Source organism: Camelus bactrianus, chromosome 35 (genome assembly GCF_048773025.1).
Source record: "Camelus bactrianus isolate YW-2024 breed Bactrian camel chromosome 35, ASM4877302v1, whole genome shotgun sequence".
Lineage (NCBI taxonomy): Eukaryota > Metazoa > Chordata > Mammalia > Artiodactyla > Camelidae > Camelus > Camelus bactrianus.
The window spans coordinates 1,120,716-1,192,804 of NC_133573.1; the positions used below are offsets into that span (position 1 = coordinate 1,120,716).

Here is a 72,089-nt window from a genome sequence, read left to right on the forward strand (position 1 = left end):
AAAAATAAATTCTATAAAACAAAATAAAGCCTTGGAAGGCATGATATCTTTTTCCAGTTATTTTGACTAGGGCCCTTTTCATTTTAACTGATGTTAGTGCTTTCATTCTGAGGATACAGAAGACTGAAACTGCAATGGGGAGGGGAATGGTCTTAAAAAAGCAAATCTTAACAGCAAATATAAATCATTGAAAGTGAAATCATTCTCAAAGTAAGAATGTTCATGTTAGGCTGGACATGTTGGAACATCTTTCCAAATGAATAAAAACAGAACAAGTTTCAAAGAATTGTAAATTTAATTCTAACATATAGTAGAGGGGTAAGTAGGAGTAAGTGCCATAACTCAACTGTACACTCACTGACAACTGTGTCCCCTTCATTACTTGAACTAAGAGTAACATCAGATATGTCATGGCTTATATTCTTAAATCACACAGACCCAGTTACTTGTGTGGTTGGCTGCCATTTCATATTCCTTCAAGGGTGAAGCTATTGACTAGGAAAGCCAGGGGCAAAAGAAAATTATCTTGGCACTCACAAAAGAGCATTTTGGGGTCTCAGGAGGTGGAACCTGAAAACATGGAGGGTACTGGAATTGTTAACTAATTATACTGCAGTTTGGTTGCTTCTGTGTCTTCAACCTAATACTTAGGTTTAGCAGACCTAACAGTGTGATAAACACACACGCCATTTCATTTTCTCTTGGAAAGCAGTGAACACTGCCTATTTTAAGTTGGTCACATATTCTCAATTTAAAATTTTCATACTGATATCTTTTCACGGGCTTTTAAAAGTTTTTGGCAAGGCAAATTTATTCAAGAAAATTAACGGATAGGCTTTTGTTTTAAAACTTACCTGCCCTTCTCTTGGGAGGAGGGAAGGGGGCTGCTGAGAGTGGGCAGCAGGGCATTGCTGCACACCTCTCATGGGCTAGAAAAGTGGGGGTCTGTTTTCAAGAGTTGGGAGAGATGCTTAGGACTGTCCAGGTCCACATGCAAGGGACTTGGAAGTACAGTATTTGTGTCGGGCCACCACCTTCTCACATGTACATCCTGAGTAACTTGTTATTTACAGATGTGCTTTGGATCCTAAGGGAAGACTCAGTGGAGCATCGAAGAACTTAACTCATACACAGAAATCTCTTTATCTTTTCTTACACTGTGTACTTGTTACAGAAACCTGAATTCCATTGAGAGACCAAACAACGCTCAGAGAGTTGAAGAACTCAGGTTTATTATGCCAATGGGCCCAGAGAAGTTAACACTCCAAGCTCAGGGCTGTCTGTAGGTTTACAGAGGCTTTTATAGGGTTTTAGTTTTCAATTAAGTTTGCACCATATGCAAATGAGGTGTTAGAAATGGACCATTCAGGAGTGACCTTTTGGGAACCAATGGAATTTTAGGGGTAAGTTTTGTTTTCCTAGAACCAAGACATTTTACAGAAGCACAAAAGTAGGAAGGCAATGACCCTGCGTGGGAGGTCGTGTTGGTCCCTTTGTGGGCTTTGCCCCTTCATGCCTAGAAAGGCTGCGGGGCCATGTGGCAGTTTACAGTTGTGTCAAACTAAGAGGTTTAAGTAAGGATTCTGGGTCTCCAGGAGAATCCACCTCTCATAAATCCTGGTGTTTTATGCCTGTTCCCAGTTTTTCAACTACATTGCAATCTATTTGAAACATGACAGGTAGAGTCTTGAAATATGCTCAAGTCCTTAGAGGAATATCTGATATTCTCTAAGGGACCCTCTGATCAATTTATTTTGATCAAAGAGAGTCAATTATTCTGTTCATAGAAAATTCTAAAAGACTCAGTCACTATTTCCAGAGCCAAATTTGTCAAAGTGTAAAATTGTGTTTAGAAGTCTCATCATAAATATTAAGCACTCATTTTGTGCCCATCAGTATGCTAGATATCAAGCACAATATCAAAAAAATCAATCTTGGTTTCTGACCTCAAGCAGCTCAGAACTTAGGTGAACACATAGAAAACAACCAAGTACTACTTACATGAAGAGATGGATCAGTGCAGATGGTAATAATCAGAAAGAGCCTCATGAAAGAGAAGCAAAATTTAGAAAGACCTAAATTCTATATCTTTGCCTTATCTGCCCCAAATATTGTCTTAAAGTGACCAATCCACCCTCAGGGCTCAGTCAACCCCTTTCTGGTAAGCTTAGAATATCCAGAAGAAACAGACATAGAAATACTCTGTTTTCTACAGCATCCCATTGGTTTGGGGAAATATCTAGTGGTAGACTTCTCACATTCATATGATAAAGGGGATGATGGTGAGCAGCAATGTGGCCAGTTCCTCTGCCCAATGGCATAAGCAGAGTCACAAATAACAGAAATGAAAGGATCACTACAAATTGTGTTATTGAACTGCATGACCCACATGGAACAATCAACTCACTTCTAGGTTTGGCAGGGCCCATCTGAGTTGATTCCCTGAAAAACAAGACAAAATAATAAAACCCAAACCAAACCAAAAAATAAAAAAAAAAATTTTTTAAAAGAGACTATGAGTGTCATCAGCTTTGCTCCATGTGGCTGCCTTGATAAGAGTTCAGTTTTCTCTGTGTTATGAGAACATATTTATGATTAATGGAAGACAGAATATTATCTAGTATTAACAGTTCTTTTCCAATTCTGTATTATAAAATTATTTCTGATAATGGAAAATTCTCTATTTCTTTAAATTAATTAAAACATTGAAAGTCTACAGTGTATAAAAGAAAGCACTGGAGTTCTGGAGAGGTGAGGCAGAATACGAAGGTAAATGGGAATTATTATTCCTTTTCTAAGAGGTATGTACTCTACAGGGGAAGCATGCAGCACCTGAAAGGGGAGGAGAGGTTGGTGGGCCATGCAGTGTTGAAGGAGGAGCATAGGAACATGGGTCTGGGAAAGTTTGGCTAGCTTCACGGTGCTCAATTGAAATACTACTTTGGAATATTTTCTCAACACCAGGGTTCAAGTTTGTTAGTTCTACTGAGACATCAGGTCAGAAGAAAAGAACAATAGTGAGAAGGCATTCATGGCTTTGCGTTCTCAGGAAGTCATCCTGCTGGTTCAACTGTGTATGATTGAGCATAATGTCATTGATAAAGAATTTTTATTTATTTTTGATCAAAGGCTTCATGTTTTCCTGACCTTTTCAATCTCCTGATTGCAGAGGTTTAACGTGAGCTCTCCTTGGGCCTGGGAGAAACTCTGAGAATGACCGCTGAGAATGAGTTCAGTGGTGAGAATTCCAAGGACAGGATGAGGTTGACATTGTACATGCTTTTGTAATAAGGTAGCTTGACTAGAAACTGTAATTGTGCAAGGCCAGCTGTGCACTTCTGTGTGAGCTGATCCCTTATCATTGTCCCAGTCTTAAATATTCATGACCAGTTACTCTGTGTTCTCAGTACCCACTGTGCTGACTGACCCTCTGCCTTAATTATATGACACCCCTTCCTTTTATGACAAGTGTTAGGAAGGTGACCTTCCAGGCTCTTCTTCAAAGGAAAAACATGATTTCCTGCAGCAGGATCCCCGCCATCTCCAGCTAATCTGTCTTCTTGGAAGATGTCCAAATATTTCTTTGAAAGTTTCCCATGCATCCCATTTAAAGAATATGTACTGTCATCTGGGTCCCATATTGAAATCTGCCACACAGGAACCAGCCAGTTATTAACTATTGTCTCTTTCCCATCCATAAAATGAAGACTTCTAAGAAAATATTTGCAAGTGAAGCCAGGCTGAAAGCTTAGAATTAAAGCAGAGTTGGTGCTCCTTAGCTCCTGTGAAGTGATATAAAAAAAAGCCCTGGTGGGTTCTGCTAGTGACTGAGACAGTGCTTGCTGGGATCCCTGTAAGAATTCAATCTGTGTTCCCTGGACCATGTTGAAATCTGGGAAAAAGATTTCCTGATACTGTGAAAGCAGCTGGTTTCTGAGGTTCCTCATAGTCAACTATTTTATTTCTTTGATTTGAAGTAATCCAGGTCTAATACCAGCCAGACCTTGATTCCATGCCCCCTCTCACCTTTTTTCCCTCAGTGGCTGTGTGTGTATGTATTTGTGCATATGTGTTTCTTGGCCTAATATTAGGCTATCTGTTAATTGTAATACACATTTAATACTGAATTTCAATTCTCACCTGAACTGATTCTCTAAAACTAAAACATAATGTGTATGCATATGTATGTGTGTATATACATATACATATACGTACACATATATACATATATGTACATATATAGTTTGTTATGAATTTTTAAGAATCAAAATAAATTGTACAAGAACAAGATTCAGAACATTTTAGAGCTAGAGAAATAGAGATATGTGCCAGAAAGTGTATGAGAATTGGTATCTTGGGTTCTGCTAATGGCTCTTCTGGCCATGAGATCCGGGACAAGCCACTAACAGTCTAGGCAGGAGTTTCTGTTTTCTATGTGTTTAATGTATCTATCCTGGGCTATATCAGAAAAGAAGATAGGAATATTTCATGTTCCAGATATCTCAGACTTCGTTTCATTTCACTCATTCATCACCCAACAAATATTTATTCTATGCCTACTGTGTGCAAAACACTGGACTGGTTTCTGAGGATACACTGGTCCATTTGATGGATGTGGCCTTTGCCCTTCTGGGGTCTGCAAGTCTCCAGGCATTCCTCCAGGGACCGTTAGGCTGGGCATGATAAATCAGTGAGGACTAACTAAACAAACCCCAGTGTGTCCCCACATCACCATTCTTTTTGGCTTTGTCTCCTGTATCCTACATATCCAAATGCAAACACACCTTCCAATTATCCACTTATTCTTCTACTAACTTATCTCTGCCACCTTCTTTATATCCAATTCACCCTCTCCACCAAATTATTTTTGGAGGGATCCCTGTAACAAAAAAGCAAAAAGACATGTGCCCTCAAGAAACTTAAAGTTAAAAAAAAAATAGAGGCAAATATGTAGCTGGATATATGAGCAAATTCAGAGCTGATTAAAATCTCCTAGTACAGGATATTGACATGGTTCAGAGCCTATGACTCAAATATGCTTTATAATAGCTGAATGTAACCAGGTCACCTTATGAAAAAGAGCAGTATGATAATAAATCAGGCATCCTTTATCTCATTATAAAATTGAAGGGCAAAAGTAGTTGGGTCTTACATTGGTAGATGAAAGAGTGGGCTAATGTGGAGAGGACTTCCCAGATTTCTCACAGAAATTGAGACCTAAAGGGCAAATTAAAGAACTTAAGGCTTAAGTTGTTTTTGTTGAGCAGAATAGCTTTTGGTGTCTGCTAAAGGCCTCTGTGTAACTGGGGGAGTTACAGACAGATTGATTACAAGTAAAAATGAGAGGGGAAGCATACTAAAGGATGGAAACAAATATATAAGTGGGTGTAAATTTTACAATTTTACCTTCGTCTTTGAGTGAACTTGATTGTCAAATAAAATCCCTGGATTTGCTTAATTTACTTAACCAATTCAATAATCAGATATAATATTTTGCTATTCAGGGTCCTCAAGGAAAAAAAAAAGTGTGCATTCTGACAAAACACAACCATAATGAAAATAACTTCTATTTATAAACTATTTTATAGTTCATGCATATCACTCAGTGTATTACTGTCATTTCAAAATAATATGCTCTCTCCTCTGTCGTCTGCACACCTGAGAGTCCCAGCATCTATTAGCAGTCCCCAGTCTTGCTGAGTCATTCTGTTCATCCTCCTGTAGCTCAGCCATCATTCAGAGGCCCAACAGGTTGAGAATTGACAAGTGCTTAACTATGGATCCCTAACTTACTCTGGAGGAATGCTGTAAGACTGTGGACCTCAGGAGGGTAAAGGTCACATCCATAACATAGACTAGCACATCCCCAGAACCCAGTGCAGTGTTGTGCATATGGCAGGCACCCAATAAATATTTGTTAGATAATAAATGAATGGGTGAATTTAAGTCTGAGACTTCTGAAATGCATATCTTCTCTATCTTGTATAGTGCAGGGTCCTCTCAAGATTTAATCACTAGCTCTGTCTACATTAACATATTCTTACTTGATTGAAGAATCAACACACTTAAAAACTGGGATTTGGAAATGAGAAGGAGTACATGGAAGTGATTCAGGAAGACAAGGAAATGAGACACAAGTGGCAACATTTGTCAAAGTAAGCTAAAAAAATACTTATTACAAGATTACTTATTATATTTCTCATGTCTGTGCATGTCTTCATCTTCACCTTCTGGTAACATATACATCCACATTGAATTGAGCCATTTTCCCCAAATCGAGGATCTTGTGACTTTGAAGTACCATAACATCTTGAGATTTCTTTGATAATTTTTGACCAATGGGTTCTAGAGATGCTGGAAACCCTGACAGTATAAAATAACAAGACAGTGTAAAAACATGAGTCAGAAAATCATGACTGCCTTTAGACATAGCTACTTAAATATAGCATGGTGACTAAAAGTATGGATTCTTGAGCAAGACTACTTAGATTCAAATCCTGACTTTGCCCTTGTGAGCTGTTTGATTTTTGTTGTTAATTAATTTCTCTGTGCCTTAGTTTTCTATTTGAAAAATGAGTTGTGGTGACGATTAAATAAACAGTACTGTTAGAGCAGTTCTAGGTGTATAGGAAGTGCCGTATTAATCTTAGCTCTTGTCGTGATCCTGGGTAAGTCACTTATCCACTCTGGGTTTAAAGTTTCCAGGTATAAAATGAGAGATTTTGACTAGATTTTCTCTAAGACCCCCCTGAACCTACTGTTTTCAAATGCTTACAGTCCATGTGCTTTTCTACATATATGTATGTAGTTTGTGATAGGAAAGTGCGTGATTAGTTAGTAAATTCTTTCCTTGATTGATGGAAGGAGAGGTTATTAGGGGATTGAGACGGTCTTCTTCACTAGGCCAAATTCCTTGAGGATAAGAGTGTATCTTTTCCTCCTCAGGATCCCAAGGCCTAATGTGGTGCCTGGGGACAGTGGGTGCTCTGTAAACTGTTAATGGATATGGAATAAATGCCTATGTCTTGTCTATCCAGATATATGGGAATGGGAAAGGGTTGTAACTCCTTCCTAAGCCTTACCTCAATTAAAGCTACTTACACTGAATATTCAAAAAACATTAGTGCTCTCTACTGGAGACATTCCTAGTACAGGAATTCAAGTTTGAGTTTTTGATGGCAAATTCTGATTTGAGTTCATAAGTCCTGGATTTGAGAAGTAGGGTATAGCAGATACATATAGTTTACTGTGTTGCAAGCACAGATTTGGTGTTATGGCACTGAGGATGGCATGATCAGCATTAAAATGCCAAGTCTCATTTCTTTGCCATGTATTTATGCATTTTTTCCAGAGCAGCTTTATCTATAGAATTGTACACATGTTGTGTTTGCTCTGATTCATCTTAATTAAAAAAAAAAAAAAAAGAGAGAGAGAGAGAGACATAGCATTAATTAAAAAAGTAATGTTAAGGAAATGAAAAGACAACCCACAAAATGGTAGAAAATATTCACAAATAATATATCTGATAAGGGACTTGTATCCAGAGTTCATAAAAACAATACTAAGCAAAACAATAGAATTTACATTTCTCATTTAAGTTATTATTTTCTCTATACCTCAAGTCTTTTTTTGGCATTACTGTTTTCTTTTTCATTAATTGAATATTTTCTAATATTACTTTTTAACTTCTTTAATGATTTTCTTGCTATATATTTTTAGTTATTTACTTAGTGATTGCTTTAGGCCTTACCATATATGTCTTATCAAAAACAGTTTCACAATTACACCAGCAACTTCAGAGAATGTAGAAACAGCCTTCCCATATAGCTCCACTCTCTTTTCTTTCTTACTGTGGTATTCTTGTCATAGGTATTATCTCTATGCATGTTATAAGCCCAACAGTACATCATTATAATTATTATTCATGTAATTTTATGTCTTCTAAAGAAGCTGAGAGGAGAAAAGAGAGCAAGTTTATATGTATAACTTTTTTCTTTTTTTTTTAATTGAGTTATAGTCAGTTTACAATGTAGTGTCATTTTCCAGTGTAGAACACAATTTTTATGTTATATGTATAATTTTTCTCATATTAGCCTTCTTTCCATTTCAGGTTCTATGCATTTGTTCCTTTGGATTCAAGTGAAACATCTGGAGTCAATCCTTAACCCAATGTTGGTTTGTTCTCACCAACCTCCTTGCCCTGCTATTGGTAAATATATTACATTTCTGTATGTTATACACCCACAAATACAATTAAGTATATATTGCTTTATGATTTTTAAACAAGATAAGAAAAGATAAGAAATAGGCATTTATACTCCTTTATAACTGCATAATTACCTTTATCACTGTTCATTGTTTTCTGTGTGTGTGTATTCAAATTACTGTCTTGGGTCACTTGCTTTCAGCCTGAAGAACTAACTTTAGTATGTCTTGTAAGGTAGGTCTACTGGCAGCAGATTCTTTCAGATTTTGTTATCCAAATGTCTTTTTATTTCATTTTCATTTTTAAATGATAATTTTGCTGGATATAGGATTCTTGATTAAGAGTTTTTAAAATTTGAGGGCTGAGAATAGGTTATCCTATTGCCTTCAGCCCTCTATTGTTTCTGATGATAAGTCAACTGTTAATCTTATAGGAGTTTCCTTAAGCAAGGAGTCATCTTCCTCTTGCTGCCTTCAAGATTTTCTTTGGCATTTTTACTATGTGTCTATTCATGGGTCTTTTTGAGTTTAACTTACTTGCAGTTTGTTGAACTTCCTGGATATGTAGATTTAAATTTTTTAGGAAACGGGAATTTTTTAGCCACTAATTTTTCAAATATTTTTCTGCTCCTTTCGTTCTCTGTTCTTCTGGTGCTGCCTTTACATGTCTGTTGGTATACATTAGTGTCCCACATTTCTCTGAGGCTTTGCTCATTTTTTCTTCATTCTTTTTTCACTCTGTTCTTTGGATTGCATAATTTCTATTGATCTATTCTTAAGTACTTTTACTTTCTGCCCGTTTAAGTGTATTATTGATCCCATCTAGTGAATTTTTAAATTTCAGTTATTGCTCTTTTCAGCTCCAAAATTTCCATTTGGTTATTTTTAATAATTTCTGTCTCTTTATAAATGTTCTCTATGTGATGTGACACTGTCATCATGCTTTACTTCTAAAATCATGGTTTCCTTTGTTTCTTTGAACATATTTATAATGGCTTCTTTTCTCATATCTGGTCACTCCTGCAGGTGGCTTTATTGCCTGCTTTTCTTCTGGTATCTAGGCCATAATTTCCTGCTTATTTTGCATGTCTCATAATATTTTTTGGAAAATGAACATTTTAGATATTGCAGCAACTTTGGGTACTGGCTTCATCTCTCCCCTCTTTCAGTGCTTGTCATTGTTGTTAGCTTGTTTACTTGTTTAAGGACTAACTGGATTATTTTAGTGATGTCCATTCCCTTCTCTTCCTCCTCTATCCCCTAAACAGACACAGGGTAAAGCCTCTGATGTTTTTCCTCGGGGATTCATCCTTGGACATGCCCAGCCACTCTGGGATAACAAGGTTTTAGCAGGACTTTGGCAGTGTTTGTCTAGTTACCTGACCACACTAACCTATGAAACTCCACTAACTGCTGATTAAAAGCTCTATTGTTCATAACAATGCCCTGGAGAATAAATTATTTACACCCTAATCCAGTCAAATTCAGGCTGCTATGAAGGGACAGTTCCTGATGGTCAATGTTTGAAATTTATTCAGACTCTAGTTCTTGCAGCTGGTTTCTTATTTTTCTCCAGCAACTAGTTGGTTTATCATTTAGCCTGTATCTTCAATGAATTTATTAGTCTCCACCCCATTGCCTCTCACCAACACTTCTACTGTTTTTGAAAGCACCCTTAGATTTGAACTTCATATGCTGTTGCAAATAAAGTTGGCTCCTTTGGGGAGATAATTTGAGCTCTCTGTTCTATGGTCTGCCTTTCCTCCCAGGGAAAATCTCTGAGCCACAACTCTGGTGCTGGAGTAAGGAACAATAGGTCAATTCTAAGTGACAGCCCAGTTTGAAGAAGTAAGTGCTCAGTGGATATATGGGCAAGAGCCCCAGGTGTCCTTGGCTTGTCTCCCTCAGCACAAGCCCCTGTCCTATGAGCTGAGTCAATAGCAATTGGGACCTCAATGCCCTACCATGCCCAAGGTAGAACCTTTGTCTCATGAGAGGAAGCTTGGTGGAAGAATGGAGCCCCCATCTGTTGGCTGCAGTAGTACAGAACTTTGCCTCAGCAACAAGTATCTAGGAGCAGTATGAGAAACGCTAATGTCATGTCCTTCCCAGGAAGACAACCCTCCAACCAGGACCTGGGGGGAGTCAAAAACTTGTGTTCTTGGTTGTACAAGTCTGGGTGGAGTTCCCAGCTCAATGAGTGGAAACGGGAAAAGTACGGATCTTCAAATACTAAAGACTCATCATTTTATGGAGTTTTAGTAAATATTCTTGAGTAAATGTGTCCTCATTTGCTGCATATCTGTAGCGTCATTTCCATTTGTGTATGCTCATAAGGCCAACTATTTTTAAATGTGTTTTAAAAATAATTTTCATCAGTTTTTCTGAGGAGTAATTTTGAGTTGCACACCATCGTGCCAGAAGTGGAGCCAAGAAGGGGAAACTGATCAGTATAGATTAGCATTCTCTTTAACTGATGGCTTGATATATCTTTGGTTGCTAGTGGAAGGCCTAAGATATATTTGTAGTATTAGAAATAAAAATTAAAAAAATAATTTTCTAATGTTAGTATCTTAGAAGCAAAGCATAAGATGGCAATTCCTGTAGATGACTTGTTGCTTGAATCCTCTGAGAAGAAATCTTTAGAGAAGTGGAGACATAGAAGGATGCAAGTTCCCATGCATTTCTCAAGGGAGATCATGTGAGCATTTCTAGCAGCCAGCACTCAAAGCATCTTGGGATGGATACTCTGCTATAAAGAGACTAAGAGAGTTCAATAGTAGCTATCAAAATCAACCTCATAAAAATAATCATATTAAAGAGTATGTAGAGTAAAGAAACTCAGTGTAGAGTTTACTAACAGCTGCTCCAAGAACCCAAATCAACCACATAAACATAATTGTAGCAACAGTAATAAAAACAATATAACAGCCACTCTTATTGGACACTTTCTACCTTTAAGGAAGTACACTTACTATCTCTAATCCTCATGATCACACAGTAAATTAGGTATTATTCCTACATTTATGCAAGTGAAGAGATTAGACTTAACATCTTCTAGGTCACTTAGCTTGGTTCTAGAGCTTAGTCTCAGATGCAAGCTCTCTGACTCCAAGGCCTGTCCTCTGTCCATTACTTTCACAAAACTGTCCAAAAAAGGGTGAAAAAATGAGAAAAGAAAGAAAAACAAAGGGTAAAAACAGAGAAGAGAATAAAATGGTAAGGAAAAATGTATGAAAGTATTGTCATGCAGGGGAGTGCCAGGTCAGGTTCAACAGGTTCCCCTGTAGCTCTTCATTAGCACAAATACCCTCTGATTTGGTCTAAGCCTTCTGAGGTGAGCTTTGTCAAGGCTCAACAATGCTGAACCCACAAATCCTTTCAATGTAGCCCTATCTCTACCTTGGGTTTTTGCTGAGAAGTCTGAGGAAAAACTCCCTTAAACTTTCCAGAAGCCCAATTGTTTGAGAGCATCTATGATACATACTATATTTCCTCAGAGAGTCTTTTTCTGATTATGTCATACTCCAAGGATGCAACCGTAATGATTCTGAGGTTTAAGAAAAAGACTCTTCAGTCACATTTTTCATTTCATATTTGAACCCTCCATCTTTTTTTTTTTTTTCTTTTCTGGCAACACCCTGGATTTGTTCTTTGCTTGGAAAACATTTATTAATTTAATTTTAGGATCATTTCCCTTCCTGGGAACTGCTGTTTTGTGTCTTCCTGTTCCCCTTCCCAAAATTGAGTTTATGGTCTCCATAAGATTATATATCATGACAAAAGTATCTTACAAGTCTCCTTCAACTTTCACTGTATTTTGCAAATTTTGATGAGTTGTATTTTTATTTTTATTTCATTGAATACATTTTAAAATCCCTCTTGAGACTTATTAGACCTATGTATAATGTAGAAGTGTGTTGTTTACTATCCAGGTATTTTAGGACTTTCCAGCTATCTTCCCATTGTTGATTCCTACTTTAATTTCACTCTAGTCTGAGACATACATTATAACATTTCTGTTCCTTTCAATTTTTAAGGTGTGTTTAATGATCCATAATGAGGTCTATCTTGGTGAATGTTTCATGTTAGCTTGAGGAAAATGTGTATTCTGATGTTTTTGGTATTCTATAAATGTTGATTACATCCTGTAGATTCCAAATAGAAAAATCAATCAATATAATATACCACATTAAGGGAGCAAAGAAAAAAAAAAAATGGCCATCCAATTGATTCACAAAAATCCTCTGACCAAATTTAATAATCTTTCTGTTAAAAAAAAAAAACTCAAAAATTAGGAATAGAAGAAAACTTCCTCAACATGATAAAAACCATGCATGAAAAATCCACAGCTACATCCTACTCAATGATGAAAGACTGAAATCTTCTCCCCTAAGATAACAAAAAAGACAGTAATGCCCATTTTTCCCTCCTCTATTTAACATAGTATTAGAGGTACTAGCCAGTGTAATAAAACAAGAGAAAGAAATAAAGAGATTTAAAATTGGAAATGAAGAAATAAATTCTCTCTTAACACACGACATCATATTAAATATAGAAATACCAAAGATTTCACCAAAAAAATAGAAAAAATAAACAAATTCAGCAAATTTGAAGGATACAAAATCAACAATTAAAAATCAGTTGCATTTCTATACACTAACATGACAATTCAAAAAATTAAGAAAGCAATCCCATTTAAAATACGATCAAAACGATTAATTAAAAATTAATTTAGCCTAGAAGAAGAAAGACTTGCATACTGAAACCATTGCCAAAAGACATTAAATAAGACATAAAGAAATAAACATCCATTTTCATAGGTTGGAAGTTTTAATATTGTTAAGCTGTCAGTACTACTCAACAGATTCTATAGATCTCATGCAATTCTTATCAACATTCCAATATTTTTCCAGAAAATAAAAAGTTCTAAAATTCATAGGGAATTTCAAGAGATCCCAAATAAACAAATAAAAAAAATCTTGAAACAGAAGAACAAAGTGGGAGATATCATACTTCCTGATTTCAAAACTTAGTACAGACTATTGTAATCCAAATAGACATATAGACGAATACAGTAAATAAATCTTCTCATATGTGGTCAAATGATTTGGTAAGGGTGTCAAGACCATTCAGTGGGAAAAGCACAATATTTTCAACAAGTGATACTGAGGAAATTCGATATTCACATGCAAAGAATGAAGTTATACCCTTACCTTCCTCCATATTCAAAAATTTACTCAAAATAGAACAAAGATCTAAATGTAAATGCTAAACAAAATCTCTTAGAAGAAAATGTAGGGGAAAATCTTCATTCTTTTGGGTTTGGCAATGATTTCTTGGCTATAAACCAAAGGTGTGTGTAGACAACAAATTAAAAAATAGATAAATTGGTTTTTACAAAAATTTAAAACTTTTGTGCATATCAAAGGACAATATCAAAAGAATAAAGGGCAACTCACAGGATGGGAGAAAATGTTTACAATCATACATTTGATAAGAAATTAATATTCAGAATATATAAAGAACCCTTTTACTCAGCAACAACAAAAACAAAAACAAAGAGCTCATTTCAAAAATAGTCAAGGACTTGAAGAGACCTTCCCCAAATAACAGAGATAAATGGCCAATAAGTACCTGAAAAGGTGCTCATCATCATTATTCATTAAAGAAGTGAGATACATTTCACACACATTAATATGGTTGCCATTTCTTTAGAAACAGAAAACAAATTTTGGTGAGGATGTAGAGAAATTGAGAATCCTGTACATCATTGGTAGGAACAAATTGAACAGCTAATGTAGAAAACAGTATAACAATTCCTCAGAAAATTAAACATAAAATTACCATTTGATTCAACAGTTCAACTTCTAGTTATATATCTCAAAAGAACTGAAAGTAAGAACTCAAATACATAGTTGTACACCAATGTTTATAATAGCATTATTCAAAACAATAAAAAAATGGAAACAATCTAGTTATCCACTAACATATGAATGGGTAAATTGTAGTGTATTTGCTGGTCAGAATGGCTGTCATCAAAAGAACACAAATAACAAATATTGGCAATGATGTGGAGAAAAGAAACCCTTGGTAGGCTCTTGGTGGGAAAGTAAATTCATGCAGCCACTGTGGAAAATAGTATGGAGATTTCTCCAAAAATCTCAAAATATAATTACTGTATAACCCAGAAATTCCACCCCTGGGTGTATAAAACCAAAACCAAAACCAAAACCAAAAACACTAATTTGAAAAGATACATGCATGTCAATGTTCATAGCATCATTATCTACAATTGCCAAAGTATGGAAGCAACCTAAGTGTCCATGAACAGATGAATGGATAAAGAAGATATGATACACACACACATACACAGAGATAGATAGGTATAGATATAGTATGTATAGATATTTATTGTATACTACACACACACACACACACACACACACACACACACACACACACACAATGGAATACTACTCAGCCATAAAAAATGAAATTTTGCCATTAACAGCAACATGGATGGACTTGGATGGCATTATGCTAAGTGAAATAAGTCAGACAGAGAAAGACAAATACTATATGATATCACTTATATGTAGAATGTAAAAAATACAACAAACTATTGAATATAACAAAAACAACAACAAAAAAAGAAGCAGACTCACAGATATAGAGAACAAACCAGTGGTTACCAGTGGGAAGTGGGGTGGGCAATAAAGGTGTGGAGGAATGGGAGGAGTGGGAGTAACACACTATTGAGTATAAGACAGGCTACAAAGATGTACTGCACAACACAGGGAACATAGCCAGTATTTTGTAATAACTGCAAATTAAGTGGAAATGTAAAAGTTCTATAATAATTAAAAATTAAAAAAAAATAGACTGTAGTACATTCTTACAGTGGAATGTTATTCAGCCTTAAAAAGAAGGATATTCTAACACATGTTACAGTCTAAATAAACCTGAGGACATTATGCTAACTGAAATAAGACAGTCACAAAAAGAAAAATACTATATGATGTCATTTTTATGAGGTATCCAGGGTAGATAAATTCATAGAAACAGAAAGTTTACTCACACTTACCAGGAGCTTGGGGAGAGGGAAATGGGGACTTGTTTATTGGATACAGAGTTTCAGTTGAGCATGATGCAAAGGGTTGGAGGTAGATAGTGATGATGATTGTAACATCCATGTGAATATACTTAATTCCACTATATTGTACACTTTAAATAGTTAAAATAGTAAATAGTTGTGCATATTTCATCAAAATAAAATAATTAGGTACTTTAAGTGGGAGGGAAATAGAACTTGATTGTCTGCACTTTCTATATTAATGGACAGTCAGCAGGGGCAGAGAGAGATTGGGGCCTTAGACCAAATATATCAGGGGAGGAATTCATTACTCATGTTTTATCAGGGACTGTTTCCTGGGCTAAGAGTGGGCACCATATTCAATGCAGCCTGGGACCACTGTCCACAGAACAGTGGTCAGGAAATAAGATCACATTATCTGAAGTAAAAGGAATTCCATCCAAATAACACTGTTGAGTGGCACAACCACACTTCCATGGAAAAAGAGACACAAGGAAGAATATTCCAGAGTTGTCATATCAGTCCTAGTACAGTCATAGAAACAGAATCCACTTTAGTTTGTTTAAACATAATAAATTTGTACAGGTGATAAAGGAATAGAGATCAAAAAACACAAAATTCTTCACCAAAGCCTTTACTTTTTTGCCTATAGGTAATCAGAGGGATATTTATTACCCTTTGAAATAATAAACAAATGTCACACTTACTCATACATCCAACCATTAATCTATTTATTCATTGTTTCAATCACCATGCACTCTAGGTTTTACCTTACTTTAAAGTTACCATATTTGGTCCTTAGGGCTCAATAATACACAATTATATCTCCAGGCAAGATGCACTAGGTTGAAACCAAACTTAAAAAATGACTATTTGGTTGCTACTTAGATTCTTGATCACTACACATAAAATATTTATATATACACACACACATACACATACATACACATACACATATCTATATACACACACACATCTATATACACACACACATATATATATACATGTATATATATTTACAATATTTATTACTGCCTAAGTAATGTTGTGTGAGGCCCATACAGGGTGTAAGCTGCATGAGGACAAGATCTTTGCTTTTCTCTCTTTACATAATCCAGAACAATGGCAGGGAGGACATAAGAATTTAACAAACAATGTAAATAATTAGAACCAAGCATTCCTTAATGAGGATTAGAATAGATGAGTGAATAAATTGTTATCTACTTTTTAAAGCCTTTTTATTTTTCTAAGTGACCATTGTCAGTTTTATTATTTTTTATTGAAAGAAAATAGAAACAGTATTTCAAAGAGATACCTGCACTCAAGTTTATTGCAGCATTAACCACAATAGCCAAGAAATGAAAGCAACCTAAATGCCCAACACATGAATGGATACAAAAGATGTGGCACATATATATAGAAGGGAATATTATTCAGTCACAAGGAAGGAGGATATCCTGCCATTTGCAACATCAATGGACCTTGAGCACATTATGCTAAGTGAGATAGGTCAGAGAAAGACAAGTATAGTGTGATATCACTTACATGTCGAATCTAAAAAAGGCAAGGCTTCTCTTTGCTCTTCAATGCAGGGTGTGTCTAGTCCAAGGGATTAGAACATCTGCTTAAGTCAAGCTCTCCGTGGGAACAGATATACAGATATTTCCGTAGAATAGTTTACTTTTCCATTAAACCCCATGATACATTGGTCACATATTCATTACTATATGGTTTCTTTTTTAAAAGGCAAAACCATTCATTCTTCCTTCTGAACACTTGAAGCCACGGCTAGATGGAGTCATTTAAAATCTCGAGTAGAGATGAGTTAACATCCTCGCAGAGATACAGAGACTGTGGTGCATAAGGTCACAGGGGTGAGACTGTACCGAAAGAGTTTCTTCTGCTCCTCTGGCCCTTAAGTCAACTTAGAGACCTTAATCTAATATCTAAAATCCAAACAACCTATGATCTCAGAGTTTTGGAGTGATCATGGAATTCTGGCAATTGAAAACAATCACACATGTGTCAGCTTTTTGTTTTTACAGAAGTTTCTTACTAAGTACCCTCTGTGCCTAAACATACACTATGAAGATGTAAAGAAAATACATATATATATAATGGTGTCTGTCTTCAGATGAACTTTACTTTTATTTGAAAACAAATACTAGACCAAGTTAGTTGCACCTGGGCCAAGACTGTGTTTATACCAGGATGTCATGTACCTCTAACTGGGAGACTGTGATGTCTTTTCAGGATCTGAGCATCACTCCTAGCTTGGATCCTGATTCTGAGAGTCCTTGAAGTGTTTGGGCATTCTCATTTCCCAGCATATGGATCCAAGTACATTTCCAGAGGTCCCCTAGGAGAGGTACTGTGAAAATCATTATCATTTATCCTCATCCCAGAGCTGCAAGGTCCTCTCTCCTGGGATCCTGCCCTCCCCTCCAGGTGATAGTTCCATCATCTGAAATTGGTTTAGACCAAGGCTAGGGATTATAACCTTTTATCAATGTTACCTCTCAGCTTCCTATAAATATCCTTGATTCCAATTGTTTCCTCCCCATTCTTTTTTTCTCTACAGACACCTTGTTTTATCTGCCATCTTCAGAATTTTCTCTGGCCAGGTCTGCTGGCTGCCACTCCAACCAAATTATAGACTGAATGTTGGAATGTGTTCTCCAAAATCCATTTGAGGAAACCCTAACTACCAATGTCCCAATGTGCTTGGAAATGGGGTTTGGGAGGGATTAGATAATGAGTGTGGGGCCTTCATGAATCTAATTAGTGCCAGTTTAACAAACAATCATGAGATTCATTCTCTCTCTCTCTCTCTCTCTCTCTCTGTCTCTCTCTTCACCATGCTAGCACAGAGTAAGAACCTTGTCATCCGTAAAGCTGGAAGAGGACCCTTACCAAGAAAATAACAATGCTGGCACAGTGCTTTTGGACTTACAGCCTCCAGAACTGGGAGAAATAAATGTTTGTTTTGTAAGCCACACAGTCTATGGTAATTTGTTATAGCAGCCTGAGCTAAAACAAACCATGATGCTCATTACTCTCATTGTATGTACTTGAATTCTGATGTTTAAATGCCAAAACCTCCCTCTGTGTGTCTGGGTTTTTCATTCCCCATTACTATCAAGGCATCCATTTCTGCAGTGGTGCATCACCTCTTCTGTACTTGCCTACAGCAGAGACGCCACCACTGAACTTAAGGATGATGGGAATTCCTCTCACCAGTGAATATTCTTAGTGTTTAGTAATTTGTTTCTAAACACTGTAAAAGTGTAATTGAAACCTATGAAGTAAAGGTTACTGTTGTTGAGATTTCAAGGGGTAACAGGAAAGTTCATACCTTATTTTTGAAGCAAATATAAGGGATTAAAAACCAAGGCCAAAGCAAAAACAAGATTAGGATGCAAACATTATTTTCTAGTATTCTGATCTTAGTCTTAGACCCCTTATTGAGCAGGCTAATGTCACTTCTAGAAGCAATGAGCAATTCCATGTATTCACATTTTGTTTACTATTTTAATTATTAGTATTATACTTTGTTTTCTTTGTTATTTGAGAAATAACACAAGCTATCTTTGCAAAATTGAAAATATAGAGTATATAATGAAACACATGTGTCCTTTCCATCCCTGATGCCAAGCTGTCCTCTCCAGGAAGAACCAATGATACCAATTTCTAATGAATCTTCCAGAAATGTACTATACATACATGTGTATGAGTGCCCATAATAATTGCTTTTTTTTTTTTTACGGTGAATACATTATACAAACTGCTTTGTGCCTCATTTTTTCACTCTACAATCTATCTTCCAGATTGTTCTATATTTATACAAATAGAGCTCCACTATTTACTAGCAACCTAGTATTCTAGTATATGTGCATGCAAAATATATATTACCAAATTACATAAATGAGCATTAAGTGGTTTCCAATCTTTTGCCATTAAAAGTGAAGCCTCAGTGAAACTCTTGTATATATGTACATACACATATATATGATTTTGCACACATTTATATTTCCTAAAAGTGAACACACTATATCAAAGTGTCCATGCATTTATTCTATCTAATGTGGGCCAGGCATCAATATTCTCTAGAAATCACTTTTTATATTTAAAGCATTTCTGGATGAAAGTGAAAAGCATGCACATCAGAAATAGGCCAGAGAACATACATGTATATTATATATCTGATTTCTTTACAAGGAGAGCTACTTTTTTTTAAATAGTGAGCTCACTACTTTCATAACATTACCAAGAATGTTAGCTGGGGCAGGTAATAATGAAGCGATTCTTTTGCCAAGGTTGTCCAAGGCTTGTGCAAGCAAGGAACTATCATCATTTTTAGTATCAACAATTCTCTCTCCCAAATCATTTATCTCTGTACTCATCTCCTCACATTTCTTTCTAAATCCTTCAGTACACAGATCTTCTTGGACCTAAAAAAAAAATAAAAATGAGGAAGGAAGTAAAACTTTTTAAATCCCCCATTTTGTCAAGGATTACATTTTGTCAAACTTTAAAACTTTGTCAGACTATCTTTGTTTTATTCCTAAAATTGTTCTCTCTTAATCATGAAAGGAGACTCTTGTAACAAGGAATATTTCCTGGTTTGGACCTAAATATTAAGAGGAAGTGTAGTTTACAGCCTTAAAAATATTCATATACCTTAGGGTTTTGCCAGAAGGCTAAGCCTGGCATGAGGACAAATGTAATATTTTCCAGTCAAAAAATGCAAATGAGAGGTAGCCTTGGTCTGACTGCACTAATTCTCAGTCCCACTCAGGATGGCACTGTCACCCATATTATAGAAATCTGTTATAAACACATGTCCCCCAAATTATAGAAATCTCTTATAAATCATGTTCAGATGAACAATGAGAGAAATCCCTCCAAGCCACATGATAGCTTGGTGATCTGTCCACACCTGGAGGCAATGCAGCAAGTGTAAAATCTATCATTTCCCTGTGTTTTTAAGTCTGGACATTTCTGGTAGTTTTATGTCAGCACAGATCTACCTCAGGGCCTTGGGCTGAGCAGGGCTCCTGGTAAAAGGTAGTGATCTTGGTAAAGCATACTAGTTGTTGTTCATATTAAACACACATAGTTGGAATATCTGTTCAATCAAGCCCTGTGAGATCATTTTAAAATTCTCTAAATGGCTATACAACACTATTTATATTCTCTGAGGGCTTGGAGTGGGGGGGGGCATACTCATCCTGAACTCTCCAAAGTCTACTTACAGAGCCGAATTTAAAGGTTTTGAAAGGATTCAAAGGCTTCAGGGTTTTCATAAATCACAAGCAGTAGATGCACTTGTGATCTCTGCATGACCATGCTGTAACCTTCACCCATCCCTTCCTGGGGTACCAGGGCAAAGCTATAAAGCTCTACTACTGCCACAGCCTGATTCACCTTCAGCTGATGCTCCAATATCTTGTTTGGCTCTCTCAGCAGGTTTTCTCTTTCTCTCACCATCTTCTCCATCATCTGAACTATGTGTTTCTGGAGACTTCTCTTCTGAGCCTCCACTTGCTGCTGCTGCTCCTGCAGTTTCTGTTTCAGCAGCTCCTGTTCCTTCTCAGCTGTCTCCTTCCAGGTCCACTCTTCTGCCCCAGGAAGGTATTAGAGAGGGAAAAAATAGGCAAGGATTGATCTCCACCCTCCTGAGCTCAGAGGCCAAACAAAATTGAAGAGAGAGGTGGGAAATCGCTGAAGTCCTCCCCCCACACCCCGTGTCCACACCATCAAGAGCACACTTCAGAATGTGAGAGAAAAGGCTCTGCCTGTCTGGCGTCCAATCACAGTTCCCTTTGCTGTTTCCAGATGCAGCAGGGTTGTTCCACAGAAAGGAAGGAAGCTCCGGTATTGGGAAGGTTTTGCTCTCACACCTGTCAGAGGGCACTGCAAGAACATATGCATCCCACTGTGAGCCCAGCCCTACCCCGTACCTGCTATGGCCTTCTCCCCATCAGTGAGGGCTTTATCTGCCTGCAGGATTTCTCTAGTGCCACCTGGGACTGCAGAAACCTCTGGAGGAACTCATTTGCCTGAGGAACCAAGGAGGAGCACAGAAATTAGATTTCCAATAGGGAAATTAGTGCTGCAAAGACAACTAAGTCCATGTAAATTTTGCTTCAAGTTTAAAGTTCCACAGTGGTTCCTTACAATGAGTCCAAGCTCCTTAGACTGACCTGTCTCTCTCCAGTCTCTTGCCCAGTGCTACTTCCTTCTCCCCACTCTAGAATCCAGCCAGTCAGAATCATGTTCAGTTCTACAAACCCCAAATCTCTGGTGCTTTTACATATCTGCTTTCCCAGTGTGAAATAGTGCCTCTAAATTGTGCTGCTGTTCTCCTCTGCCACTAGCTGGTTATAACTTTAGACAACTTATTTTAACCTGCCTATGCTTCTCAGTTCAGATCTTTAAAATGTTGATAATGTAGATGCTTCTTAATGCTATTTGAAAGATTAAGTTAAAGAGTCTAGGGAAAGAGCTTAACATTTTGGCTATAGGAAACAACTGTTCAATATATATTAGTTGCATTATTATTGTTGTTTTTTATTATTAATTATATTATTATTATTATTATTTATTATTATTATTATTATTATTATTATTATTATTATTATTATTATTATTATTATTATTATATTTGTTTCTAACACCTAAGTAGCTCTTTCCTGAGTGTTATAACTTGTCTATGTAGTTGACTTCCTGTCTCACTTGTGATCATCCTTGTGTACAAAGACTGACTTGTAAATTATCAGTGCTCAACACGTCAGATATGTTGTTGAGTAAAAAAAAAAATGAATAATTTCTGTTCTGTCTCTTGTGGATTTAAGAAATCTGTACTCATGGTTGGGAGTTGACATTTGTACTCTCTTCAGGAATAAATAGCATGCAGTGAACCTTAAGAGTCACAGCTGTTTGAATGGCCCCATACTCTCTCTTTATGCATGCATGGAGCTGTGCTCTCAGATTTTCAGGAGACCCCTTTGACTATTCTGTAGGTTCCCCATGTTTCCCTTATTTCTCACCTTCACTACTTTCATGGGCACTTGGTGATATTCCTTTTCAATAATTTCCTTTGCTTTCCTGTAGAGTTCATGACCTCCAGGAACAGAGAAAGTTCCTGCTGAGATACTTTTTATTAGTGCCTTTGAAAGCTGATCAAGTTTAGTCTGGCAGTATTTGATTGATGTCTCTTCATTCTGAATGAAGAAATCCTCCTTCTTATTCTTTATGATTTCCTAGAGGGAAAAAAGATAGAGGGCTCTCACCAGAAGCAAGGAACAGAGGAGGTAAATTTCCAAAGGATCTGGTAGAATTGGTCTAACTGTGTTCCTCATAAGAAAAGTATTCTGTTGGAGGACATGTAATAAAACGGCAGTCACAAGATTTGATTTATTCACAGCTCTGAAAACTCTGGAAGACCATGGGGAAGTTCCCTAACCTCCTTTGGGTATTTCATCTGAGCTGTTGGAGTTGCATTACCTAATCTCTGTGGTTCCTTGAAGCTGCCACATTCAGTGATTCTCTCTGTCTTCAATGATAGATACAACAAGGAGCAACCTAAGCTGAAAGTGGCCTGAGATGTGGATCTGAAAAGAGAAATTTTGGTTCCCAGACATAGGAGTGTGTTCACAGAAAAAGAAACCAGCTGAAGAATGTCTTTTGGGTGTTCTGGACAGGCTTGGAATCCACAGAACTATTTATTTCAAGAGGATATCCATACTGATTTTTCATTGTAGGTCAAAGAGTGTTCCAGATAAACTGCCTGAGGTCTGGCAGTCAAAAAGGAAGGAAATGTAGTCCTTTGAAACTCTGTCCCTCATGAGAACATGAACTACTTTATCCCTTAGAGATGAGCCATGGGACCGGTAACAACACTTCTAGGCTTCATTCTTCAAGGGGAGGGGACAAATGGTAAATACTAAGACAGATTACAACAAGATTCTTCTGGAACTCCTGCTTGTCATCCTTGAAGGAGTGCTCCATGAAGACTGCAGGGGCTTCCTTCTCACAGGCAGCGTGCGCCTCCAGCAGCTCCTGCAGCATGTCTGTGGGGAAGCTCACTCGCTGGGCCATCTGCTTGCTGTAGTGGTTGTCTGCCTTCTGAATGGCAGCTGAGTTCTCCACCTGGCCAGAGTTTTCACTGCATTCTCCAAGTGAGGTACTGCTCGGCTATTGATAGTGTCCACGTAGGTCACAACCAGAGTCCTCAGCCCTGAAGAAGCCAGGAAATTTAGGGGCTAAATATCAAGTTATCAGTCAATGGCTCCAGGATTCTGAGACTATGCTTCTAGGGTCATATACACATGCACACACACAAACACACACACGCACCCCTACCTCCCTCTACTATTATCACCTTCATTTTCCTACTGACTCTTCATTTTTAGGTTTTCCAGGCCACAGGACTAAAAAAGTTAATATCTACTTCTATCTAACATACTAGGGGCTACCTGGAAAATAAAGTTTCTCATTTTAAAAATTGAAAGCAATATAGATTACATAGATAGACAGATGAGGCAAAGTGTACCATGTTTAATTTATTCCTAATTCTGAGGCTTTGAATGGATTTTCAGTGATTTATGGGCTAATATTTATTTTTGGACCACTCTAAATTCTCAAAATATCTTTTGAATTCTCCTTGTGAAGAACACTTGTTGTATAGGACTTCCTTTGAAAACATGCAGTATTCTGTCTTTACACCAAGAGAGTGATTATATTCTAAGTGGAGGATGTTTTCAGATAAGTGGGAGCCACCGATATCATTGACAAAAGTTGCAATTTGGGGAAGGAATTTGTAAAGCCCCCAAAGTGAGATAATTATAAAGTATACAGATTTCTTCATGGAGTATAAATTTCTGTAAAATCAGAATTCTTTATAGAATCAAACAAAAATACTAGAAAGCACATTATATAAAATATTCAACACATAGCAGTCCCCATGGAAATGGGAAAAAGAGACTCACCTTTCCCAGTGACCATGATTCCTTCTGTGAGGGTCTTGGTCCTTGCATCAGCGAAGATGTAAGAACAGAAATTTTTTGTTTGCTCCTGGAATTTAGGATCAAGTTGGTCTTGAGATACCATCCCAATATTGGCTAGAATTTTTTTTTTCCTATGTTGGCCAGTCAAAGACAAAACACTTCCATCTTAGAAATAAATGCCTGATGCAGTCTCTGGGTAGATTGGATGTTTGGGCTTTGGGATTCTTCCCTGAGGGACAGAAAAACAGGGATTAGAGTGTGTAGAGTCTTGAGGTGAGGGGGTTACAGGTGTTCATGGCAGGGATTTGTGTGTCTTTGCCATTTCTACACACAGAACTCTTTTAACATAGACATTCAATACTTCTTTGCACATCAGACTTATACCAATGATATAACTGCAGAGAAATTTAGGGAGACATCTGATCCAGTAAAGGAAACCTATGGCTGGTCTCTCCAGACATGCACATAGTAGAGTGGTTGTCTATGATGTGTTTGCTTAACTAGCAGCTAAAAGGATGAAAGGTCACATGAAACTTTCTGCTCAACTCAACCTCATGTAGGAATTGAGCTGTGGAACCAAAAAGGAGAGCTACAAACAAGGGATCATGGACAGTAATTGGAATATTAGGAATGACATCCTCATTATTTAAGGAAAACTGTTTTGATGCTAAAAATAATTGATGCAGTATTATCTATTTTTTAGTAAAAACCTCTGAAGTATAAATGTACCTGAAATGTAATTTTAAGGTATCACCACTAATCTATAAACTCTTTGAGGTAAATGATTATATCTGGTCCTCTCCTGCCAGCCAATTTCTCAATAGCTGTTTTGAGAAATCATAAATAGAAACGTGAAAGAATGAATAAATTGGAATTGATATTTCTCTTAAGGTTTCAATAGACACACATCCTTGTAAATGTAACCCATGAAAATAATTTATTACCTTATAATTAAATCATGGGTAAACATGTGGGAATTAGGAGAATCTATGATGTGGAAGGTAAAATGAATGTTCTAATAATTGTCAGTATTATTGAAAAGACATAGATTGTAAAGACAGTCACTTCTTCAGGTTTATTTAGAACATACAATCATTTTGTAGATGATATAATTATACAGGATTAGAAAGTTTTATATCCCTCTTTGAAAAGAATAATATGTGAAATCTATATTTTGTTCATTAGATAAGCTTTTCACTGCAGTTTCATGTCTAACAATTAGCTGATTAGTTGTTTTCTTCAACAGAGACAAATTGAAGGAATAGGAAACACAGTGTCCGGTCTTTAGAATGTTTCAGCACCCATTTAAATCTGGATGCTAAATTTAAAGATGTATTAAAAAAATTGGTTTTGAGTAATTTCACTTTACGCTTTACTTTTCTTGAGTAAACTTCAACTGTAGCCCCTAGATCTTTGCAACCCACTTTCCAGCCACCATTTCCACAGACTTTGATTTAGTCTCAAATACAAATGCAATCACAGAGATGAGGGATATTGTTTAGTAGATCCCACACTTTATTGGACCATACACTGCCCAGGCCATACTCTGATATCTGGAATCAGCTTCAGGGAATTCTCCAAGTACTCATCTTCTGTGATACGCTGACCATGTAACTGCAGCTCCAGGGTGAAATCCCATACAGTCCAGATAAAGTCTGGAAAGAAATTCACAAATTCTGTGGAATCTTCTACTGTATCAGATGTTTGAGAGGACTTTGCCCTGATGTTTTGTAAGCTCTGTCACATAACTAAGATTTGGTTAGGGAAAAGAAACTCACTACCAACAATTCCCACATTTCTCTAATATAAAAATATTATAAACACTCTCTTTTGCCATGGGTCCCCTCTGCTCCACCCAAGAAAACTAAATGACAGGAAGGGAGAGAATGACTCTATCCTCATTCCCATGAATTCAGTGAAACATGGTGGTTCAGGACCTGGAAGGATACTGCAGCTGCTCCAGGGCCTGGTGGTTGATGGTGCTCATGCTGTTCTAGACAAAGCTACTGCACAGAACCATGGCCAGGGCAAAGATCCATGAATCCTTCTTAGACTCATCCTAGAAAGCACATTAGAACAAGAGAGTTAGAAGTTTACCCCTACATTAGAAATTCATCTGTACACTTCTTCAATCATGGTTTCATTTATTATTTCAGCTAACATACTCACCACGCAAAGAAATTGCTTGAAGACAGATGTAAATGCAGATATCAACTTTGACAATTACAGAGACACTTCTTGTGTTTGCAAATTTTTCATATATAAAAGGATTCTAGTGTTCACAGTGCTTTCTTTTTCCTCGATTGGATAAAGTAAAATAACATATACAGAAAAACTAATACAGTACCTGTTGTGTAATTAGGTATTCAGTGATGTGTGTGGGCATTTATTCATTCTGTATATATTTATTAATCAGAGTCCATATAAAATATACCATAGTTGGCATAACTGGGTATTTAAATTATATGCAATCAATAAATAATGGCAGGGAGCTACTAAATATCCCCCACTGTTCTTAGATTTTAAAATAGCAATGCTAAAAATGAAAATTTTCTTTCAACATGATTATTTCAAAGAAGTGGACAAACATCCATAACAGTAAGAGCAACAAAGAAGTATCTGTAAAAGGCTTACTCTCAGTAATGTATATAAGCAGTGAAACCTATAGCTATAACACTAAACTAAAATTTAGAAGTCTATCAAGGAAGAACAAAGCTATGAAATTTGGAGAAAGAATATGTGATCTAAAAGCTTCCTCAATGTCTTGAGCTGAATATTAAAGAACTGGTAAATGTGGAACTGAAGAAATGAAGGTGATCCCATAGACAGGAAAACCCAGAGAAACAAAATTAGAGATGGGAGAAGACAGGGGTCTTGTAGTTAGAACAGAGTCATTTGAGGGCAGAGGGCAAGTGGAGAAGTTAAGGTGAGCTTTCATGCAGCCTAATCAAGGGCCTTAAAGCCCAGGCTAAGTTGTATAAATCATAGCATTGTCTAAATGATGGCATAAACTGGAAATAGTTTTTTTTTTATTATAAATGGCATGTAAAGTTGCTCCCAGTGTAAATGCAAAAACTGTGGTTTATGTTGAGAAGATTCTAAAAGGGAGTTTGGGGGGATAAGAGTCTATTCATTACTTTCTTTCCCCAAAACCCAGTTTTTAAAAATAATCAGTTAGGATAAGAAGAAGTAGCAGTTATGACAAACAATTATTTCAACAACAAGATTATATCATTGTTTGATATATGGCTTTAAAAATAAGCACAGACTTTCTAACTCCTGTTGAGAAAAAAGAGAGAGCTATAAAAATGTAGGTACTATTTCCAAATAAGTCTCAAGAGGGGGAAAGGAGGGATAGTTCATTTCACCCAATAGCAGAAAGCTAAAACACCAAAAATCCATTTAAAAATGTTTCTTGTAGGACAAAAACTTACTTTTATAGAACTTGCATATTCAGAGGTGTCTCACAGATTTCCAGAACACTCTGTGAGTAGTTGATGAACTTCATCATAGAAAATGTAAACCCGTCCCTTAAATCCAACCCTCAAATACACTCTTCACCTTGTAGCTGAGAAGGTGAATCAGAAATTTTTCCTCACTCACAGATTGATACTTCTCCTCTTTCTTAGTTATGCTTAACTGTAAGCTCTCAAAACCAGTCAGGTGCTGCCTGGATTGCCTTTCAAAACTGAAGAACTTATTCCCCCAGCTGTTGGGAGTGCTGGTGGAAGACAGTCTTCAGGTGTCAGCCCTCTTAATTAGAAAGGCTTCTGGAGCAGCTCTTCAAAAATGTATCAGCGCCCCAGTCCCAAAATCAGGATAACTCAAAAAAGCCATTCCAGTCATGGAGCTCCCATGAAATTCCCAGAAATTGGGGATTGCAATGCAATGTAATTTCTTCTTCTCTCCAGCCTGCTTCTTTCCCAATTACATGGTATTAAATCTGACTGCAGATAATGTCTTGTCAATTGAACTAAAGACTCTTTTAGGGCAGGACATTTACTTTGGTCACTGATATCTACAATGCTAAGTCCAAAGGCCTGGAACCCAGCTATTCAATAATGACTTACTAAATGTAATCAAGTCATCCACACAGTGCCAAGAAATAAAAGAATTTATCTAAGACACCATGATAACTTACCTAGAAGTGAGATTCAAACAAATCATAGTTTGCCTTATTTACTATAATTGATTTCTAGATTTTACAGATTAAAGCAGTAAAATTTCTAGGACCATGGAGAGATAAGGGGAAAATCCAGAATAAAAAGGATTTAACTGAATTTCCGCTTTACCATTCACACATCCCCCAGGCTCTAATTGTGCAGAAGGACCACCAGAGTACGATTAGGCTTGCATGGGTGAGGCACACACCACATCCAGATGCCCTTGGTTTCAGACTGCACTGTAGAGCCTAGAGGAAAGCCTGTGAGGAGAGGGGAGAAAGCAGCATTCAGTTAGAGCAGATAATCTAAACAACCAAGGGGCTACAGAGTCAGATCTATTGGAATGTCAGTATCCCAGCATACGAGTTGGTGCTTTCTCCATTTCCTCAAGAATGTCCTACTTTGTGTGTCATCTGTTTCAAGGAGGAAGGAATATTAATTGTGATAAAGATACCAAGCAAGGGCTCAACATAGAGGCAAAGGGGAATCCATGAATCAGACAAAATGGAAGTCACTGATAATCATAACAAGAGTATCTTGAAAGAATGGTGAGGTTCAAAGCCAGAGAGAAATGGACTGAAGACAGACATGGGAAGAGAAAAAGGTGGGAAAAAAATGAAGATTATATTTTTTGTCAGACAAATTTTTCAAAAGTGGGGAGAGGTGTTAGCCACAGCAGTATATGACATACAGGAAATATTTTTAAGATTATAGACATTTGAACACATTTATATGTTGATGAGAATATTCCATAAAAAGGCAAAATGTGTTTCAAGAGTGAGTAGACACAATTGCAAGAGTCCAGTGCTTAAGCATGTAAAATAAGGTAGGATTGTGAGAATTGGTAGGAGAAATTTTGCTTTACAGGAATAAAACATACAATATGATAAATAATTACAGTAAGACAGTGATTTAGCAGTGAGAAATAGGAGTGGAAAGTTGATTTGTTAAGAGAAGTTTGGTTCTCCCTACACATGATCAGGACAAAAATTAAGAAGCTGAGGTAGTAGCTAGAATCAAGCAATTGGTCCTTGACCCAGTACAACACTCACCATGATTCTGACCTGCAAGATGGTTCATCAAGTAGGATTTGCCTGTATGATATGGTCCTACAATGGCCACCACCAGCACTGGCAAAGAAATCTCACCAAGAATCTGCAGAGATTTTTGGTTCACTGACAGCACCTTGACACTTTCCAGCAGACAAATGGGGTCCATCATTTTGGGTCTGGATGCTATGGCAACCTGCCAACCTAGAAGAGCTTCTTAGTGGAAATCAGATTATAAAGTCATTCTCTAACTCAGACTTATACAAAGCATCTATCAACTTAGGATAAGGTAAGTAAGAGTTCTGTGCTTTCCATGAGACAATATGTAACCTAGAATTAGCATACTGCAGAGGTTTTCCCCCATCATTCCCTCAAGTCTCTCATGATATTGGTAGTGAAATAACATATCACTCTCCAAAGTGTTATTTCAAAATAATAATATAATTAAAGTTATTGTTATGATGCACTGAAGGCCTACAATATACCAAGCCCTTTGAAAATAACTTACATATCCAGCTAAACTGATATTCACAAGAGACTGAAAGTTAGAAATTAATATAACTACTTTGGAAATGAGGTAAATGGTTCTCACAAAGGCTGAGTGAATGTCATTGAGCAAGGATTAAAAATCTACATACTTGAGCAAAATGACAGACTAGCAAACTCTAAGCTCTTGTTTCCCCAAGGAGACATAAACAACAACCAAAATACTGGCTAGAATAACCTTACAGTAGTTCCATAAAACAGTCAAAGGTCCAAAGCAACCAACCAAATACCAAATCAAGAAACAGCCTCATTCAAAATGGTAGGAAATTCTGTGGTGTTTCTGTTGCCCTCGGTCCCCATTGTGGTAAGGTCTTTAAGGAAGTGGCAAATCATTTCCCAATTCCCTCCCCTGATTCAGAGAGAGGGAATTTTATAATGTTCTAACCTGTCAGGGCTGCCTCTTCAGGTCTCTGTTTCACCTCACATGAAACTCAGGGAAGGGTGGCAGAGGGGTAGGTGGTGGTAAAACTTGGATATCAGGTGGAAAGAAGCAGCAGGTATTTCTCAAGGAAAAATGTGGAGAGACAGCTCCACAGATGCCTAGAGCAAGAGGTTACCAGTGAATATATAAAATAGACTATCTAAGGCATCAGTTGAGTTTCCAATTCCCTTTTTCAAAATAAACAGAGCAGAGCAGACTGCATTTACAATGTTCTGACATCTCATGGGCTGCCTGAAGGACTGTTATCTTTTCCCTTATTTGGATCTTATGTGGGGAGAAGCAGTGGGCATTGCTTGGGAAAGTTGCAGGGAGAATGACCTGAAGACACCTATGACAAGATATTATGGGTGTGTGATATTGAGATGTATAAGAAATACAAATTTGATCATTGTCCTTATTCCTGGTATATAGCTCTTAAAACCCTATGTGATGAGAGAGATGAAATTATTTTTCTTGTAACTTTTGGTCTTTTGTCCTCAATTCCTAAAATAGCTCCAGACTGATAAAGATGAAAGGAGAGTCTTTCGTTATTTATAACAAGCACCTTTCAACCACAACTGAGTTTATGTTAATGAGGTGATTTTGTAAAGCCCCTAGATCACTACAGAATGGAGTTGGTTGCTAGAGGAACCAATGTTATTAGAAAGTTGCAACATTTAGCCTGATGCTCCAACCACTGGGGAGCAGAGAAGAGTTGAAAGTTGAGTTAATCACCAATGACCAATAGTTTACTCAACCATATCTATCTAAGAAGTCCTCCATTAAAAAAATAAATAAAACCTAACTGAAGGGGTTCAGAGAGTTTCTGGCTTGATGAATATGTGGAGGTTGTTAGAAGGTGGCACATCCAAAGGGGTCATGGAAGCTCCACACACTTTTCTCGATATCTTTCCCTATGCATCTCTTCTATTTTGCTGTTTATAGGCTGTATCCTTTTTTAATATAAACCAGTAATCTAGTAAGCAAACTATCCTTCCTGAGTTCTTAAGCCATCCTAGCAAATCATTGAACCTGGGGAAGAGATGGGAAACTCCAGTGTACAGCCAGTTAGTCAGAAGCATAGGTGACAACCTGGATTTGTAATTGCATCTGAACTGAGGAGAAGTCTTGTGGGACTGAGCCCTTAATCTGTAGGGTATAAACTAACTCTTGGAAGTTAGTGTCAGAATTGCTTATTGTGAAAAAATGCTCACGTATGTGGTGACCAGAAATAAGTATAGAGAATAGAAAGTTGAGAAGAGAAACTGAATTTTTCTTTTTCTTTTCAGGGTGGAGACACACAATAGACAATCAAAAGTTCAAAGGAGACATCCTTTGGGAAATTAATATACTTAAAAGGAGCACATATATGGGAAAACTGAAAAAGCAACACACAGGCCCAGGGAAGATGCATGCTCAAAAAAGCCTAAAAAGACTTTACAACTTCTCCTAAGCTTAATCCCAAGTTTCAAAATCAAGAGCCAGCTTAGGAAAAGACTTCCTTGTCAAAAGGCCAGTATGCAAAGAATGGGAAAGGTGACTGCTTTCATAAATGCTCAACTTTCAGGGGGTGGGAGGGTAATAGAGCAGTAGTAGAGCATGTACTTAACATGTCCAAGATCCTGGGTTAAATAGTGAGTACCTCCATTTAAAATAAATAAATAGATAAATAAATATCCAATTTTTCAACAACAACAACAACAAAAATCACAAGGCATACAAAATAAATGAAAATATGGCCCTTCCAAAGGAAGAAAATAAAGTGGTAAAAAAAAAAAAAAAAACCCTGAGGAAACATATGCATTAGATGTTTTAGGCAAAGACTTTAAAATAACTTTTTAAAAATATGCTTAAAAAGCTAAAGGATAACTCGGAAAAATAGCTAAAGAAAATCAGAAAAACAATATGTGAACAAAATTAGAAAATGAACAAGGAGATAAAAATAATAAAAAAGGAACCAAACTGAAATTCTGAGGCTGGAAAATACAATAAATGAATTTACACATTTTCTACAGGGAATTAGACTTGGGGGTAAAGCTCAGGGGAAGAGAATTTGAATACATATAATGGGGATTAGACTTGCACAGGCAAAAAGACTCAGCAAACTTGAAGACAGGACATTTGAAATTATCAAGTCTCAGGAGCAGAAGGAAGAAGTAATTTTTTTAAAGTGAATACAGCCTAAGAGACTTACGGGATACTGTCACATAGACAGGTATATGCATTATGAAAGCCCCTAAAGCAGAAGGGAGAGGCAAGGCAGAGAGCTTATTTGAGGAAATAATGGCTAAAAAATTCCCAATGCAATGAAATATATAAATCTACAAATGCAAGATATTCAACAAACTCCAGTAGGATAAATAATCAGAGACCAATGCTGAGGAATATTATAATCAAACTGTCAAAAGACAAAAGAGAATCTTGAAAGCAACAAAAAGCAGTAACTCATCACATCCAATAAGGTTTTCAGTCAATTTCTCAACAAAATATTTGGAGGCCAGAAGGCAGTGGAATGATATATTTAAATTGCTAAAAACTGAGTGATGGGGTAGGGGGGAACCTACCAATCAAGAATACTGTTTACAGAGGAGGGGAGTCAAGATGAGGGATAATAACTTCTCACAGAAAAGTGACTGAAAACTGGCAGAACTCCTATACAAACAAGATTTCAAGAGATATTTCCACATAATTAGTTAGGGAGGAGTAAAAACTTCAAGTTGGGACCTGTGCACCTAGGGAAGGACTAAGAGGAAAAGGAAGACTGTGTAAACAGACCCTAACCCTGAGGAGTGAGTAGGTCAAGCCACAGACTTGTCATCCCAGTCCTGGGGTCCTACACAGAGGAGACAAGTCCCCTTGGCTACTTGGAGAAAGACTGAAACAGATAGAAAGGCTGGAGAAGCCTAGACTAGAAGGAGTGAATGGGTGCTGGTTTGCCACCAGACAGGTTGGAGACAGGTCAGCCTGAGCAACTACCACCTTACTGTACACCCCAGGAAGATTTTCTATTCAAATAACAACAAAAAGAGTACTGTTGTGGTTATATCTATATGAGATAAAAAATGTATTTCAAGCACTGTTAAAAGAGACAAAGAAGGATATTATGTTAAAAGAGTCAAGTTTATCTAGAAGATAAACAATTCTAAATATGTATACCTGAACATCAGAATTCCAAAATATATGAAATAAACACTGAAAGAATTGAGCAACAGATCACTTAACAATAATACAATAGTTTAATACCTTACTTGTAATAATAGGTAGAAAAAACAGAGTACTTGAATAACACTATAGATTAATTGAACCTAATAGACATGTACAGAACACGCTCATCCAACAAGAGAAAACACGTTTTCCCAGATGGGCATGGAATATTTCCAAGGATAGACCATATTTTAGGCCACAAAACAAGTCAACAAATTTTAAAAGGTTAAACTCATAAAAAGTATCTTTTCTGAACCCAATGAAATGAAACTGGAAATTAATAGATGGAATAAAACTGCAAAGTCTACAAATATGTGAAAACGAAACAGAATACAATTAAGAATAAAAATAAACTCCCTGAACATAATGAAGTCTATGTATGGAAAAACGCACAGGCAACATCATCCTCATAGGTAAACTACTGAAGACTTTTCCCACCCTCCTGCCTCCCCTTTTGGAGAAGGAGACTGCACACTTTAGGTCAATGTTCCCACACAGTTGCTCCTTCTTCAACTTGCCACTCTTCTTCTGTTTCAGGAGGATGTCCTGAATCTTGAGAGATTTAGGCCAAGGTACTTAGCTGAGAGGGGTCAGGATTTTTGCAACTTAATCCCATAAATGAAAATAAGAATGAAAATGCAAATATTGTTTTTTATTATATTGATAGACATATACATATATTTAGAGAGAGGAAGCAAATCTAGGAAAATGCCACCGGTGGGTAAATCTAGGTGAAAAGGATATGAGATTCCCTTGTAATTGTTTTCCAAGGCAAATTTGATTTTAAAAATTAAGTATTAAAAACACTTGTACCATGGTTCTTCTGGCATATTTCTGATTGGCATTATATTAAAATTTCCCTATAATATCTATGCATATTTCATAATCAGACTATATAAACATGATATTATATTCAAATGTCTCAACTATTCAGTTCCATATTTATAGGTCAACTATTCAAGATGCCTCAAATACTATCAAAAATATTTTTAAAACATACCAGCTTTATCAGTTACTACTTGTGTGGCCTTAAACAAGAAGCCTCACCTAGCTAAACCTAAGTTTTTAAGAATAATTATAGGGGTAATATGAAAAAAATGGTAAGTCCAGTCTGGAGGATGTTTTGATAATAAAATCAGATAAGTCAAAGCTTATATATGAGCATAGAATGCAGCACAAAATGGGATTTCAATGCATGCTTACTGAATTAGATGGAGATTTATCCACAACAACTGCACTAAACAAATTGGGTTACATATTTGAACACAACCTGCAAACTTCAGGTTACTAAGAAACAAGGTCTATAATTTTTTTTCAGAGCAAAGCAGCAAGAAAATTCAAACACTGCTCCTGTACCATCACCTTTTGTCTGATTCTTCATTGTGGGAGAAAAGAATACAAAGGTAAAACAGGATCCTCTAACAGCTACATTATAATGACCAGAGTTGTCCAGTCCCCTCTTTAAATGGAAAAGTTAAAGGAAGCTGCAGGAAAATGTGAGAGAAACAACTTTATAAAAACCAGGTCTGTGGAATAGAATAGAAAGCCCAGAAATGAACCCACAGGCTCTTGGTCAACTAATCTTCGACAAAGGACGCAAGAATATACAATGGAATAAAGATAGTCTATTCAGCAAATGATTTTGGGAAAACTGGACAGCAGCATGTAAATCAATGAAGCTAGAACATTCCCTTACACCATACACAAAAATAAACTCAAAATGGATCAAATGTTTAAACATAACACAAGATACAATAAACCTCCTAGAAGAAAACATAGGTAAAACATTATCTGACATACAGCTCAAAAATGTTCTCCTAGGGCAGTCTACCCAAGTAGTATAATTAAAAGCAAGAATAAACAAATGGGGCCTAACTAAGCTTACAAGCTTCTGCACAGCAAAGGAAACCATAAGTAAAACAAAACAAAAATATAAGGAATGGGAAAAAATTTTTGCAAATGCTGAAACCAACAAAGGCTTGATCTCCAGAATATGTAAGTAGATCATACGACATAATAAGAAAAAACCAACAGCCCAATTCAAAAATGGGCAGAAGATCTAAACAAGCAATTCTCCAAGGAAGACATACAAATGATCAATAAGAACAAGAAAAAATGCTCAATATCACTAATTATCAGAGAAATGCAAATCAAAACTACAGTGAGGTATCACCTCACAATAGCCAGAATGGCCATCATTCAAATGTCCACAAATGACAAATGCTGGAGAGGCTGTGGAGAAAAGGGAACCCTCTTACACTGCTGGTGGGAATGCAGTTTGGTGCAGCCACTGTGGAAAACAATATGGAGATTCCTTAAAAGACTAGGAATAGACATAACATATGACCCAGTGATCCCACTCCTGGGCCTCTATCAAGAAGGAACCCTACTTCAAAAAGACACCTGCACCCCAATGTTCATAGCAGCACTATTTACAATAGCCAAGAGATGTCAACAGCCTAAATGTCCATCAACAGATGACTTGATGAAGAAGAAGTGGTATATTTGTACAATGGAATACTATTCAGCCATAAAAACCGACAACATAACGTCATTTGCAGCAATATGGATGCTCCTGGAGAATGTCATTCTAAGTGAAGTAAGCCAGAAAGAGAAAGAAAATTACCATATGAGATCTCTCATATGTGGAATCTCAAAAAATTTTAAAATGAATATAAATACAAAACAGAAACTGACTCATAGACATAGAATACAAACTTGTGGTTGCCAAGAGGGCAGGGCGGGGGGAGGGACAGACTGGGAGTTCAAAATTTGTAGATACTGACAGGCATATGCAGAATAGATAAACAAGATTATACTGTATAGCATAGGGAAATATATACAAGATCTTGTGGTACCTCACAGTGAAATGTGTGACAATGAATGTATGTATGTCCATATATAATTGAAAAATTGTGCTTTACAGTGGAATTTGACACAACATTGTAAAACGACTATAACTCAATAAAAAATGTTTTAAAGAAACAGACCTGTGATTTCTTAGCTGTGAATAAGCCACATAATTTTTAACATCAAATTAACAAACTGCAGCTATTCAATCCTGTTCCAGGTTGGTTTTCAAAATGTGATCTACAGAAAAAATAATCACCCAAAGGGATTGTTAAACCTAGGTTGTGTATGTATAAAACATGCTACAAATGATTCCAATGTTCTTATGAAAAACAAACCCACAAATGAGGGGGCGGGGGTTGGGGGACAGGGGAAGAGAGAGAATGAGAGGGAGGAAGAGGAAGCCAGAGAGACAGAAAGAGAAAGATAGTTTTGATGTGATCGTAAAGTTTAACTAATAAAGATCAGGGGTGAGGGGACTAAATTTATCTCTACATAGAGATTTACAGAGCTCTCACTGTGAGCTTTCTTAAATTGACTAATAGAAACATTAAAAAGAAACAATCCCTATAGATGACAGTTCCCTATAACCTCCTTGCCAGGGATTGTCTTATTCTCTGAATTCTAACGCCAGCCCAGAGACCTTGACAGAGCAAGACAGGCAGGCTCCCAGGAGGACTCTCTCAAGGAGCAGCACATCGAGGGGGACACAGTGTGTCTGGCTGTCACTTTGCAGCTGCTACTGGTCCATACAGAGAAGCTGAGCTTCCTTTGAACTAAAGCCAGCCACAGACCCCTGCATGCCAGACAGCAGGCTACTTGCCCTTCCTCAGGTGTCACTTTGAATCTGAAATCAATCTTGCTAACTACTACATACAGAATAGATAAGCAACAAAGTCCTATTGAACTATATTCAGCATCTTGTAATAACCTATAATGAGAAAGGACATATATATATATCAATCACTGTGTTGTACACAAGAAACTAACACAGCATTGTAAATCGACTCTATTTCAATAAAATCAGAAAAGAAATCAATTTTGTACTGCATGTAAAAGACAAGGACATACCTGCTCCACACACTGGGGATACAAGAACAGTTCTCAGTGCCTCTCACTCCTTGCTCACTAGCTCCTCCTACCAGTCTGACTCTCCTTCATGAAAGCTAAAAAAGAGTGAGGAGGTTCATCTTTTCTTGGTCCATCTAGTATGATGGTAATAAAACTGAAGCTGAAAGCAAAAGTAATTCATGCTGTTTTTCATTTAGCAGAGTCATGCTAGATCCACTGATTACAGTACGAATATGGGTGTGTAGTTCATGGTGAGAGGAGATTAGGAAAAGCTATTTAATAGTCACATCTTAACACATGCCACCGCTTTCTGTGGGCTGCCCTGCACTGGAAGGCTTTCATAGCCCCCTTTCTTGATACATCTCTCCCCCCCTGTAAAGTTGCCAAAGGCGGCTTAAGTTTCCTTGGCAAACAAGAAAAATAGAAAACCCATGGCACAAATGTAAGCAAGGCTGTATACAACAAGTAGATTTCAAGCATTTTCCTCTTGGCGGGGATTCCTGGGTATTTTTGTTAGTAAAGGGCTTTTAACATTTTACATCTGTTCCTTAATATATATGTTTAGTTAAATGAAAATCTTTTATCATAATTAGAAAATAAAGATTAAAGATGGAAATGAACAACCCTTCATTGTATTATCTGGAGATGCTCACTATTGGCATTTTGCTCAGCATGCCTGTACTTCCCTAACACATGGACCCTCTCCTAACATAGATACCCTCTTTCCACAGGAATTTAGCCAATTGGACCAGTTCCAAAGGGATGTATTTGGTCAGATAAGAAAGTGACTGGGTGCACACATTTGTGAGAAAGAAAATGGAGCAGTGTATAAGGGAAAGATGAGAAGTGCAGCAGGGAGATGTCCAAGGAAGCCAGACTGTGAAGGTATAGGGAGTACTTCTCCTTCCTCTTCTCCACCTTCCTCAGCATTCTCCGTGTCTATGGGAACTTCTTCATAAAAGGCCAGGTAGTAAATATTTTAGGCTTTTTGAGATATAGGTTCTCTGTCACAACTATTCAGTGAAAGCACCCATGCAATAGGTAAACAAATGGGCATAACTATGTTCCAGTAAGACATTGTTTACAAAGGTGGACAATGGGAAGTCATCCTAGTTTAAGTAAATGTGGTGCTACGATATACCAGAGGTTGTCATCAGCTCATATATGTATCATTGTCTTACAAGCCAAGTAAAATGGTCCAAGTCCAGAATCTCAGGCTGAGTGTCTGCTTCTATTGCCATTTGGGTTAAAGTGTCTAACTATCCTCATTGTCTTGGAGCAGAGATGCAGAAAAGGAATCTGTGTACTGTCCATGTGTCTATGCATCATCCACATGGGTTCCTGCCTGGTCCCCAAGCCATGCATCCACACGTCTATGCCAGTAACTGTCTCACTCCCAACAACATAGCACTGCCAGTAGCTACTAGATCAGCCAAAGAGAAACAAAACGTGATGGAATACACTCAGTGGTAGTGAGGATGAGGCTGGTTTGGTATGTGACATCTGCCCAGGTCTGCAGGCCTCTGTGAGTGTGGGAGGAAGCCTGACATCTGGATACATGTCAAGGTGACTGTAAACTCAATTTTGGAATGGGGAATAGGAAGACACCAAGCAGCTATCTGGGTATTTTTCAAATTCATTTGAGTTGGTAAAATATCCACTCTGTTTCCAATTAGTCTTTTCCATATGTGGTAGTTGCTTTTAGGGTCCCTACATTTCCAAAAATCCCCAGAAGGGTAAAAGAAGCCTAAAGCTGAGTGATTATAGAGAGTTTAAGGGCTAGAGTGGGAAGGGGAAAGTCTGATAAGGGTGGATTGAAGGTTGAAGTATATAGTTATGGGAACATTTAAATAGACCTCAGGATAGAGTTCTATTAGATTTGAAGGGGAACATGTTAGAATCTCCAGTCTTGGAATAGCCAGTATCCTTTCCATTTGGCTTTTAAACAGCCAGAATGAAAGTGTTGCATGGGATACAAGTAGGAACCAGGAGTACCTTATCTAATAATTCTTGAACTATTAGCACCCATCAAGTTTCTCTTGTGTTATGTTATATTGGAGGATCTTGGGGGGGTGGGCATGGACAGAACTACTTCTACTTACCATAGCATTCTATTATGGGGTTCTCCACCTCATACATGCCCAATTTCAGTTAAATTCCTTGTCTATAAAGAAGAGAAGTCCTGTCCACTAATTGACTTAAGTCCACAGTAAGATTGGTACTAGGTTGAAGAGGACAGAGAAGCTTAAGGAAGTCAGGTAAAGCCATTAGAGGTAACAAAAGTGAAAGAAATGAATAGGAGACCTGTGAAAGAAGTCCTGCAGTATCACAATGAAGTATAATACCCCAATCCATGAAGTTATTGGAGTAGTTGTTCTAAGAGGAAAATTGTGTTGACACAGAAGGGATCTTATAGATATACTGAGGGACTGGGAGGCAAACTATGAGGCAAATTATCAAAACCCACCACTGGCAGTTTGGTGACTTTGAAGAAGGTGCCAGAAAAGGAAGCAGTGTTAAAAGTGAAATATGTCACTCTAAAATTAAAGAGAAATGTGGTAGGGTGCCCTTCAACCCACAAGGGTAACCTCACCCTGTGAATTTAGTGGGAACTGTGGTCAAAGAATTCTTGCTTCCTCAGAGCTAAGTTAGTATTCCTCCTGTGTGTTTTTGGGGCTTTTCTTTCTATTTGGAGTCTAGACAGTCCAAAATCCAGTGAACTTTTCTTTGTAATGCCAGCAAGTATTCTGTTCAATGGAAGCCCATATTTTGGGGTCCTGTCTTTGTTCAGATTTTTGTAATTGTTTTAATTGTAAAGCCATGTGATTTGATAGTGAATTTTCTATTTTTTAGAAATGTTACCCTCACAATGCTGAGCTGATGTCTGAAATTCAGGCATCTCAGCATTTTAACAGTAGACTTTTTTCTGTCATAAAGCTCAAGTCTTATATCATTCAGAAAGCTGCGGCTAGAGCAAAGGCTACTTTGTAATTCAGTTCAAGCCTTGACTGCTCTTTCCAAATAGTTTCTTATTGCTGGTGTTAATTTGCCACATTTCATCCTTCAGTTGTTTACAATTTTGAACAAAGGACCAAACGATTTTAACAAGATAAAACTTAGAATGGCTTCTAACCCTTTTTCTCTAACTCTTACTTTCTGACTGAACTCAGCAGTAATTTGAGACCCCTCCAGGTCTTCCAAGATAGTGGTCCATTTAGCTTTCTGAAACCAAAGAAAAGTAACACCACAAATAAGTGGATAAGTTGATATAAGTTTGGGGAATCTCAGAGAGTAAGCAGCCAAGGCTTCTTGACTTTTTGCATAGTTTCCCTCTTTCCTTTTGGGACTTGGGGAAATCACTCGCCATGGAATTTAATTGAAGACAAAGGTTTAAATGCTACTTTCTCAGTTTGTTTATGGTTGGGAGTAGGTGGCAGGAGTGGTTTGAGCATTGTCTACAGAAGGTGGACATCCAACAGATTTATTCTCCACAGTAAGCTGAAAAGCAGGAGATCATTTTGAGGGGGGAACTAAAAGAGAGGGTGAAGAGGGAAGAATGGAGGCCCTGGAGGATAGGGCATACAGGATTGTGTTTGAGCAAGCAAACTCCTCTGCTGCCCTCTTGTGGATATCTGTGGCTGAGCAGCCAATCATCAGGCTCCCACTAACGAGCAACTGGTAGGTTGCTTTCCTCCTTGGCAGTAACCAGGATGCTGAATCAGTCATAGCCACACTTTAAAAAGATTAACCAGGGAGGCCGAGGGTGGGAAGGGATAGACTGGGATTTCAAAATTGTACAATAGATAAACAAGATTATACTGTATAGCACAGGGTAATATACACAAAATGTTATGGTAGCTCACAGAGAAAAAAATGTGACAATGAGTGTGTTTATGTCCATGTATGACTGAAAAATTGTGCTGAACACTGGAATTTGACACAACATTGTAAAATGATTATAAATCAATAAAAAATGTTAAAAAAATTAATTAATTGCTTTGTTTGTTTGTTTGTTTAGGCTCAGCTAGTCTTCTGTTGTTGGTAGCTTATGAGAAGTTTCCCCTATTTTCTGTCCTAGTCCCAAGGTTTAGAGTCAAGGAAGAAAGCAAAGCATTTCATAAATGTATGAAGCTGTTCCCTGCAAAGAGTGGACGCCTTTGGACAGGCAGTGTGCAGCTCTTGGATTGTGACTAGGTGGGATCAGAATGGTCCTTCTCAAGTGTCCAGATTGAACTTCATTCAGGGTGCCAGGGAGTTACTGAGCTATTTCTGCTGCTTTTTTTTTTTCCCTCCAGGAGGGTGCATAAGCCTTTAAAATATCTATATATCTATATCTATATCTATATCATCAATCTATATCTATATAAAAGTCACGTGTTCATTTGTACCTTGGGAAAAACAGATAGTGAGAGAAAGAGAAAGGTCTCCTGTGATGTCAACACGGTGACAAGCTGTTGGTGGTTTGCATTGTATCATTCTGTGTGTACATGTATCTTTGAAGAGTTGTATCCTATTAGAGAAGATGTTCTAGACCCCTCTTCTCACACAGCACCATAATTGCAAACATGTTCCTCAGCCGTGCTCATCTTTTTCACCTGTGTAGCCGTCCTCATGCTCACATCAGTGTCTTTACACTCTGCTATCCCTTGTGAGGATGGGAAGATTTAAGAGGTGTCCCCCGTGGCAGCTCCTTGTTGTCACTCAAGCCTCAGCTCAAATACTGCCACCCCAATGTAACCTTCCCTCTCCCTCAATCTAGGGAAACTCCTCTGTCATTTATTATTTCCTTCATGCCATACACCAGTCCTATTGGTAATGAATTTGTTCATTTATTTGTTGGCTTGTTTTTGGCTCTCCCCTGAGAGCAGAGGCCTTCTCTATTTTTTTTATCACTCTGTCCTCAGGGCTTAGGGTAGTATTGAGGCCTGATAACTGTTCACTGATTGACTGAATTCATTCTGTGGCTGGACCAACTGTACTAAATGTGTTTAAGTGATTTATTTTTGCAGTGCATTTAGGTCGTACCCTGAGTTATAATATTTTTAACAGCACTGCAAGAATGCCTTTCTACACTTTGACGGTTCTTTTCTCTCTCCAAACATTAAATTGATACATTTTAAACATGCAGAAAAGTGGAAAAGATAGTGCAATGAACACCCATATACCTTCCATTAAGATTTAAAATTTGTTAATATTTTGTCACGTTTACTTTCTCTCTCTACATACTTTTTTCAATGAACCATTTAAAACTTGTTTCATGACACTTCACAATACCCCTAAGTATTTCAGCATGCATCTCACAAGAATAAGTAACTTCTCCTAAATAAACATGTGTTATTAGTGTAACTGGGAAAAAATGGTAATTAATAATTCTCTAATATAACCTGATAGCCAATATTTGAATTTCCCAATTGTGTCTAACATACTTTTATAGCTGTATCATTTATTTATATCTTTGAATCAGGGTCAAACCAAGTATCATGTCCTATATTTATTTGTTATATCTGTTTATATAAAACTAGAAGTATCATTTTGTGTTTTTAACTTGTTATTCATTTTAAAAACAGCGTTGATTTTTAAAAGAAACTACTTTTCATATAGAATATCCCACATGTTTATTTTCTCATGGTGTCTTTTATCTTGTTTTTCTTTCCCTATGTTTCCTATTGCTGAAGTTATATCTGGATACCGGCTTAGGTTATGTGATTATAATCACTTATAGTCATGAGTCTTTTTGATATTAAAATTATCCCAAACTTGCCCATGATATGTCCATTTGGCATATTTGATATGACCTATTTGATATGACCTCCTTAATCTTTGAGTGTACTTTTGTTTTCTGGCACCAAACTATATCATAGCCACATTTTGTGTTTTTCCCCTCCACCTGCAATCAATCTGAGATTTCTCTAAGGAACATTGTTTGCTACATTTTTTTAAGTGAACAAAAATTTGAAAACAAAAATCTGGGTGTTGCATTTGTTCATTATTTCTGCAGTGCTGTTGCTTCAAAAACATTTTAGTGGGCCAAACTGCTATATATATATATATATATTATATATATATATATATTTATATTTATATATATAATATGTATACACATATACACACACATTTTTTAATTTAATTTTTATTAAAGTTTAGTCAGTTTACAATGTTGCATCCATTTCTGATACACAGAATAATGTTTCAGTCATATATATACATACATATATTCATTTTCATATCTTTTTCTTTATATGTTACTACAAGATACTGAATATAGTTTCCTGTGTTAAACAGTATAAACTTGTTTATCTATTTTATATATCTTAACAAGTTTTTAAGTTTGTAGTGCAGTATTGTTAACTGTAGGCATAGTACTATACTGCAGCTCTCTAGAACATACACATCTTGTGCAACTGACAACCTAATGAACAACCAATCTCCCTTTCATCCTCTTCATAGCTCCTGGCAACCAGCATTTTATTCACTACATCTATGATTTTGACAATTTTTAGGCACCTCATGTAAGTAGAATCATGCAGTATTTGTCCTCTGTGACCAACTTAATTTGCTTATGTAACGTCTTCCAGTTTCATTAATGTTGTGTTAAATGGTGGGAATTCCTTACCTTTTTAAAGCCGAGTAATATTCCATTGTATGATTAGACCACATTTTCTTAATCTACTCATTTGTTGCTGGACATTAACTGTTGATAGCTTTGTCGGTCTTATAGTTCTTTTTTACTCTTTTCCTTTCTTGCTGTCTTCCTCTGTGTTTTGTTGATTTTTGTTACTCTTTGATTGTTTTCTCTTTTTCTTTTTTCTTCTCTGTTGGTATTTTCATGTCATGTGGTTACCATGAGGCTTGCATAAAATATCTTAGAGTAATGTCTCTTTTTAAACTGACAATAACTTGACTTCAATCACATACAAAAACTCTACTCTTTTACTTCTCCAACTTTATATTTGTTGTCACATTTTATATATTTTATATTGTGCATCCATTCATAACTTTTTATAATTATATTTATTTTTAACATTTTTCTCTTTTAACTCTTAAACCAAAATAAGCTGTGACTTACACACTACTATCACAGTGTACAATATTCCATATTTGTTTATATATTTATATTTATCAGTGAGTTTTATACTTTGGTATACTTTCCTGTTGCTATTTAGTGTCTTTTCTTTTCAACTTGAATAACTCCCTTTAATAATTCTTGGTGATGAACTCCTTCAGCTTTTATTTGTCTGAGAATGTCTTTATCTCTCCTTCACTTTTGAATACCAATTTTGTGGGATATAGTAGTCTTATTTTACAGTTTTTCTTCTATCAGCATTTTGAGTATATCGTTCTACTCCTTTCTAGCCTATAAGATTTATGCTGAGAAATTCTCTCATTTCTGGGTTCACTATTCTGTTCCATTGGTCCATATGTATGTTTTTGTACCAATACAATGTTGTCTTGATGACTGTAGCTCTGCAGTATTGTCTGAAGTCTGGGAGAGTTATTTCTCCAGCCTCTTTCTTTCTCTTCAGTAATGCTTTGGTAATTCTAGGTCTTTGATGGTTCCATATAATTTTATTATGATTTGTTCTATTTCTGTGAAATATGCCCTGGGTAATTTGATAGGGATTGCATTAAATCTGTACACTGCCTTGGGTAGTGTGACCATTTTAACAATATTGATTCTTCCAATCCAAGAACATGGGATATCTTTCCATTTTTTAAAGTCTTCTTTAATTTCCTTCATCAGTGGTTTATAGTTTTCTGTATAATTCTTTCACCTCCTTGGTTAGATTTATTCCTAGGTATTTTATTACTTTGGGTGCTATTTTAAAGGGGATTGTTTCTTTACTTTCTTTTTCTGTTGATTCATCGTTAGTGTAAAGGAATGAAACTGATTTTTGAACGTTAACCTTGTGACCTGCTACCTTGCTGAATTCTTTAAACAGATCTAGTAGTTTTTGTGTGGACCTTTTAGGGTCTTCTATATATAGTAACATGTTGTCAGCATATAGTGACACTTTTACCTCTTCTCTTCCAATTTGGAACCCTTTTCTCTCTCTTGCTTGATTGCTGTGTCTAGGACTTCCAAGATGATGTTGAATATGAGTGGTGATATTGGGCATCCTTGTCTTCTCCCAGATTTTAGTGGGAAGCTGCTGAGTTTTTCACCATTGAGTACTATGCTGGCTGTAGGTTTTTCATATATGGCTTTTATTATGTTGAGATATGTTCCATCTATATCCACTTTGGTAAGAATTTTTATCATAAATGGGTGTTGAATTTTATCAAATGCTTTTTCTGCATCTATTGAGATGAGCATGTGGTTTTTGTCCTTTCTCTTGTTGATGTGATGTATTGCACTGATTGATTTGCATATGTTGAGCCAGCCTTGTGTCCCTGGGATGAACGCCACTTGGTCATGATGTATGATCTGTTTTATGTGCTGTTGGATTCTATTTGCTAATATTTTGGTGAGGATTTTGGCATGTATGTTCATCAGTGATACTGGCCTATAATTTTCTTTTTTGTAGTGTCTTTGCCTGGTTTTGGTATCAGGATGATGATGGCTTCATAGAATGAGTTTGGGAGTATTCCCTCCTTTTCAATCTTCTGGAAGAGTTTGAGAATGACTGGTATGAGTGAACCCACAAACTTTTGGTCAACTAATCTTCAACAAAGGAGGCAATGGAATAAAGACAGTCTCTTCAGCAAATGGTATGGAGGAAACTGGACAGAACATGTAAAGCAATGAAGCTAGAACCCTCCCTTACACCATACACAAAAATAAACTCAAAATGGTTCAAAGACTTAAACATAAGACAAGATACAATAAACCTCCTGGAAGAAAATATAGGCAAAATATTATCTGACATACATCTCAAGAATGTTCTCCTAGAATAGTCTACTCAAGCAATAGAAGTAAAAGCAAGAATAAATAAATGGGACCTAATGAAACTTACAAGCTTCTGCACAGCAGAGGAAACCATAAGTAAAACAAAAAGACAACCTATGGAATGGGAGAAAATGTTTGCAAATGAAACCGACAAAGGCTTGATCTCCAGAACATATAAGCAGCTCATATGACTTAATAAAAAAAAAACCCAATCCAAAAATGGGCAGAAGAGCTAAACAAGCAATTCTCCAAGGAAGACATTTCTCCAAGAAATGATCAATAGGCACATGAAAAAATGCTCAATATCACTAATTATTAGAGAAATGCAAATTAAAACTACAATCAAGTATCACCTCACACCAGTCAGAATGGCCATAATTTAAAAATCCACAAATGACAAGTGCTGGAGAGGCTGTCAAGAAAAGGGAACCCTCCTTCCCTGCTGGTGGGAATGCAGTTTGGTGCAGCCACTGTGGAAAACAGTATGGAGATTCCTCAAAAGTCTAGGAACAGACTTAATATATGACACAGGAATCCCACTCCTGGGCATATATCCAGAAAGACCCCTACTTCAGGATGACACATGCACCCCAATGTTCATAGCAGCACTATTTACAATAGCCAAGACATGGAAACAGCCTAAATGTCCATCAACAGATGACTGGATAAAGAAGAAGTGGTATAGTTATACAATGGAATACTATTCAGCCATAAAAACCAACAACATAACTCCATTTGCAGCAACATGGATGTTCCTGGAGAATGTCATTCTAAGTGAAGTAAGCCAGAAAGAGAAAGAAAAATACCATATGAGATCACTCATATGTGGAATCTAAAAATAAAAACAAACAAACAAAAAAACAAAGCATAAATACAAAACAGAAATAGACTCATAAACATAGAATACAAGCTTGTGGTTGCCAAGGGGGTGGAGGGTGGGAAGGGATAGACTGGGATTTCAAAATTGTAGAACTGATAAACAAGACTATACTGTATAGCACAGAGAAATATATACAAGGTCTTATGGTAGCTCACAGAAAAAAGTATGTGATAATGAATATATATATATATATATGTTCATGTATAACTGAAAAATTATGCTCTACACTAGAATTTGACACAACATTGTAAAGTGATTATAAATTAATAAAAATGTTAAAAAAATAAAAGGAAATTCTCTCATAGTTATGGGTTCTCTTGTATGTGACAAGTTATTTTTTTTAATGCCGCTTTGTAAAGTCTCTCTTCATCTTTGATTTGACAATTGCTTATAATGTGTCTCAGTGTCGATTTTAAATCCATTCCCTTTGTATTCTTTATGCTGTATGAATATGGATGTTTATTTCCCTCCCTAAATTTGGGAAGTTTTCAACCATTATTTCTTCCTAATAAACTTTCTGTCCCTTCTCTCTCTCTCTTCCTCCCCTCATATTGTTCTAGTATTTCCTTCCTTTTACTCACTTTGGGCTTTCTTTGTTTATTTGTTTGTTTGCTTTAGTTTCTTTTGGTGTAAGGTTAGATTGTTTATTTGCTTTCTTGTTTCCCAAGATAGGCCTTTATAACTATACATTTTTGTCTTAGAATGATTTTTGCTGTGTCCTATAGATTTTGGAATGCTGTATTTCTATTTTAATTTGTTTCAAGGTATTTTTTAATTTTCTCTTTGATTTCTTTGTTCACCCATTTACTTTTTTAGAACCTTGGTCTTTAGCCTCCATGTGTTTGTGGCTTTTCTTTTCCCAGTTTTCTTATTATAATTGATTTCTAATTTTATACCATTTTGGTCAGAAAAGATGCTTAATATAATTTCACTCTTCTTAAATTTATTGAGTTTTGTTTTGTGGCCTCACATCTGATCTATCTTGTAGAATGCTTTATGTGCATTTGAAAGGAATATGTATCTGCTGCCTCTGGGTGGAATGTTCTGTGTTTACTATTATGTTCATCTGGTCTAAAGATTGTTTAAGGTCATTGTTTCCTTTCTGCTTTTCTGTGATCTAGCCATTGATGTAAGTGAGGTGTTAAAGTCCTCAAATATTATTGTATTATTGTCATTACTATTATTATCTTACTGTCTCCCTTTGTGTCTGTTAATATTTGCTTTGTGCATTTAGGTACTCCTATGTTGGATGCATAGATATTTACAAGTCTTGTGTCATCTTTTAAAAATATTTTATTTATTATTGTATGATTTAATTATTTAATTTTGGGGGCAGGGTAATTAGGTTTGTCTATTTTTAGAGGAGCTACTGGGGATTGAACCCAGGACCTCATGCATGCTAAGCAAGAACTCTACCACTTGAGCTATACCTTCCCCCATACAATTGTTATATCCTCTTGTTAAATTGATCCCTTTATCATTATGTAATGTTCTTCTTTGTCTCTTTTTACAGTCTTTGTTTTAAAATCTATTTTGTCTGATGTAAGTATTGCCACCCGAGCTTTCTTTTTGTTTCCCTTTGCATAGGATATATTTTGCCATTCCTTCACTTTCAGTCTGTGTGTATCTTGATCCAAAGTGAGTCTTTTGTAGGCAACATATACATGGATCTTGTCTTTCATATGTTCAGTCACTCTATGTCTTCTGTTTGGAGACTTTAGTCCATCTACATTTAGAGTAATTATTGATAGGTATGCAATTATTGCCATTTTGTTAATTTCTTTCTGGTTGTTGATATTTCTTTAAAACTGCTTCTGCATTAATCTCAATTTGGTTCTGGAACACACATATCATATAGTTTAGATTTTCTTGCCTTATCCTCTAAGATGCCTCACTTCTCTTACATATCTTCTTCTCCTTCTCCTCCTACTTCCTCTTCTGTGCTGCACTCAGGATATTGTATTCTGACTTGTCTCCCAGAACAGCAGTTCTCTTGTCAGATGTCTCTAATCTACTTTTAATAATATATTTTGGGTTTTTAATTTCAGCTATTCCATTTTTCATTTAAAGAATTTTCCATTCCTTTTGAAATTTGCTGTCACTATATAATTTTCTATTACTTGCAAATATTTTAAAGTTTGTCTTTTATTTGTTTAAACAGAGAAAGCTTATGAGTTTGTAATCTGTATTCAATAATTTTCAACATTTAAATTTTGTTAGTCACTTTATTCTTTTTTTTTTTTTTTTTGGAGGGGTGTTTGCTCATTGTTTCCTTTTGAGCTTGGCAATTTTTAAATTGTTATTGCTATTTAATTTCTTTTAAAATTTCTTGTTGGAATTGTAAGATGAATAGGGTAAAATTATCTTCCATTGTGAAAGATTCATATTTAATTCTTTAAGGTGCCTGTGGATATTACCAGTCCAGAGTCATCCTAAACCAAAATTTTGGCTTGAGTTCCTGGACCATCCAAGAGATGCAACCCGGTAGTAACTATATTTATTAGCTTCTGTATTTAATGGTTTGGTATCTTGGGACTTTGCAGTCCCTGAAGAGACTGATCAATCTAGGGTTAGCCAATTCTTAGAAATACTAAAGGACTCCCTTGCAAGTTTGCCTTTTGTATAAAAACCAACCAATCAATAGGCTATATTCCAGTCACCTCCTCTATCAGCCTTCACACTCTGGGCCACTATCCAACTGCTCTAATCACCTGAGGATCAGATATCAGTCAACTATGGACACCCCCATACCATACAGCCTGCTGAAATTATTCAAACTAACCAATCTTAACCCTGCCTACTTTGCTTCACCCCTTCCCTTTCCCCCTTCCAGCAGCAGCCACAATAAAGCTCTTGCCCAGGTTTCACCTTGCTCACTCTGCTCCTTACTGACCCTGGCACTTTCTTATGTGGCCCCACATTGGCATGGCATGCCCTCTCCTCTTGGGAGCTGTGAATAACAAACCATCTTTTCAATGACAATCATCTCCTTATCTGTTGGCCTCACCATATTTGAATAATAACAAAACATACACTTTAAAACAAACCCCGGGCTGCAAATAAATATGATAGCCATGAATCTTTTTTTGCTTCTCTTCTCTCTCCTTTCCATACTGTATCAAATCAACATTGAATATAATGCACTGGGAGTGAGGGAAGGCAGATTCCCTTCAAGTTCACACTTTCTTTGTAGGTGTACTCCAGTTGTTTTCATCCTTGGCTTGCAATTAAAATCACTTGAGGAGGAGGCCTTAAAAAAAACACTCATGCTTAGCTCCAAGTCCAGCTCTGTTAAATCAGACACTCTGGTGATGGTCCAAAGATCAAGTGTGAGCATTTTTAAGAGCATCCCTGTTGATGTTTATGTACAGAAAATGTTAAGAATAACTAGTTTAGTCTTTCAATATCTAAAGGAGTTCTCCTACTAGACCCTGTCTGTCCTCCTAACACTTTCTACTGACAAAGCTGAACTTTGACACTTTGCCAAGGAAAAATACTTGAGGAGTTCAGCTCTATTTTTTCAGAATAGAGAATAAAGAGTAGACTTGGAGTTGGGAAGTCAATGAATTGACAAATGGCACAATCACATTGAGAATCACACAAGGTGTATAGTGATCACATTTAATATATTAACATTGAGCAAGTTTAGCACAGTTCCAGGAATACAATAAGTGATTAATATATATTATACTGTTACTATATTTTCTATTATAACATATAGTTTTATGTATAATAAAACCCATTCTAGTTTTATTATCAAATAATGCTGGAATTCTAATTAACAACTCTAGGAGGTGTGAAATAACAGATAATTTTCAGGAGAGATGAGATAGCATCTATTCCCTTTAAGCTGAAAAAAAACAAACAATGCACAGTTATTCATTTGCCTCATATAGATTAGGGAGTATTCTGATCAGAAGTTATTTTTTGAAGTGAAAGTTTAAGCCCCTCAAACTGCAGCAAGAATGCTTTACTAGGGCTCTACTATGGGAATTTCAAGCTTGGAATTTTTAATGTTCAAGCAAAACATATTTCTTCATTAATAAAGACACTTTGCCATTGAAGATTCATCACCTTTTGTGTTGAATGGAACTGTGTTGTCATTGCATTAATCTTCAGTGTTCTTGAGAGGCAAGAATATAGAATTATACATCCCTTTATATTGCTTTTATTTCTCATAATTGGTTAATATCATGCTATTAAAACCTAGGTCCTTTACCTTTATTTTTCTTCTTTTCTCCTTTGATATTTTAGTTCATGCATTTTTACATTATTTTTAAATCGAGATATAACTGGCATATAATATTATAATACTTTCAGGTGCACAAAATCATGGATTTGAGATAGATATATTATATATATATAATATCATATTGATGTATTTGATACACATGATCACAATAAGTCTAGTTAACATCCATTGCCACAAATAGCTATATATAATTTTTCCTATGATGAGAACGTTTAATATCTACTCTCTTAGCAAATTTCAAATATATAATACAGTATTATTAACTATGGTCATCAAGTACATTGCATCCCCATAGACTCTTTGGGTGAGCTCTGGCTTTTGAACTCTGTCCCCTTATCTCACACCTTCAAAATTGATGGCACATTCCTTTGTTTGACAACAGCTTCCATGCTCCAATTGCCTCATTGAGTTCCCACTTTCCCTTGAAATTTGGCCTAATGATGTCATTCAGCACTAGTTTAACATTTTTATTGCTTTTGAAAAGATACATTTCCTTAATCCAGAAGTTAAATTATTTTCAGTACAAGGCTTTGTCTGAAAGTATTATTCAGATTCAGTCACTCTATTTCCCAATTCTTAGGCTTCAATTATTTCCAATTCTCATTGCTCATCCTCTTGCCTCTGTTCTCAAACGTACTGTAGCAGAGCATTCCTGGTACCAGTAAGCTTACGTCTATGTCCTGCCTCGAGTGCCTTTCATCTATTCTGTCTCAGGCTTTTCTTTAAACTGTGAAAGGCAGCTCATTTTGCACAAGCACAGCCTGTAAGTTTAGGGGTGTTAAAGACATCTACAAAAATTCTCAATCAATGGGAAATGTGAGTTGTTGGATAAATCTCCACATTGCACTTCACAGGGATACTTCTGAAGTGCATTCCATATAGTCCTTCAGAATATCCATTTTGGGATTGACCTCATTTCCCAGAAGGGGAACCAGTCCTATAACTCGCCTTTCTTGACTTTTCCATTTTCCCTGTCTTACTGTCCCTTTTTGCCATCTACACCTCTCTGGATTCCTGTCATCACTTCCCAAATAAGCCACATACATCCAAATATCTTTTGCTGTGAAATTGTCTCTCTATAGGATCTTAAGATCTTACTACTTCTCTCTTCATTTCAATTAACCTTTAAAGAAACTACATTATAGGTGTTTATGTTAGGAAACATATGATGGCAAAATTATTATTGCATGCATGGGATATATTTGTATATGTGGATTTCTACTTCACTATAATTGAATTTCTATAAAATCTACATTGAATTTATATTGAATTCAGTAAAACACTTTTCTCAGGGAAAATTCACACATTACTGGATGGATGATGGTTTTGAGTTACCACATGATGGCAGGGTCAGCAAGCCATTACACTTTAGGTTTGGCCTTGTGCAGCACCTGTGGGAACTGTGTTGTTCTCTAATCTGTGCTGGGGATGAACAGGCCATGTTGCACAATTGTAGGCAGAAGTACCCCGAAAAGTCTTTTATAAACTTCACCAATGCCCCACCCTCTCAGCCCAGCTGAGGTCACCTTGACATGTACCCAGATATCAGGCTTCCTTGCTCACTCACAGAGGCCTGCAAACCTAGGAAGATGCCACACAGCCAAACCAGCCTCTTCCAAACCACTACCACTGACTATATCCCATCACGTTCTGTTTCCCTTTGGCTGGTCTAGGAGCTACTGGCAGTGCTATGTTGTTGGGAGTGAGACAGTTACTTGCATAGACATGTGGATGTGTGGCTTGGGAACCCAGGCAGAAACTCACATGGATGATGCTTAGACAGAAGGACAGTACATCAGCACCTCTGATGCAAGACAATAAGGATGTTTAGATACTGTTTAACCTTGATGGCTACTTGTATACTCCTCCCACCCTGCCTCTTAATAGCAAGTGGATTTCTACAAGGGCAATTATCACAACGTTAGATGACCTTGGTCTGGGTAAGTATTGGCCTCTACATCAACGTTTGATATCTGTCTTATCCACTTTTCTGCCATGGTATTGATATGGTTGCTTTGAAAATACTGGACTTTCCAATAATTTTTGTAATGATAAAAAGTCCTCACAGTTGGCACTTTGCACCAAATACTGTAGTCTGCTTTCCCCAAAGCAAGGACACTCTCCTGAAGAACCACCATATAATGTGCAAATGAGGAAGTGATATGCTTTCCACATTATTATTTAATCCGTAGGCTCACTTCAACTTTCACCAGTAGGTCTAACTGCATGTTTTCTGTTTCTAGAATTGTTACTGAGATTCTCTCATTTTGACAACCTTGATGGGTTTAAAGCATACACAATAATCACTTCATCTGGGAGAACTTTTCTTTATGGCTTTTTTCACTAGGGATCTTTTTAGTGTGTATTACTATCATGCATTGTATCAGTACTACATTCCTGATTATTTTGATTGTGATTAAAAATACATAATATGACACTTAAATCATTTTAAATCATAACATTTAAATCATTTTAAGTACACACTTTTGTGGTATTAGCTGTCTATACATAATTGTAAAACAAGCTTAGTAACATGCATACCTCCTTTAAGCATGGGAGATACCAAGAAAATTGAGTAATTCCCTGAAATGGCCCAAGACATCACTTGAAATACCATCTTCATCTAAAACCAAAAGAAAGGAATGGTATGTTCATTGTATAGATTTAAATATTAGCCTTCTCCATTAATAAGAGTGTTTTGTTGTTGTTGTTGTTGTTGTTGTTGTTATTGTTGTTGTTGTTGTTGTTTGAGATTTAGTCATTTTTCTATTCCTGGCACAGAGGGGGACACAACCTTTCAAATGAAGATTTCCATTATAAATATAAAATTGCCTCAAAAAGGCAAAATTGACTTGGGTTTCATAGAATCTCATGGTTCTTTTTTAAGAAATCTGTCCATTGTAATCTTCAAGCTAAAGAGATCTATTTTAGAGTGTAATTTGCCATCCTTCACATGGGTATAACCTAATTATTTTATGTATTCATGCATGGAAGGATATCCTCATATTTTAAAGATTTTAGGCATTATGAGTAGAGTTGTTGTGCATAATTGCAGGCTAGGTTTTGTTTGGACACTTTCAAAGCAGTTGTCTAAATACTAGAGACACACTGTTGGGTCCTCAGGTGAACTTTGACTAGCTTTGGAAAAAACTGCCAAACTGTCTTTCAAAGTAGCCACACATGGATTCCTCCAGCAGTAAGGGAGAGTTCCTGTTTTTCTTCATTCTCTATCAATCACAGGTAATGTCATTTCTTTGGAATTTAGTGGTTCTAATACGTGTGCATTTCTATATCATCATTTTAGTTTGTAATTCCTTAATGGTATATGATTTTCTTTGGAAAGGTGTTTGTTAAGATCTTTACCAGTTTTTATTTGGATTGTTTGTTATAAAATTTTTGATGTAATTGAGTCCAAATCCTTAATCAGTTATGTGTTGTGTAGATTTATTTTTCTCAGTGTGTGGTTTGTCTTTAGGTTTTCTGAATAAGATCATAAACAATGTTTAAATTTTTATTTTTTTAAATTCCATGATACAAATTTTACTTTTGTGGATAGATTTGGGGACTTTTTTAAAAAGTTCATCACTTAGACAAGGTTATGTAGATTTTCTTACATGTTTTCCTTTAGAATATTTATAGATGTGCATTTTTATAATTGTATGGACAATTTAGAGTACACTTGGTAAACACTGAGTGGTTGCACCTTTCAGTTCCCAGCTGGTCAGAAGGTGGCTCCATGCCCACTCTCTGACCCTTGAGGTGCACGCTTCTCACTGAGGGGCTTGGCTCCTCGTGGAGCTAGTGGAGGCTGGGCCTCTTCAGGACCCGTCGTGGTTTCAACTTCAGGACAATGCTCAGGTAAGTACACACAGGCAGGAGCCACACTTCTTCAGGAACCAACAGGAGGCAACATCATGAGAGTAAAAGATGTGGAAAAAGTGGGCAGAAGCTTTCTCCATGTGGTTACAGCCAAGGGTTTCCATTTTCAGAGGATCCAGCAGAGAAGGGGCTTTATATGGGAACTTGTGGAGTTTACTCTTAATTTTGTGTGTGATGTTGACAGTGTCTAGTGTCATTTTGGGGGGATATGGTTTCCGGTGTTCTTGGCACCATTTACTGAGGATAATGTCTTTCCCCATTGTGTGTCCTTAGCTCTTTTGTCATGAATTAACTGACAACATAAACTGGGTTTATTCCTGTGCTCTCTATTCTATCACTCTGGTTCATGTGCCTGTTTTTGTGCCACTACCACACTGCTTAGGTGACTGTAGCTTCATCATGTTCTGTGAAGTCAGTGAGAAAGATGCCTCTAGCTGTTTTCTCCTTTCTTAGGATCATTTAGGTTATTCCGGGTTCTTTGTTCTACACAAATGCTAGGATTTCTTGGTTTTTGTGTCCATGAAAAAAAAAGCTATTTGAATTTGATAGAGTTTGCAATTAATGTGTACACTGCTTTGGCTTGATGAATGTTATACCAATGTTCTTCAAATGTATGAGCACAAATTTTGTGGATGTGTGTCCTGTATCAATTTCTTTATCACTGTTTTATAAGTTTCCATGTGCAGGCCTTTCACATCCTTTATAATTTATTTCTAGGCATTTTGGTTATTTTTTGGTAAAATTGTGAAATAAAGTTGTTTTAGTAATTTATCTTTCTGGAACTTATTAGCATATAGAAAGTCAACTCATTTTTCTTTTTTTAACATTTTCTATTGCTTTATAATCATTTTACAATGTGTCAAATTCCAGTGAAGAGCACAATTTTTCAGTTATACATGAACATATATATATATAGATTTATATAGATATATATATTCATTGTCAAATTTTTCTCTCTGTGAGCTACCATAAGATCTTGTATTTATTTCCCTGTGCTATACAGTATAATCTTTATCTATTCTACAATTTTGAAATCCCAGTCTATCCCTTCCCACCCTCTGCCCCCTTGGCAACCACAAGTTTGTATTCTATGTCTATGTGTCTATTTCTGATTTGTATTTATGCTGTTTGTTTGTTTGTTTGTTTGTTTTAGGTTCCACATATAAGTGATCTCATATGGTATTTTTCTTTCTCCTTCTGGCTTACTCCACTTAGAATGACATTCTCCAGGAGCATCCATGTTGCGCAAATGACGTTATGTTGTCGATTTATATGGCTGAATAGTATTCAATTGTATAAATATACCACATCTTTATCCAGTCATCTGTTGATGGACATTTAGGCTGTTTCCATGTCTTGGCTACTGTAAATATTGCTGCTATAAACATTGGGACACAAATGTCTTTTTGAAGTAGGGTACCTTCTGGATAGAGGCCCAGGAGTAGGATTCCTGGGTCATATGATAAGTCTATTCCTAGTCTTTTGAGGAATCTCCACACTGTTTTCCACAGCGGCTGCACCAAACTGCATTCCCACCAACAGTGTAGGAGAGTTCCCTTTTCTCCACAGCCTCTCCAGCATTTGTCATTTGTGGATTTTTGAATGATGGCCATTCTGACTGGTGTGAGGTGATACCTCATTGTAGTTTTGATTTGCATTTCTCTGATAATTAGTGATATTGTGTATATTTTAACAACTGATTTTTCTGTATTGATATTTTATCATACAACTTTTCTAAACTCATTTATTTTATCAGTTTTTTTTTTTTTTGGTGGTTTGTCTCTGTACCAGCATCTTCAGTATACCCGCAAAAGGAGCAGTCATAATCATAATGATCAGATATAAAAATGTCAGGTCTAAGTGTAAACTATTGGATGGCAAGTCAAGGGCCAACTTGAGTACAAAATAATATATACAAAATTGTTAAGAAATACCAAAGGAGAACATAGTTGTAAATTAAGAAGGGTGACAAATACAATCAGGACATGAAGCAGGCACACTCATCCAATCACCCTACTCAAATAGTGATAACTTTTTATAGCCCATTAGCAAGTACAAGTCCTTAAAGAGGAGGTGATTCATGACAAGGTGAGCACACCAGAGAGTGTGCTTTGATGCATTAAAGTGTAGTTGAAAGAAAAGCACCTGGTTTACACCCAGTAGATTCCATACTTCATGAAAAATTTGAACTAAAGCCAGCCCAGGCTTCCTACCATATTCAACTATCATAAGTAAATTAGAGATTTGTTTAACACTTAATATATTGAAGATAGAAATTTAAATCTAGTAGTATAAAGTACCATTAGGGAAAGATGAAATAAGTTAAATACCTTGAAACCAGATGATGTATTTATGAACAGTTTACTGGAACAAATTCATCTATATGGTATAATAGAAGATTTATGAGTAGAGGTAATAAGCCCAACAAGTCTGATGATAGCAGGTTGTTCATAAAAGAATTTTAGTTCAATTTTAATTATTAATTAAAAACAAAACTGTTAATATAATTTAATGTAATTTTAAAAGGTACAGGTTGTAGATGCAGGATATAAGCTTCTCTAGAGAATAAGCATAAACAATGCTGTAGTTTGCTTCAAAGCAGCCACCAATTAAGAAAGCATTCAAGGTTAAGAACACATTCATCTCAATATCAATAGCAAAAGAATAAACCTCATAATTTAATACTGGACTAATCTATTAATTAGTAAAAGCAATACTATTCATATTGGTAGCAAGAAATATTTATCCTTGCATAAGCTTATATCAGTATGAATCACTTACTGATGGTTAACAGCAAAATAAACCCTAACCAATACTTAATTATTTTTAAAAAACTGTTAGTCCAACACAGGTTTGCATTTAAGGAATGACTTTCTAAAAGGAAAAGGAACTTGGTAATCACATGTCCTGCATGTTTACCAGGAAGGTTACCTCTAGCACTTCTAATCTTAGAGGCACTGCCTAACAAAGGACATATTTAATGGCCATGGTTTCCTGACACTGAAAATGTAGCATAATCACTTGTTTTCTAAATAAGCAGCTGGGAGAATGGCACAAGGTTTTTACTATCTCTTTTCATCAGTGAAATTGACCTTCCCAATAAGAGGTGGGAGCCATATAAAATGAGAAGATCCTTTGGTGCTTTATGTGTTTAATCTATAAAATAAATAACTGAATCTTAAGGGATAGCATAGCTTTTAATGGGTTAATAATTTTGGTTGTGGTGGCCCCAATGAATATAACAAGCTCCAAGTGATTAAAATTTAGACCAGCTTTTCAAAATGCTGTAGCATGTATTGATCCAATACATTGATTAACAGAAAAAAGTACTCTAAGAATAATAGCTCAATTCAAAAGTAGAATTCATTTCAGCAATAGATTTTACACCCTCAGAATTGGATCAGAAGATCCCAGTGTTGTAACTGCTGAAAATGCTTCATTTAATGATTAAAGTTCTGTGAGATATGAGTTCAGACTGGAATGATCCCAGTAAGTTTGTATCTATTATACACTTGTCCCAGTATGAGAGGACAAGAGAATTAAGGGTCACTTTACAAAAGCACCATCAAATTAATTGGTGATACAGTAAAATTTAATAATTTATACATACCCTAGTGTAGGACATGGTTTGCTCCAGTAGCAGAACACAACAATTGCATCAAACATATATCTTTATTTCCTCGAGGTTAAGTCCTCTTCCTAAGAACAGATTTACAATCTACATTCTTTTACTAAGTATTACAGGTTTGCTCACTGTGTCACTTTTCACATTAATTAAAGGGAATTCCTAGGTTCTGGAAATTTAGAGAGGCCCAAATATCATCAATTTATGTATATTATTGCACCAATGCTGGCCTTAACCATGGCTTTCACATTAGCAGTTCCTCTTAACATAACTTATCCACTATCCACTGATGTAAACTTAGGCACACTTCTTATACTGGCTGTATGAAGCCTAGCTTCTTATTCCATGCTCTGATCTGGATGAGTTCAATATTAAAAATACACACTAATCAGAGCTTTATAGGCAAAAGCACAATCTCAAATAAAGTAAACTAGCAATTATTGGTTTATCATTCCTACTGATAAATGGATCATTTATACTCTCAGTTATTAAACAAGAATACCTATGATTAATTTTCCCCTCCCAAACCCTAGCTAGATTTTTTTATATTTGCCTCTACTGTAGCAGAAATCAACAGAGCCCCATTTTGATTTAATAGGAGAATCAAAACTTGTATATACCTTCCATGTAGAATATGTAGCAGGTCTATAGTCTCTGATCTTTATAGCTGAATATGTCAGTATCACTATAATAAATGGTTTCAAAATTATTCTATTTTTAAGGGCATTTCAAAATCCCTAGATAACAGAATTATATACAGCCAAATTACATACAGCCAATGTTATTATTCAAACATGCATCCTAACAATATCCTTTCTATGAATTTGAATATCCTACACACAATTTTGAGATGATCATTTTATACATCTCTTATTTTTTAACATTTTTATTGAGTTATAGTCATTTTACAATGTTGTGTCAAATTCCACTGTAGAGCATAATTTTTCAGTTATACATGAACATATATATATATTCATTGTTACATTATTTTCCCTGTGAGCTACCACAAGATCTTGTATATATTTCCCTGTGCTATACAGTACAATCTTGTTTATCTGTTCTGCATATGCCTGTCAGTATCTACAAATTTTGAACTCCCAGTTTATCCCTTCCCACCCCTCTCCCCCTTGGCAACCACAAGTTTGTATTCTATGTCTATGAATCTATTACTGTTTTGGATTTATGTTCTCTTTTTAGATTTCTTTTTTATACATCCCTTATTTATGAAAAAAATTAACACAAAGACTAGCTCTATGTATATGTTTCAGTACCTGTCAGTGCATCAGGCATCCCACTACAAACATAAGAAGTATGTCTGACCAAAGAGTTTTTGTTTGTTTGTTTTGCTTTGCTTTTAGGGGGGAAGTAAGTAGGTTTATTTATGTATGTTTAAATTTATTATTATTATTATTATTATTATTATTATTATTATTATTATTATTATTATTATTATTATTATTACTGTTATTTAAAATATTTAATTTATTATTATTATTATTATTATTATTATTATTATTATTATCATCATCATCATCTAAGCATACAATCTACCACTGAGCTATACCCTCCCCCAAAAGAGCTCTTTTAAAATAGTAAATAAAAGAGGTTTAATCAGTTCCTAGAATCATAGGAATTGATCCTACCCCTAAGAATTTTAAAATGTTCATGCTACCACATTATACCACATTCTGTGGTGAATATAGTCTGTTAAATAAACTATCAGGCACATACCCTAAGAGTATTGTTTTATATCTTTAGTATACTAGTAAACCCTATTTTTACTGTCATTCTACTGACCATTATCTCAGGAATCATTATTTTAATAAAAAGCTCACATGGTACTAGTATTTCCATTCTAAAAGAAAATTAAATACACAAGTTATAGAAGCATCCAACAAGTATTTTCTAACAAAAAACACCACATCAATACTATTTATATTGGATATTATTATTAATCTAGTATACTCCAGTCAATGAACAAGTACAAAATTCTTTAATCTAAGAGCATCCACCATTTTAACAATAGCCCTAGACATAAAATTGAACTTCCCCCATTTCTTTTCTGAGTGATTGAATTTATACAGGGCATATGTCATACAATAGAGCCAATCTTATTAATGCGACAAATGTACACCCCTATGTGTTACACCAAATCTCACTGCCCACTAAACATACTATTCATCAAAGCTGTATTATGAAGTATCAGCAGCAGCTGCGACAGACTAACAAAACTCACTACAAAATTTATAGCCTGCTCATCAACTGTCCATATAAGATGAATAAGAGCTATTACAATGTGTAATCCAATCATGACAACCCTAAATGCACTAATTTGTATCAAAAACACTGTCAACTTACTATTTATGCCCTGTGCATGGACTGCAACAGTATCATTATCACACACATAAAATAAAACTCTTCTGATCACAATTTTTATCCCCATCATCATATTGTCTTAGGTGGTCTGCCACCAGTGTAAGGGTTTTTCCTCAAATGAGTAATAACTCAAGATATAATAAAATTCATTAACATCAACCTACAAACATTAATATTCCTTGCAGCATTATTCAACATATATTTGTACTTCTGGCTAAAATCCTCCATATCACTACCTATATTTTTATCAATAAATTATAAAAAAATGAGATTTTAAACATAGAAAACAACATTTTGATTATTACTAATCCTAACAGTCACAGGATTACTGCCCTTAATATCAACTGTATCAGTGCTTAAGTATGGATTCAGGTTGTACACACCAACAGTTTTCAAATGTTTAAGGAAGTACAATTTCATTTCTGAAAATATGGATTACAAGAGTTTGCACTACATCAATTGAAGCCAATCAAACACTTTAATTAAGGTAAATACTTAGTAGATTGGTGGGCTTCCACTACAGGAAGTTTCAGTCAGCAGATAAATCTTCTAGTAAACTGGCTTCAGTCTATTTCTCTCTAGACCGCTTTGGGCACTCCTTCCATGTTTAGTTTTGTTATCAACATGGGATGTCTTCTTTTTTTAAGGTTTTATTTTATTTCTTTTGGTAATGTCTTTTCCATTTCAATTTACTAGTCTTACACCTTGATAAAATTGATTCTTAAGTATTCTAGTAATATTGATATTATGTAAAATATAATTCTGTTAAATTATTCTTGACATTATTCATTGTTACTGTGTACAAGAAAGAAATTCTGATACATTGACAATTTGTATTGTCTACTTGCTGAAGTATTTGAGTCGCTTACAGCTTAAAAGTTGAGCTACTTAATGAATTGTTCATGATTTCAAGATTTATATATATATATATATATGATGATGATGTCATCTGATTGGTGAATAGATTTGTTTTTAGTGTAACAATTTTATTTGTTGATACTGTTACTGTCTTTCACCCTGGCTTTTTGTGGAAGTTCCAGGAAAATAATGAATAAAAGTGTTGAAAGGAAACCTCTGGGCTTTATTCCAGATTTTTATTTACTGTTTCTTATAATGCTGTGTATCATACTAAGATAATTTGTTTCTACCCCTATTTTCAAGAATGTTTATTCCATGAAGTAAGAGTGGAGTTTTTTTAACGTTTCTTGTGATCAATTGAATCAGATTATGTAATTTCTCCTGCTGTAATATTGTTGTTTATTATACCATTTAGTTTTATGTTAAAATTTAAGACATTGTTTGGTTTAAAATGTTAAAAAATTATAAAATCTTCTGTGGAGACATTTGCTTAAGGTGCATAATCTTTTTATTGTGTGGTTAAATTAAGGTAAGTAGTACTTTAGGTAAGTGGAGGAATCGAATTTAATAGGCAAGTTGATTGTTTTTGTGATGTTTCTGTGGGATTTTATTCCATCAAGATAGTCTTAGGTTATTCCAAGAAAATAGGATTAAGGGATGAGGGGTAGAGAGAGGGTGAAATTAAAATAGTCAGTGGTAAGGGTTAGACAAAGGGTGTTAGGGGTCAGTGCTAGGGAACAGGGGTCTGGGGAAGTAGTGGATGTTTATGTCATGAGTATGGGCTGTGGTTGGGTCTATGGGCAAGAGCTGGGTTAGGAATTATGGCCTAGGGTCAGGGCAAAGGTCAAGGTCTGGGTCATGGTCTAGGTCAGGGTCTAGGGTTTAGGGTCTAAGGTCAGAGTCAGGGTCTGGGTCTGGGTAAGGGTCAGGGTCAGGGTCAGGGTTTTAGGGTTCGGGTTAGGGTGTGAGGGTTCGGGTTCAGGCTTGGGTTGGGGTTCGATTCGGGGTCAGGGCTGGCGTTGGAATCAGGTTAGGGTTAAGGTTAGGGTCAGGGTTCAGGCTTATGGTCAGCGTTCAGGCTTAGGGTCAGGGTTCAGGTTCAGGGTCAGTGTTTTGGGTCAGGGTAGGGTTAGGGCTAGGGCTCTGTCTATGGCTAGGGTTAGGGTAAATGCTTGGTTTCAGGTTAGGGTTTAGGGTTAGGGTTAGGGTAGGGTTAAGGTAGGATTAGGGTTAGTGTTAAGGGTAGGGTTAGGGTAAGGTCCTGTTCAGCATCTGGGTCTGGGTCAGGGTCTGGGTCAGGGTCAAGTTCAGGGTCAGCGTTAGGGTCTGGATAGGAGTCAGTGGTCGGTGTTAAGGTCAGTGTTTTTGGTGTGGGGACAAGGTTCAGGGACAGGTTCAGGGTCAATGTCGGTCAGGGTCATGTTCAGGTACAGGGTTTATGGTCAGGGTCAGCAGATGGGGTCAGGGCTTGGATAGGGCTAGTGTTAGGACCAGGGCTAGGAATAGAGCCAGGGCCAGGGTTAGGGTTTGGGACAGAGTCAGGGCTAGGGTCAGGGTCAGGGTCAAGTTCAGGGCTAGTGCTGGGATAGGGCTAGGGCTCAGGGTACAAGTTTAGGGCACGGGTAAGTAGGATGCTGCTCAGGTGATGGTTAGGGTACATGTTCGTGTTTAGTATGAGAGAGAGGGTGAGGTTCAGGGAGAGGGTGAGGTTGAGGGAGAGGGTGAGGTTGAGGGAGAGGATGAGGGTGAGGGTCATGATGAGAGTGAGGTTCGGGGTCAGGTTAGGGGTCAGGGACAAGTTTGTGGTTGGGGTTGGGTTTGTGTTTGGGGTTGGGGTTAGGGTTAGGATTGAGTTTAGGGTTAGGGTTTGGGTTGGGGTTAGGTTTGGGATTGTGGTTGGGGTAGGGGCAAGGTTAGGGTTGGAGCTGGGGCTGGGGCTGGGGCAGGTTCAGGGTCAGGGTTTAGGGATAGGAGAAGTGTTCATGGTTAGGGTCAGGGTTCAAGGTTAGGGTCTGGATCCCAGAATGGAACATGTGGAGAAGCATACATTCAGCTAGCCTAAAGGGCAAGGGTAAATATAGAATCACTTACCCTGAGTTCTCACCATGTTTCCTAGAGCCAGTTTCAAGGTAAAGGCAGTTTGCGATGGAAATTCGAGTTGGAGAGAGTGCCTCCCCATATATATATATATGTATGACTGTGTCCAAATCAATGAAACTCAATGTTTGCAAAAAGGTAGGTGATGGATGGCTTCCACACACACTCAGTTCCGAGATTTATTTTTTAACATTTTTTATTGATTTATAGTCATTTTACAATGTTGTGTCAATTTCCTATTTAGAGCACAGTTTTTCAGTTATACATGAATATGTATTTCACATTTTTCTCTCTGTGAGCTACCATAAGATCTTGTATATATTTCCCTGTGCTATACAGTATAATCTTGTTTAACTATTCTACAATTTTGAAATCCCAATCTATCTCTTCCCACCCCCCGCCCCCTTGGCAGCCACAAGTTTGTATTCTGTGTCTCTGAGTCTATTTCTGTTTTGTATTTATGCTTTTTTTTTTTTGATTCCACATATGAGTGATCTCTTATGGCATTTTTCTTTCTCTTTCTGTCTTACTTCACTTAGAATGACATTCTCCAGGAATATCCATGTTGCTGCAAATGGCGTTATGTTGTCGGGTTTTATGGCTGAATATTATTCCATTGTATAAATATACCACTTCTTCTTTATCCAGTCATCTGTTGGACATTTAGGCTGTTACCATGTCTTGGCTATTGTAAAGCTGCTATGAACATTGGGGTGCATGTGTCATCCTGAAGTAGGGGTCCTTCTGGATATATGCCCAGGAGTGGGATTCCTGAGTCATATGATAAGTCTATTCCTAGTCTTTTGAGGAATCTCCATACTATTTTCCACAGTGGCTGCACCAAACTGCATTCCCACCAGCAGTATAGGAGGGTTCCCTTTTCTCCACAGCCTCTCCAGCATTTGTCATTTGTGGACTTTTGAATGATGGCCAGTCTGACTGGTGTGAGTTGATACCTCATTGTAGTTTTGATTTGCATTTTTCTGATAATTAGTGATATTGAACATTTTTTCATGTGTCTATTGATCATTTGTAAGTCTTCCTTGGAGAATTGCTTGTTTAGATCTTCTGCCCATTTTTGGATTGTGTCATTTATTTTTTTCTTATTGAGTCATATTTGCTGCTTATATATTCTGGAGATCAAGCTTTTATCGATTTCATTTGCAAAATTTTCTCCCATTCCGTAGGTTGTCTTTTTATTTTACTTATGGTTTCCTTTGCTGTGCAGAAGCTTGTAAATTTCATTAGTCCTATTTATTTATTCTTGCTTTTACTTCTACTAGGAGAAAAGTTTTGATATGTATGTCAGATAATGTTTTGTCTATGTTTCCCTCTTATTGTATCTTGTCTTATATTTAAGTCTTTGATACATTTTGAGTTTATTTTTGTGTATGTTGTAAGGGAGTGTTCTAGCTTCATTGTTTTACATGCTGCTGTCCAGTTTTCCCAATACCATTTGCTGAAGAGTCTGTCTTTATTCCATTGTATATTCTTGCCTCCTTTATCAAAGATTAGTTGACCAAAAGTTTGTGGGTTCGTTTCTGGGTTCTCTTTTCTGTTCCTTTGGTCTATATGTCTGTTTTTGTACCAATACCATGCTGTCTTAATAACTGTAGCTCTATAGTATTGTCTGAAGTCTTGGAGAATGATTCCTCCAGCCTCTTTCTTCCTCTTCAGTAATGCTTTGGTAATTCTAGGTCTTTGATGGTTCCATATAAATTTTATTATGATTTATTCTAGTTCTGTGAAATATGTCCTGGGTAATTTGATAGGGATTGCATTAAATATGTCAATTGTCTTGTGCAGTGTGACCATTTTAACAATATTGATTCTTCCAATCCAAGAGCATGGGATATCTTTCCAAGTTTTAAAGTCTTCTTTAATTTCCTTCATCAATTTTTTTTAATTTTTTTATTGATTTATAATCATTTTAAAATGTTGTGTCAATTTCCAGTGTAGAGCACAATTTTTTCAGTTATACATGAACATATATATATTGATTGTCACATTTTTTTCTCTGTGAGCTACCATAAGATCTTGTATATATTTCCCTGTGCTGGACAGTGTAATCTTGTTTATCTATTCTAAAACTCTGAAATCCCAGTCTATCTCTTCCCACCCCCTTTCCCCTTGACAACCACAAGTTTGTATTCTATGTCTATGAGTCTACTTCTGTTTGTGTTTATGATTTGTTTTTTTGTTTTTTGGGTTTTTTGTTTGTTGGTTTTGTTTTGTTTTGTTTTTTTAGATTCCACAGATGAGCAATCTCATATGGTATTTTTCTTTCTCTTTCTGGCTTACTTCACTTTAATGACATTCTCCACGAACATCCATGTTGCTGCAAATGGCATTATGTTGTCAGTTTGTATTGCTGAGCAGTATTCCATTGTTTATATATACCACTTCTTCTTTATCCAGTCATTTGTTAATGGACATTTAGGCTGTAGGTGACACCTGCACCCCAATGTTCGTAGCAGCATTGCCTACAATAGCCAAGACATGGAAACATCCTTCATCATTGGTTCATAGTTTTCTGTATATAATTCTTTCACCTCCTTGGTTAGATTTGTTCCTTGTTATTTTATTACTTTGGGTGCTATTTTAAAGGGGATTGTTTCTTTACTTTCTTTTTCTGTTGATTCATAATCAGTGTAAAGAAATGCAACAGATATTTGAACGTTAATCTTGTAACCTGCTACCTTGCTGAATTCTTTGATCAGCTCTAGTAGTTTTTGTGTGGACCTTTTAGGGTTTTCTATATATAGTAACTTGTTGTCGGCATATAGTGACACTTTTATCTCTTCTTTTCCAATTTGGATCCCTTTTATTTCTCTCTCTTGTCTGATTACTGTGGCTAGGACTTCCAAGACTGTGTTGAATAGGAGTGGTGACAGTGGGCATCCTTGTCCCAGATTTTAGTGGGAAGCTTTTGAGTTTTTCACCATTTTGTACTATTGTGGCTGTAGGTTTGTCATATATAGCTTTTATATGTTGAGATATGTTCCTTCTATACATACTTTGGTGACAGTTTTTATCATAAATGGGTGTTGAATTTTATCAAATGCTTTTTCTGCATCTATTGAGATGATCATGTGGTTTTTGTCTTTTCTCTTGTTGATGTGATGTATTACATTGATTGATTTGCATATGTTGAAACACCCTTGTGTCCCTGGGATGAACACCACTTGGTCATGATGTATAATCTTTTTTATGTGTTGTTGGATTCTATTTGCTAATATTTTGATGAAGATTTTGGCATCTATGTTCATCAGTGATATTGGCCTATAATTTTCTTTTTTGGTAGTGTCTTTGCCTGGTTGTGGTATCAGGGTGATGGTGGCTTTATAGAATGAGTTTGGGAGCATTCCCTACTTTTCAATCTTCTGGAAGAGTTTGAGAAGGACTGGTATCAGTTCTTCTTTGCATGCTTTGTACAATTCCCCGGTGAAGCCATCCGGTCCTGGATTTTTATTTATAGGGAGGTTTCTTATTGCAAATTAGATTTCATTTCTAGTGATCAGTTTGTTCAAGTGGTCAGTTTTTATTGATTCAGTCTTGGTGGACAGTATGTTTCCAGAAACTTGTCCATCTCCTCTAGGTTATCCAGTTTTGTTACATATAGTTTTTCATAATATTCTCAAATGATATTCTGTATTTCTATTTTATTTGTTGCAATTTCTCCATTTCCTTTCTTTTTTTGGCTAATTTGTGCTCTCTCTTTTTTCTTCTTTGTGAGTTTGGCCAGAGTTTTGTCGATTTTATTTACTTTTTCAAACAACCAGATTTTGGTTTGGTTGATTTTATCTATGGTCTTGTTAATCTCTATTTTCTTTATTTCCTCCCTAATCTTTATAATTTCCTTCCTTCTGCTGCCTTTTGGGGTTTTTTGGTCTTCTTTTTCTAGTTCATTCAGCTGGTGGGTTAAATTGTTTATTTGAGGTTTTTCTTCTTTTTAGAGGAAGGGCTGTATCGCTATAAACTTCCCTCTTAGCACTGCCTTTGCTGTGCCCCATAAATTTTGTGTGGTTATGCTTTCATTGTCATTTGTCTCAAGGTATTTTTTAATTTCAGCTTTCACTTCCTCATTGACCCATTGTTTTTTTTTTAATAACATTATGTTTAATCTCCAAGCTTTTCTTTTCTTCTTCTTTGTTTCTCTGTTGTTGATTTCTAGTTTCATGGCATTGTTGTCAGTAAAGATGCTTGAGATAATTTCTATCTTCTTAAAATTGTTGAGGTTTCTTTTGTGCCCAAGTACATGATCGATCCTGGAAAATGTTCCATGTGCACTTGAAAAGAATATATATCCTATTTTGGGGGAGTGTAATTCTCTGAAAATATCCACCAAATGTAATTTTTCTATTGTATTATTTAATTTCTCTGTTGCATTATTTATTTTCCCTCTGGAACATCTGTCTAGTGATGTTAATGCAGTGTTAAAATCTCCAACTGTGATTGTATTCCCATCAATATCCCCCTTTATCTCTGTTAGTAATTGTTTTATGTACTTAGGTGCTCCTATATTGGGTGCATATATATTAATGAGTGTAATATCCTCATCTTGTATCACTCCTTTAATCATTATAAAATGTCCTTCTTTATGGCCTTTGTTTTAAAGTCTATTTTGTCTGAAATCAGTACTGCAACACCTGCTTTTTTGGCTTTTCCATTTGCATGGAATATCCTTTTCCATCCTTTCACTCTCAATCTATATGTGTCCTTCTCCCTGAAGTGGGTTTCTTGTATGCAGTATATTGAAGGTTCTTGCTTTATTATCCAGTCTGCCACTCAATGTCTTTTGACTGGAGCATTAGTCCATTAACATTTACAGTAATTTATGACAGATGAGTGTTTATTGCCATTTTGAACTTATCTTTGCAGTTGATTTGGTATTTCCTCTTTGTTCCTTTCTTCTTCCTTTTGTGGTTTGGTAATTTTCCTTTGTATTATCATGAATTTTATTTAGTTTTAGTGACTCCCTTGTAAGTTTTTGGCTCGTGGTTACCCTTTTTTTAAGTCTATTTACCCATTACTATAACTGTTTTTATTAAACTGATAGTAACATGATCTCAAACCCATTCTACTGAGAACAAGAAATTTAAAAAAGAAAAAAAATTCTATATTTTCCTGCCTCCCTCTCCCACTCTCAATGATTTATATGCCTTCTTTTATAATTTTGTGTTTATTTTATTTGTAATTCATGAGTTATCACCTTTCAAGTTGTGAGTTTCTCATTTATGTAGCATCCTGCTGCTTTTCTATTTAGAATAGACCTTTCAATATTTCTTTTAGCATGGGTTTAGTGTTGCTAAACTCTTGTAGTTTTTTCTTGTCTGTGAAATTCTTTGTCTCTCCTTCTATCCTAAAGGATAGCCTTGCTGGATAAAGTATACTAGGCTGCGTCTTTTTTTCATTCAGGGCTTTGAATATATCTTGCCACTCCCTTCTGGCCTGTAGTGTTTGTGTACAGAAATCAGCTGAAAGTCTTATGGCGGTTCCCTTGTAACTCACTCTGCTTTTCTCTTGCTGACTTTAGGATCATTTCTTTATCCTTGACTCTGGCCATCATGATTATGATATGTCTTGGTGTGGGTCTATTTGGGTTCTTCCTGTTTGGGACCCTCTGAGCTTCCTGTACTTGGATATCTGATTCCTTCTTTAAGTTTGGGAAGTTTTCAGTCATGATTTCTTCAAAAACCTTTTCAATCCCCTTTGATCTTTCTCCCCCTTCTGGGACCCCTATTATGGGAAGATTGGGATGCTTTATATTATCCCATAGGTCCCTTATGTCATTTTCATTTATTTTAGTTTATCTTGTAGATCTTCTCATTGGGTGCTTTCTATTGTCCTGTCTTCTAGGTCACTAATTCGTTCCTCTGCATTTTCTAGTCTGGTTTGCTCAGCCATTAGATCATTCCTCATCTAAGTCAATGAGTTTATCAATTCTACTTGGCTCTTCTTTATAGCTTCAATTTCATTTTTGGCATATTTTATTTCTCTAAACACTATCTCTTTTAGTTCCCTCAATACTTTGATCACTCCTTTTTTGAAATGTTGATCTAGTAGGCTATCAATGTCTATTTCATTGATTTTCTTTCAGGGGATTTCTCTTGGTCTTTTAATTGGGGATGGTTTCTCTGCTTCTTCATCATGCTCATGCCTCTCTGGCACTGTGGTTTATGGAGTATCAGTTATCTATTGTGGTCCTTAAGGAGTTTATCTATCTAATGCCTATGTAGGAATAAGACTTAGAAAAAAAAGAGAGAAAGAATTTTAAAAGAATGGAGAAAAAAAGGTTTGAAAAGAGTGTATAATGAATGATAGAAGAGCAAGTTGAAGCAGAACAGCAGTCAGGTTGAAATGTCATTTAAAAACCTTTAAAAAAAAAAAAAAGGAGAAAAGTGGAAAAGATGTATCTGAAACCTGTGTGTAATCAATAACAGGACATCAAAGCCAAGAGAAATAAAAATGAATTAAGAAGTAAAAATTAAAAGGGTGATAGAAAATAGAACAGGTAAAATCAGATTTAAAAAAACAAAAAAGGAGGGGCTCAGTGTTCTCCTGTAGACTGTGTGATTTTGATGTGAGATCTTTCTGTCTTTATCCTGTTTTGGAAGCTCAGCTTGCAGTTTCCAGAGGCCCTCCATTGGCACCCTTGTCTGTGCTGCTCCCAGTGCCTGTCAGCAAGCAGATTGTGCCTCCTCCCAACACTGAGTCAGGTGCAGCTCTCCTTTGCTATGGGCAGGTAGGTCACTGCCCCTTCTGATGCCACAGTCAGATTTTGCAGACTGGCCAGGTAGAAGGGTGGGTCGCTCCCCCTCCAAGGACTGTGGTCAGGGGCTGCATTCCTGCCCAAAAGTCAGGGGCCACCCTCCTTCTCCTGGTGCCAGTCGCTTTGCTGCTTTGTGCTGCTGTGCTCTCCGCCTGGGTCGATGCTCCACAGGTGGGCTCAGGGAAGACCGAGTAACATCCCTGTCCCTGCTGAGGGCCAAAACCCAGCTCCTTGTTTGTCTTGGCAGAGCAAGTTTTCTGAGGGACCAGGACAGAAAGATCCTATCTGCCTCAGGCTGTTGTCAAGTCTCTGCTTAGCCCTTGAGGCTAAGTCCTTAGGTGCGGATGCAGGTTTTGCCCCCAACCCCACTTGGGTGCTAAGCACCAGAGGATATGGTGGCTGTGCCTGAGGCCAGCCTCTCTTCACCTGAAAACTTTCTGTGGGTTTTCATATATGAGGGTATGCATCCTTCCCCCGGGGCATGTCAACCGTGTTGTTTTATGGAGGGCCCAGGTTTTTCTGCCCTGTGCACCCACACCCATGGTACACAGCCCTCTGCAGCCCCCTGGGGCTGCCTCAGTGCAGCTGCCCCCATCCTCCACCTGCCTTGGGCAGTCTGGTCCTGGCCCTGGCTGCTGGCCCGTGTCTCTGGCTGGGTGTTGCAGGGAACCCCTGTGCCTGTTTAACTTAGTTCTGTTGGTCAAGGGCTGCTCTGTACAGATCCGAGCCTCAGAGGCTCCCCCTCTCTCCTGCTGGTCTCTCATTGGGAGAGGGGAGACCCACCAAACTAGCACCAGTCCTTCTTTTCTGCTCCCTCCCCCAGGACCTGTCCCACTCTGCTTTGCCT

The 72,089-nt window shown here is 36.6% G+C and overlaps 2 pseudogenes; both read right to left on the minus strand.

Moving 5' to 3' along the window:
* Positions 1-22,809: 22,809 nt before the first annotated feature.
* LOC141575974 (guanylate-binding protein 6-like) lies at positions 22,810-25,282 on the minus strand (annotated as a pseudogene).
* A 545-nt stretch (positions 25,283-25,827) lies between these two features.
* On the minus strand, positions 25,828-29,732 carry LOC141575975 (guanylate-binding protein 6-like; annotated as a pseudogene).
* Positions 29,733-72,089: the final 42,357 nt, after the last annotated feature.